At 46.3% G+C, this 72,089-nt stretch overlaps 1 protein-coding gene across 1 annotated transcript; it reads right to left on the bottom strand.

The window, feature by feature from the left end:
* Window positions 1-26,266: 26,266 nt before the first annotated feature.
* Window positions 26,267-69,302, bottom strand: N4bp1 (NEDD4 binding protein 1). Its single transcript, XM_021170634.2, has 7 exons — window positions 68,894-69,302; window positions 44,559-46,234; window positions 35,302-35,432; window positions 33,730-33,826; window positions 30,830-30,937; window positions 29,603-29,710; window positions 26,267-27,814 (listed from the first exon to the last, which is right to left on the bottom strand). Exons 1-7 carry the CDS (start codon window positions 69,089-69,091, stop codon window positions 27,460-27,462), a joined length of 2,673 nt encoding a protein of 890 aa, XP_021026293.1. The 5' UTR covers window positions 69,092-69,302; the 3' UTR covers window positions 26,267-27,459.
* Between the last annotated feature and the right edge of the window lie 2,787 nt (window positions 69,303-72,089).

The following is a 72,089-nucleotide window of genomic DNA, read 5'->3' as shown; positions in this document are numbered from 1 at the left end:
CCAGACCCAATGAAATGTTGTCCTTATAAGAGTTGCCTTGGTCATGGTGTCTGTTCACAGCAGTAAAACCCTAACTAACACACTGATGCACCCCTGCTTGTTTTGATGATCTTGCTTACCCTGGGAAAAGCTCCTGCATATCTTTGACTAGGATTTCTAGGGGGAGAGAGGGTTTATTGTCCTTCTCCCCCTCCCCTCCTAGGCCTGGCAGTGTCCCAGGATAGCAGGGCTACTGGGAAAGAATCTTGTCAAATGGGAGTACCTGGGGGTGGCCACCCCTCTCTGGCATCTTTTCTAAATGATTCAAGTTCATGACTAATCACGGCTGATTATTAATAATGATATATGCTACCCTAAAAGACTTCAATCATTATTAGCAGCACAGTGCAGGGCAGTGCCAGGGCAGTGTCAGCAGCCCTGGATGGTGACAATACTATGCCCTCTTCACAGACTAGAAAGTAAGGAAACCATTTCAAATGTTCAGTCCATTATCATCATAGCAGGAAGCATGGCAGTGTGCAGGCAGACATGGTGCTGGAGGAACCAAGAGTTCTACATCTTGCTCCAAAGCAACCGGAAGGAGACTGAATTTCCACACTGTGCAGAGCTTGAGTATATATATATATATATATATATATATATATATGACCTCAAAGTTCACCCCCACAGTGACACACTTCCTCTAACAGGACAACACCTCCTAGTAGTGCCACTCCACATGGGCCAAGCATTCAAACACGTGAGTCTATGGGGGAAGGGGTGTGCATGGTGGGTAAACGTATTCAAATCACCACAGGCAATAGCAAAAATGAAGAATAAACAGTCACTGAGTCTATGGGGCTTACGCCTTGAGTGGGGGAACAGGTAATGCCACACAGAGGGGAGCCCTGTGACAGGAGCAAGAGGCCTCCTGACTCTTGTCAGCTTTGTCCCTGTGAATCCTTTCTGCCTTCCCAGGAAAAGCCTTTCCCACCCTCATCAGGACGCTTCTCAGTCTGCTGTGCTCAGGAGGGATCCACGGGGCTTCATGCAGGCCCTAGGAGGGAGCTCTTGAAAAGACAGCTCTCTCCCCTCAGGTCTCCTGTACTCCTGACCTGGCAGCTCCCTGTCCTGTTCTTCAGCCACTTGCTGGCTCCTCCCAACCCCTATCTTCCACAGCCTCTGTCTCATGCCCTCTCTGACTTCAGGGCCCTTTCCTCTTGGAGGCAGGGCCTGCCATCTTTCCTCTTTTCTTGACTTCTTTATCTATTTTCACATCTTTTGTCTTCTTTCTCTCCTTTTACTTGGAAAACTTTCAAACATAGAGCAATGTTGCACTAGTAATGCAATGAGTGTGTTTGTATCCCTCGCCTGGACTCACCAACGGTTGGTGCGCCCCTGTTTTCTGTACCTCGGTGTGTCTGTGCTATGACAGGCTTTATTGGCAGAGCCTGTGGAGAGTGAGTTAAATCCCCCGTGACTCATCCCTTGCAGTTTCAGCTGTGTTTTCTAAGAACAGGACATTCTCTTACATAGCTACAATTTAAATGTCAACAAAAGAAGCCATATATCAACACGCTACTCTTTTATAAAAATAAGTCCCGTATTTAAAGATCACAGTTGCTCTTAAAATGTCCCCTTTTTTTCCCAGAGCTTCTTTTAAAAAAAGATTTATTTATTATTTATATGAATATACTGCCTCTGTCTTCAGACACACACTAGAAGAATGCATTGGATCCCATTACAGATGGTTGTGGGCCACCGTGTGGTTGCTGGGAATTGAGCTCGGGACCTCTGGAAGAGCAGTTGGTGCTCTTAACCATTGAGCCATCTCCGAGCTTTGTTTTTGACCCAGGAGCCAGCCTGAGAATAAATATTGCTATGAATCAGAATGTCTGGGTTTCTCCAGAGCCACTGTTCCTAGGCTATTACTCAGTGAGACCCTATTTCTGTTTCAGTCCCCAACCCACAAAAGGAGGCTCCTGGTCCCTCTAGTCTTGTTTTGGCTCCTCTCCTTTTTCTCTTTTCCATGTAGGCATCTCTGCAGGACACAGCCTCTGGTTTATCTCCCTTCCCAGAGCCATGTCTGCCAGAGTCTAGGGGAAAGAACGCTTGCCTGGAGTCAGCCAGAACCAGATCTCAACTATGGTTACTTCTAATCCCTGCCCAGTCTCTGCTTTTCAGACTTCTGTGTTGTAAGATGCTCTGAGTGGACTTTGCAGGCATCCAGGAGGATCTTCCTGGGTGCTGTCAGGATGCCTGGGAGGATGGAAGAGTGTATATGGTACCCAGCCGAGTTCATGAAGCAGGAGAACACGGAGCATCCACTCCCAGCTCCTGGATGTTCTTCTTCCCTAGCTCTATCCAGCCTGGTCCTCTCATGCTTGACGGAGACCAGGCCTCAGATGAAAAACACATTTAACAACAGTAGGAGTCAGGGTGTCTGGGCCTGCTGTACATACCTATAATGCCAGTATTATGCATGCAGTCCCACCCATCCCATGAACTTGATAATCACCCATAAGTTAAGCTGGCTGATAACCTCCCCCACCACCTCTAGCTTGCTACACCAGAAGTATCCCCAAATCTTTGCTGGGTTTGAGTATCTGAGGCTTCTGTCTACCCACAGTAGGAATGACAAACTGCCTGTGGAGCACTGTTGACATCAGATTCCTAAGGAACATCTGGGTCCCATTAAGCAGCAGAATATTAAAAAAGCAGGGCTGGCTATGATCCAGCACCCAGCAGGAGGGGTAGGGCCACCACTCCCCTTCCAGGGTGATTGAGCTGCCTGGGCCTCAGGAGGCCCACCCAGCTTCCACAGGCATTCTGAGGAAGGAGAGGGGATTAGCTTTTGCTAGCAGCCCAATACTGAGTCCTCTGAAGAGTCATCCTTGCCTGCTTCTCTGGTTTCCCATCAGAGCATGGAGAGTGCTATGCTGATATGCTGTCAGACAGCTAGGGGGCGCTCTGCCTGTATGGGCTTGGAGTTGAGGGCTGCATCCCCACCTAGTGCAGAGGATCATGCACATGTGGACATCAGGCCACTCCTTGCCACTTGCTTCACTGGGTTCCTTCTAATCATGCTCTGATATCTGCTTCCCAGAGCAGCCAGAACATCCAGTTCAGTCTTCACTACTCAGAGAGGGCAGGGGTCCAGCAAAGGTCATGCATCAATGCAGGTCTCCACCCAGACTACTGCACTGTGAATAGAGAGTAATGCTGCTTTCACTAGGTGCAGACTTAAACCAGACCCCAGCGGCTATTTGAAAGATCTCTCAGACACTGAGCCACCAACCAGGCAAGCAGACACCAGCTGACACAAGGCCCCTGACACATATACAGCAGAGGACTGCCTGGTCTGGCGTCAGTGAGAGAAGATGCACCTAATCCTCGAGGGACTTGAGGCCCCAGGGAGTGGGAGGTCTGGTAGGATGGGGTGGGGTTGGGTGGGGACATCCTTTTGGAGATGGAGAAGGAGGTATTGGATGAGGAACAGTTAGAGGGTAGACAGGAGGGGGATAATGACTGTACTGTAAAAAAGATAAAGAGATAATAATAACAAAATAATAATAATAATAATAATAATAATAATAATAATAATAAGAAGAAGAAGAAGAAGAAGAAGAAGGAAAGCCTCATAAAATTATCCTCAAAATAGTTGGTGCCAAAGCTAAGAAGATAGCTTAGAAGGTAAGGCCACTTGCTATGTAGGCAAGCATGAGGACCTGAATCCAGCACCTACATGACAAGCCAGGTGTGACTGCACGGGACTGTAACCCTACTGTTGTGGGACAGGGTCAGGTGGACCCTGTATCCAGGGAATAAGACAGAGATTTAGGAGAAAAATACCAGACATCCTCTTCCAGTCCTCATAATGTACTTACTGATGTGCATGCAGCCCTTCACACACACACATGTGTATACTCACACAAGTGATAATGAAAAACATTTCGAGGGACCAATGGGACTCAGGCACACAGGAACTCTGCCAGACCAGTGGCATGGGTTTCTTCTGGTCTGTTTGGGCTGGTGCCCTGAGCAGACCTTGGGTGCAAACTCTCTAGCCAGTCTCACAACACCCAGAAGAAGCTCCAATCCTAGGTGCTCTAACACGCCCAGGATCCCAGGATCCCAGAATCCCAGGATCCCAGGAGCTTGGTCACACCAGGATCTCAGGGTCCCAGAGGCAGCTTGACTCCCAGGAGCTCTGACACACCCAGGATCTCAGGATCACAGGATCCTGGAATTACAGGATCACAGAGACAGCGTGAGGAGTTCTGACACAACCAAGATTACAGGAAGGACAGGCTCCAGTCAGATATAGAGAGGGCAGGTAGCACTAGAGATATTCAGATGTCAGGAGGCGAGTGTAAGAACAGAAGGAACAGAAAACAAGGTCACTTGGCATCATCAGAACCCAATTCTCCCACCATAGAAAGTCCTGGATACATCATCACACTGAAAAAGCAAGATTCAGATCTAAAATTACTTCTCATGATGATGATAGAGGACTTTAAGAAGGACATAAATAACTCCCTTAAAGAGATACAGGAGAACATAGGTAAACAGGTAGAAGAACTTAAAGAGGAAACACAAAAATCCCTTAAAGAATTACAGGAAAACACAATCAAACAAGCAAAGGAAACAAGCAAAACCATCTAGAATCTAAATATGGAAATAGAAACAATAAAGAAATCACAAAGGGAGAAAACCCTGGAGTTAGAAAATCTAGGAAAGAGATCAGGAGTCATAGATGCAAGCATCACCAACAGAATATAAGAGATTGCCAGGCATGGTGGCGCATGCCTTTAATCCCAACACTCGGGAGACAGAGGCAGGCAGATTTCTGAGTTTGAGGCCAGCCTGGTCTACAATGTGAGTTCCAGGACAGCCAGGACTACACAGAGAAACCCTGTCTCAAAAAACCAAACCGAACCAAACAAAACAAAACCAAACCAAACCAAACAAAACAAAACAAAACAAAACCAGAATATAAGAGATTGAAGAGAGAATCTCAGGTGCAGAAGATACCATAGAAAACATTGACACAACAGTCAAAGAAAATGCAAAAAGCAAAAAGCTCCTAACCCAAAACATCCAGGAAATGCAGGACACAATGAGAAGACCAAACCTAAAGTTAATAGATATAGAAGAGAGTGAAGATTCCCAACTTAAAGGGCCAGTAAATATCTTCAACAAAATTATAGAAGAAAACTTCCCTAACCTAAAGAAAGAGATGCCTATGAACATACAAGAAGCCTACAGAATCCCAAATAGACTGGACCAGAAAAGAAATTCCTCCCATCAACATAATAATCAAAACACCAAATGTAGTATAAAAAAAAAAGAATTTTAAAAGCAGTAAGGGAAAATGGTCAAGTAACATATAAAGGCAAACCTATCAGAATTACACCAGATCTCTCACCAGAGACTATAAAAACTAAGATCCTGGGCAGATGTCATACAGACCCTAAGAGAACACAAATGCCAGCCCAGGCTACTGTACCCAGCAAAACTCTCAATTACCATAGATGGAGAAACCAAGGTATTCCATGACAAAACCAAATTTACACAATATCTTTCCACAAATCCAGCCCTTCAAAGGATAATAGATGAAAACACCAACACGAGGAGGGAAAGTACACCCTAGAAAAAGCAAGAAAGTAATCTTTCAACAAACCCACACAAACATAATTCCACCACTAACAACAAAAATAACAGGAAGTTAACAATCACTTTTCCTTAATATCTCTTAATATGAAAATGAATATTACCAATATATTCTAATCACTTGAAATTCAAAAATATGAGGAATTAGAAATTTGTTGGCTGTCATCCAGTGGTCTCTCTAATTTTGTACAATCAATATACATTTTCTGCTTGTTTGTACATACAGTGTCTTACTGTGTACCACATAATGGTCTTGGAATCATGCTTTTATCTCAGCCTCTCTATTAGTAGGATTGTTTATTTGATGTTTTTACACTATACTATGGTTTTCAGAACAGCTTACATATTTCAAAATTATTTATACAGCCAAAAGAAATATAGACAATTAATTTGGGAGGTGACTTGTAAGAGAACAAAAAAGAGTGAGACTGAATGTTTTGCTTGATATTTATAATTATTATATCAATTTTGAAGAAGAGGATCTTATAAGTTATTCTTTTTCTGAGATGAACGCTTTTCAAAATCTACACAACCAATGAACCAGAATCTTACCCTCACCTAATGTCTGTGCCACCCTCCAAGCAGAACCATTGCTCATTGAAACAGTTGATGAATGACTTCATGGATAGACCATCTTAATACACACACCATTTCTTAAATGAATGTAACCTGTTCCCGGTGGGCTGAGAATGATGACAATCACTCAAGTCAAATAGCCTTGACCATAGCAGGAAATATGTATCCAAATAATTGTGCCTACAATTCATTCCTTGGCGCAGCAGAACTGTCAACTCTTAGCTTAGCTACTATGGAGGTGAAATCCTTTGGTGACGTGAGAAACACTGAAGTACAGCCTTATTACAATGATCTCCAATGTCTAAAAATTGTTCTTATTTTGGGTTTGTACCACAGTAAGAGCCAAGATTTTAAAGTTCTACTAAAAACAAAACAACCAATCAATCAAACAAAAATACTTTATCTATTTATGTTCATATGTTCATTTAATAACATGTCCATCATTTTTTAATGATTGGTATAAAAATATATATTGTGCTGAATATAATAAAAATAATTAGTTCAATTGAAAAAAAAAAAAAAAAAAGCTCATGCCAGCCCCTGTGGCTCTTTGCCTGCTGCCTGAGGATCAGAATGCAAAGCTCTCAATTACTTCTCCGGGACCAAGCCTGCCATGCCTGTCAACATGCTCCCCACCATGACAATGTACTAAGCCTCTGAAACTGTAAGCGAGCCCTCAGCTTAATGCCCTTGGTCATGTGTTGCAGGAAATACTAAAAAGAAATGGCAAGTTCCCGCGAGTGTGCACACACACACACACAAAGAAAAGAAAAGAAAAGAAAAGAAAAGAAAAGAAAAGAAAAGAAAAGAAAAGAGAAAAAGAAAAAAAGAAAAAAGAAAAGAAAAAGAAATAAAGAAAGAAACATTTGGAGGCTGGTTTAAGCCACATGCTGAGTAAATGAAGCTGGGAACCAAGCTGATTTTGTAGCAGTTGGCATGGTGCTGCTATGCATTCAGATGCTAACTACTGAATCCCAAGACCTGGTCGCTCCAACATGAGTGGATCCTCAAGGATGAACTTTTAAATATAAACCTTGCCACCTCAGTTATCCCTAATTGGTTAGTAAAGATGCCTACAGCCTGGGCTGGGCAGAAGAAAGGTAGGCAGGGCTTCAGTTCCCAGGCTTGGGGTCTGAGGCAGAGGCCACATCGAGGAGGAGAAGAGAAGAAGGAAGAAGTCACCATGGGGTAGGTGAATTGTGAGAGCATGGCCATGAGGGCTGGCCAGGTAGAACAAGGCAAGTGATATCGCAGGATTATTGACAGGGAAGTAGACAAAATACCATAGTGGGGTTGATATCTGCCCAGCTCTAGTGCTTTAAGGCTTATTATAAATATAAAGGCTTTGTGTCTTTTATTTTGGGAACTAAGTGAACCCCCCCCCAAATAATATTTGCCACTACATGACCTGGCATCAAATGACAGGGTTCCTGCATGAGTTCCTGATGCTGAAATTCTGCCAGGATGTCCCTCTAGGCTATGCTTTCAACAAGGAAGTACGGAATGGGGCCCACCCACTACTCAGTACGTGCAAGACATGTCATAGGCAGGAATCTATCCGGTGCCCAAGTCACCCAGCATCACCGCTGTGGGAAGATTTACCTTTGGGTCAGAGTCCAGCAGAGGCATGAGTCACCCTGTGTCTCTCTGTTCTCAGTCTCTAGAACTGCCTCTTCTCTCAGTTGGATTTAGGCCAGCAGGATCCCTCTGGTCTACAGGGGAAATGTCTACACCTAGCACTCACATGAGCAGCTTATGAGGACAAGCGAGTGGCTGGGAAGAGCAGGTTGAATTTTGTTGCATTGGGATGTGTGGAAAGGCAGGGAAAAAGCAGCCTTTGTTTAGGAAGCAGGGCCTGGCAACTGAAGCTAAGCAAGGCACATGGGTAGTGCCTATCTTCCTGCTGCTGAAGCCACGCCTGCCAAGCTCAACCCAGCAGCTATGCTGGTGTGGTGACTGCAGGCTCATGCGCAGGGGATCAGAGCAGAGGGGATGGAAGGGCCTTCCAGGACCAGGCAGGCCACACTTCCATCTGCTCTTGGGGAAACTGAGGCACAAACACATTGCCACTTATGAACACTTGACAAGATGTTTTCCTGAGCCATTAATGGTACATACTCCATCTCTACAGCGCAGAGGTCAGGCCTGTGATCTCCCTTAAGTCACGGGGGAGGTGAGTGAGTTCTCCAGTGAGAAGTCTTCAAAGATGTGCTCTCTGTGAGTATGGCACCCACTGGGAGGACTCTGCTGAACAGCTGGCTAGAAGAGACACCTAGCTCAGAGAGCTAGCTCCAGAAAGGCAGGGAGATGTTGTCACAGAAAGGGGTTGTACTATTACAGCCATCCACTTTTTGGTGGTGTCCTCATACTGTGCAGAGCCAGAAGCAAACTGGGCCCTAGTGTTCTCCTCCTTAGCCAACCAATAACAGGGCACACCCAATGTGGTGTTTGTTTTGTGCATGCTTGGCAGCAGACAAGCATTGTAATGGAAGTAGAAACCACAGGCATTTGAGAAACGTCTTCATATAACTTGTTTGTGCCCTCAGGACCTCCTTGGGCTTGATCACCTCTATTTGATACTATATTACTAATGTCATGTCCTACTGTAATGTCATGGCGGGTCTGCTATTATCCAGTTCATGATGGGCAGCTCAGGTTACATGGTAACTGGTGAACCATTATCAAACCTTCAGTTGCCACTAAAGCCCATGGCAGGTCAAAAGCTGTCTCTCAAAGAGAGAATAGCTGTCTGCAGATGATGGTAGAGCCTTGCTTCAAAATCCCAAAGGTATTTTTTTTGTGATCTGTAGGCTTAGATTTTTTTTTTCAAAACCTAGTTTATTTAAGGTTCTTAAAGGCTTCAGTCTCCCTTCTAACCCACCAGCCAGAGGTAGTGGAGAAAAACGGTTAATAGGAAAAAGGTGTTATGGACCTGTTTAGAAGTAGTTCCTTGGGCAATTCTGCTCTTCGATGTCAAGATATCAGCTGTCCATTTCAATAGCAAACACCAAACATGAATCAGCAACAGAGGCATGATCCAGCAGAAACCACAAGGCTCCGCTGAATCGGCACAACTCAACAAAAGCGGCCAGAACCAGCCAGAATACCATGACAAGTTCTTTGGCACATTTCTCTCTAGGAAGTGAAGACCAGTGAAGACCAGCAAAGACCAGCAAAGCATTGCACAGCATAGCAATGCAAGACCATCCTCTCACTGTTTAAGGGGTTCCAATTATATTCTTTCTAAACATCACATATCCTCTCAAGTGTCTGATCTCAGTAAAACATCACATGCCCTCTCACAAGACAGCTTCCAGAAAAATATCACACTGACACAACTGAGTTGTTAAAGAAACCAGAAATTTCCACTTTAGTGATCTACCTGCCAAAGGTTCCAAACAGCATCCCTATCTGCCACTGATACCTCAAATACCAGTCTGATGGATCACATGACCCAAGTGATAGAGCAGCCTGCAGGGCAGCCTAGATCTGTTGAAGAGCCTTCTTTTGTTCCAGGCCCCACACTCAAAACTAGCAGTTTTCCAACTCACTTAGTATTTGAACTGGAGTAACACATGCAAGTGAGGAATATGCTGTCTCCAGAATCCAAATAGACCCACTAGCCCTGTGCTTCTTTCTTGGTGATAGAGGGACCAGATGCAGTAACATATTCTTTGTCTTAGAAGAAATATCACTGCAAGACCCATTGCACAGGAGTCCTAGAAATTACACTGAAGTAGAGGACCTTGAATTTTGTTTGGATTTATTTCCCATTGTCTTAGTTAGGGTCACTATCATGACCAAAGCAACTTGGGGAGAAAAGGTGTTATTTGGCTTATACTTTCACATCACAGTTCATCATCAAAGGAAGTCAGACAGGAACTTAGACAGGGAAGGAACCTAAAGACAGGATCTGATGCAGAAGTCATGGAGGGGTGCTGTTTATATGGCTTGCTCAGCATGATTACTTATCGAATCCAGGATCACCAGCACAAGAAAAGCCCTATCCACAATGAACTAGAGTTACAGATGATTGTGGACCACTGTGTGGATGCTGGGAATTGAACCCGAGTCCTTAGCAGGAGCAATAGTGCTCTTACCATCTCTCCACTCTAAGCTACAAACTCAAAGCCTACCTCCAATGATGTTCATCTTCCAGCAACTCTCCATGCCCTAAAAGTCCTGTAACATCTCCGAGCAGAATCACTGACTGTGTACCAGGTGTTCATAAATCCACAGACCTGTGAGAACTCATTCAAATCACCACATAGGGTTCTCATCCCCAGGAGGAACTTGTGCCTCTGTCTTCAGCTGTGACCTTTTTTTTTTTTTTTTTTTTTTTTTTGGTTTTTCGAGACAGGGTTTCTCTGTGTAGCCCTGGCTGTCCTGGCACTCACTTTGTAGACCAGGCTGGCCTTGAATTCAGAAATCTGCCTGCCTCTGCTTCCCGAGTGCTGGGATCAAAGGCGTGCGCCACCACGCCCGGCCAGCTGTGACCTTTCTTAAGAGCAAAGGAAAAAATGAGTGGCTGCTCCAGGCAGAAGTCCTCAGAGAACTCTGAGACCTGTCTCTCCTCAACAACCCATTCTTCATGTAGCCCAGACAGAATGTCTTAGAAGACCTGTTTGGGTAGTTTAAACCACTGTGTGGTGAAGAAGTAGGTAGGGTTTCATGTGTCTGACAAGCCCTCCTTCTGCCTTAAAAAAATTTCCTTTTACTGGTGTGTGTATGTGTGTGTGTGTGTGTGTGTAGTCACTATGGTATTTCCAGTGGACTATATATCTCTGTGATGATCTCTAAATAAGTTGAAAGTTTGCTTTGCCCAACTTCCTCACTGCATTTTAGCCTTACCCAGATTCAGAAGCTATTCTGATGTAGCATGTTCTGCTGAGTTTGACTGGGTTTAATCATTTAGGAACAGGATCTTGCTATGTGGTCCAAGTTGTCCTTGAACTTGTGATTCTCCTGCCTTAACCTCCCAAGTGTAGGGATTTACTGACTATTTTTAATAAACTGGATTTTCATTGCTGAGGTTATGGTTACCAATATTTGGTTTTGTCTACTCTGATTTATGCTCTCAATGGGCTGAGTGTGTGTGCCTTGTGAGGCATTTGTGAGGCTCTGGCTTCTATTCTAAGCCTGGAAAAGGAAGAAAGAAAAGAGGGCATGGGAGGCAGTGTGGAAGAGAGGGAGAGAAGGAGAGAGAGAAGGAAGGAAAAAAGAGTTAATAATTTGATTACATTAAAAAAGAAAGAATAAGCAACTACCCAATCAAGTCACTTCACAGAATCCTCAGGCTCCGGGTGTCCACCCATGGCCTGCAGGGTCTTGCACAACCTCATTCTGAAATACCAATCTTCCCACGGGTGTGCCACTGTCCCCACTTCTCTCCCATTCTGGGTGTTCTCAACTTTTCCCACTGCTTAGAATCCTCTTTCTTGGTACGTGGCCCACTCCAGCTCCCAAAAGCTCAGCCCAGTCCCATGGGAGCAAATGGGCTTTCAGACAACCCCAGAGCCTTGTCTTCAAATCCCTGTGACACTCAGACACTACAGAACCAGGCTAGTCCCACTGTGCTCTTCCTGTGTTTCTGACCCAAAGAACCCATAAGAGCTAACAGTAGGGCTGGGGATGGCCCATTGTTAAGAGCACTGGCCGCTCCTTCAGAGGACTTGGGTTCAATTCTCAGCATCCACAGCCATTTGTAACTCCAGTTCTAGGGGATCTCATGCTCTCTCTGGCCTTCAAGGGCAATGCCCAGAAAGCAAAATACCCATACACATGAAATAAAAGTCAGTTAATATTTTTTTTTAATTAAAAAGGAGCTAATAATGGTTTTGTTTGCTATCTTTGGGGAGTTGTTACATAGCCTTGGATACCCTGGATGTCACTCTTCTAACTCAATTGTGTGCTCACAGAACCTTCTTTGTACCCATCCATTATCAGTACACATGCTGATTTCTTTGAGAAATGTATCATTCTTCCACAAAGACAGATGGACCCAGGCTGGAGGACACAGACTGACCTCCTTTATCTACCGTCAGTGTCTGGCCTTATATCCAATTCATACCTCCTCCTCCATGTTCTCTTCCAGAGATCTTCATTCTTGTTTTCTAGTTTGATGAAAATGTTGACATGCACACACAGGTACAGAACAAAATGCATTAGATTTCCATGAAGCCAGAAGAGGGCACCAGATTCCCCCAAAGCTGAAGTTATAGGCAGTTTTGGACTGCTTGTTGGGGGTGCTGGGACCTGAACTCAGGTCCTTTGGAAGAACAGTGGTGCTCTCAGCTGCTGAGCCTTCTCTCAGTGACCTAGAGAGCTATCTATAGAGAGAATCTCTTATAAGCATCACCTGTCAATAAAAAAAAAAGCCAATGGGCCAGGCAATGGTGGCACACGCCTTTAATCCCAGCACTTGGGAGGCAGAGGCAGAGGCAGAGGCAGAGGCAGAGGCAGAGGCAGAGGCAGAGGCAGAGGCAGAGGCAGAGGCAGAGGCAGAGGCAGAGGCAGAGGCAGAGGCAGAGGCAGAGGCAGAGGCAGAGGCAGAGGCAGAGGCAGAGGCAGAGGCAGAGGCAGAGGCAGAGGCAGAGGCAGAGGCAGAGGCAGAGGCAGGTGGATTTCTGAGTTCAAGGCCAGCCTGGTCTACAGAGTGAGTTCCAGGACAGCCAGGGCTATACAGAGAAACCTAGTCTCAGAAAAAAAAAAGCCAATGGCCAATGAGCTGAGGCAAGAAATAGGAGGTGGGACACTGGCAGCAAGAGAAAGGATTCTGGGAAATAGTGAGAGAATAAAAGGAGAGACATGGGAGAGATTCAAGTGAGGGACTAAGGGGACAGACAGGGGAGATGAAGCTAAACCAGCCCTCAGGATAGAATAGAGATCCAAGAGAGGTGTATGTGTGTGTGGGAGGGGGGGGGGTTGGGGGTGGACGACACTGAGGAAGACACTAAAGAAGAAGCTTGCCAAGACTGAAGGAGAGGTAACTAACCAAGTGGTAAACAGAATAGTTTGAATGGGTTAGGTAACCCATCTCTTGGTCCTTATGCCTCCCTCACACACAAACATTGGGGAACTTAGTCCACCTGGAGGTCCAAGGGCTCTGGTTGTCAGTGATGACTCGAAGCTGGGGTGACTGTTTCCCTGGGGAATCTCACCGGAAAGGGATGGGCCTCAGCTTTCCACGCTCCTCTCCTACCACGATGCTTGCATTTCCAGTTAACTTTGATTTTTCTCAAATGGGCTCCCAGCTCAGTGGTTAGTCTTGGTAGCCTGTGGAAACATCTGGTGGGAGGCACGCAGTTAGCACAGGGTTGCTAGCCTGTGGCCCTCGGCTCCTAGGGTAGCAAAGACTTTGAGGAATCCTTGGTCTTGTGTGTCACAGAATCTATCTAGTCCAGGATTTCTCCCATGGCCTTGGCTGGGAGGTGGCTATTGGCAAGCAATCCACTTTCATCTCCTGTAAGTTTTACATTAGGTGGGAGTAGGGGTTCCTGCAGGCATTGCCACTAGCAGGAAAGCAAATTGCAGAAAGACAAGAATGAAAGCCCAGGACAGTGCCAGTTTTGCAGGTACTGGGTCAACACCTCCAGGGACTGACCCTATGGTTTATTCTCCTTACACACCTAACATAGACCATGTGACCTGTCACCTTTACAGTAAGAATGAATTCTATTGGCTGATAAGCAGAGCTCAGGGCTAGGGTCTAGAGAAGGATCTGTGATAAGCATAAGGACAGATTCAGTGGTGGAAGATGCAAAGTACATGGGCCCTCTTTCATAGGGCTGTGTACTAGTCAATTGAGAGACAAAACTCAAGGATATTGGGGGTTGGGAAGGCTGGCTCATAGAAGAGCAGAAAGATCACCAGGTTCACTGGCCACTTTTACTTTGGTATTTCAGGTGACCAGATGCCATCCATCTTCTTCCAATGAAGAAAATAGGCCCATGTGATTGACAATCCTGGTTTCTCCAATGTGTATTCTGAGCTGTCCCTCTTACACTCTACCACTGAGCTATATTGCCAGGAAGCGACTGTTGACCACCCATGCACAAAGGTGGAAAGTGACCAGATCAAGGCTGCTCTGAACTGTATGTGGTGAAGTACATGCCAAGGTGGGTCAGCCAGCTAGGAAGGCCCCAGGTTTGGACCAGAATGAGGATGTAGGGATACAGAAGCTGGAAGCAGGGGGCAGGAGGGACTGCAGATACCACCAGAGGTCCTGGAAACAGAACTGACACCACATACATCACAGTGTGGTTGAGCTCCACTGTGTAGCACTGGTACTTTCTGTTCCCTCTCTCACCATGGCGCCATCTTGGTCCCCACCTGCTCAGCGGGGTTAGTACTTAGGGGTTTCATCTCCTGTAAGTTTTGCATTAGGCATATGAGCCATCTTGAGCTCTTCCCATTCTATCTGCTCTGAAACAAGGTAGACGGTCACATTTTGTTTGGCATATGGATTGTACTAGTTTTCTGTGCCACATCATGAGTGACCACACTCTTATTCACTTGATAAACACACACTTGTCATCTTAGTTCCTGGGGGTCAGGAGTTTGAGTGGCTGCATAGCCTCTCCCAAGCCACCACCAGACTGTGACCATGTGGTGTTCCCCACTGAGGCTTGCCAACTGTACAGACTCATGTGTTTGAATGCTTGGCCATAGGGAGTGGCACTGTGACCTTGTTGGAGGAAGTGTGTCACTAGGGTGTGGGCCTTGATATCTCAGATGCTCAAGCTACACCCAGTATAGCACACAGCCTCTTTCTGCTGCCTGTGGATCAAGATGTAGAGCTTTCAACTCTGTCACCAGAAGCATGTCTGCCAACATGCTGCCATGCTCTTTGCTTGCCATGATAATAATGAATGAAACTGTAAGCCAGCACTGTGGGGTTGGGAAGCCATGGAGCCTTGGAGCCATGGGAAACAGGCCTGGAGCAAGAGTAGGGTAGAGACATGTCCGAACCACAGAAATCTCATCCTGAGGATCAATTCCCCCTCTGCCCCAGACCTGTGTGCTCCCTGTGCACATAGCCCTGTGCCCTCACCTCCACCCCATGGAGGCCACTTAGCCCGGTATCCAGGTTAAAACTTCCTCTCCCCTTATGCAAATGAGGTGTCCCCAGCACTCTGGCCCCGGCCAATGATGTACACTCATCCCAAGAGCCGCTACCCCCTCAAAGGTTTTAATAGTGTTTGCCCCCCCCCCCAATGAACTGTCTCACTGAAGCTGTCTCCTGAGAGACTGTTCTTGCCACAATCACCACTGCGGGAGGTCTCATTCACTCCCAGCCATTCCTGTCAGGATCCATCAGTTGTGACCTTGGGCGATCCCAGGGGAGTGGAGCTTGAACAACAGCATGGCCTAAATGAAATGTCTTCCTTTATAAGAGTTGCCATGGTCATGGTGTCTCTTCACAACAATAAAACTCTAAGACACCAACAAAGAATCCACTTTCCTGCAGTGGTAAGAGGAAGGTGCCCAGCTGGTCACAAGCCACCCTCCACGTCTACAGATTCCTGACAGATCCTTCTTTCATGAGCTTCCCATATACACCAGCTTCCTTATCAGCCAGCAAAGAGAGTCTGCGGCAGCTGCTTAGGGCATGATGTAATATGCCCTTGGGAGGGATATCCCTACCACAAGACCCACTCACACTCAGCGTGTGAACCATCAGGTCGCCAAGCATTTATAGCTCCTTGCCTTGGGGGCTCACTACATGCTGAAAATATCTTTTTTTCCACTGAGCCATTGTTTGTCCTAGACCTCACTCTGTAGACCAGACTGACCTCAAACTCACTGAGATCTGCCTGCCTCTGTCTCCCGAGTGCTGGGATCAAAGGCTTGCACCACTATCACCCAGCTCCAGAAAAGACTTTTTAAAGATTATTTATTTCATGTATGTGAGTACATTGTCACTGTCTTCAGACACACCAGAAGAGGGCATCATATCTGCATTACAGATGGTTGTGAGCCACTATGTGGTTGCTGGGAATTGAACTCAGGACCTCTGGAAGAGCAGTCAGTGCTCTTAACCACTGAGCCATCTCTCCAGCCCCCAGAAAAGACTTTTTAAAAGGCTGTTAGAAGTCCAGGCTGAAGCAGGGTGTGGTGGTGCACACCTTTAATCCCAGCACTTGGGAGGCAGAGGTAGGCGGATTTCTGAGTTCGAGGCCAGTCTGGACTACAAAGTGAGTTCCAGGACAGCCAGGACTATACAGAGAAACCCTGTCTCAAAAAACCAAAAAAAAAAAAAAAAAAAAAAAAACCAAAAAAAAACAAAAACAAAAAGTCCAGGCTGTGGGTATCATGGTAGAAGTGAGGACTGAGAGGTGCAGGGAACTCTGGCACTGACACAGTCTTTTCCTCTGGGTGTCACTGATGTAGAATGTTGCTTTTTGATAATTTGGCAAGCCATGTGATTATGATCTGTTTTCTTTCCTGTATGTCAGTTATGCGACCACAGTTTAGCAAAGAGAAAGGAACTTGCCCACAGTGATATTTGAGCTTTGGGAGATAAAATGACAGTGGTTTTTGTCTTGTCTTTCCTTCTTTCCTCTTCTTCCCTTTCCTTCTTTCCTCGTCTTCCCCTTCTTTCTTTTCTTTTCTTTTCTTTTCTTTTCTTTTCTTTTCTTTTCTTTTCTTTTCTTTTCTTTTCTTTTCTTCCTTTCCTTTCTCCCTTTCTCTCTCTCCCTCTCTCTTTCTTTCCTCTCTCTTCTCTTCTCTTCTCTTCTCTTCTCTTCTCTTCTCTTCTCTTCTCTTCTCTTCTCTCCCTCTCCCTCCCCCCCCTCTTTCTTGTAAAGCAGCCTGACCAAGTATATAGAGTGATTAGGGGACTCTTTAAGAGAGGTTACATCTTACCATTGCATACACTAGCAAGATTTTGCTGAAAGGACCCAGATATAGCTGTCTCTTGTGAGACTATGCCGGGGCCTAGCAAACACAGAAGTGGATGCTCACAGTCAGCTATTGGATGGATCACAGGGCTCCCAATGGAGGAGCTAGAGAAAGTACCCAAGGAGCTAAAGGGAACTGCAACCCTATAGGTGGAACAACATTATGAACTAACCAGTACCCCGGAGCTCTTGACTCTAGCTGCATATATATCAAAAGATGGCCTAGTCAGCCATCACTGCAAAGAGAGGCCCATTGGACTTGCAAACTTTATATGCCCTAGTACAGGGGAACGCCAGGGCCAAAAAGTGGGAGTGGGTGGGTAGGGGAGTTGGGGGGAGGGTATGGGGAACTTTTGGGATAGCATTGGAAATGTAAATGAGGAAAATACCTAATAAAAATATTAAAAAAAAAAGAAAAAAAAAGAGAGGCTACATCTTATGCCATGATTAGTAGTCAACCCCCCCCCTTCATTTGCTCTCTGTGTGTGAGATAGGTATGTATGTATGTAGGTAGGTAGACAGATAGATGATAGATTGTTAGTTGGGCATGGGTCCCAAGTTCTTCTGCATGCTATCCATCAGGTAGATGCTCTACCCCTAGCTTCACTTCAGACCTCTCACAAACAGGAAGCACACATTCTTCCTACCATAGAGGAATGGCTTCATCCTGACTAACCATGCAATGCACACATGAAAATTGGTGATGGCTCCCCGCAGGGGCGATGACCCATCTCCCCTGATATCCCTGTTATCTGGTCCAAGGCACCCTTGGGCCACCACATATTATTGACAGGCCAAGCCACTGAGAATACATCCCTGGAACTCAGCAGTGAACACTGGAGAAGCTACACCAGCACTACCCCTCAACAGCTACTGCAGTGGAGTGGCTTGGCTGGAAACTGAGGTCATGTTCTTAGTTCTTCATCAGGTGTCTCTGAGGTGCAGAACAGAGCACCAGCAAACGCTTGCCAAAGAGCAGAGCTTGGAGATCACTGACTTTCCACAGGCCTCTACGTGAAGAAGAAAAGCAGGCCATAGCCAGGTCTTTTCCCCTATCTTTCCAGTTTTGGAGCTTCCGAGCTCTTTGAACCTACCTTTGATGTCCATTCCCTTGCCAGGACAGATCTCGTAGGTAGGGCCTGTCTTATCTAGCCTTGTTCCTTTCCCCACACTCCACCCATACTTTCCTTGCCTAGACACTCAGGGGGATGTACCCCATGGATGTTTAGGCTAAGGTGTTTGTGGAAGATTGCTGACATCATGGGATGACTGAAGGACACCCGGCTGTGACTTCTGAGCCATGCAGTGGGTAGAAATAATGCTGCTCTTGGAATGTGCAGACTGCGGTGCAGGTCTCACTTCTGCTGTTCTGCCTCTCACCCGCACTGAAAACTATGTCTGCTAACCCTACAGTTCTGGCTGTGGCAGAAGAGGGTCCCCATGAGATGGTGGGCAGCACTGGCTGGGCATGGGGAGGTCACCTGGGATGGTCACCTGTGCAGGAAGCAGAATGCCTCCCTGCCATCTGGGTCGGTGTAGCTGGTCTTTGCTACTTTGTGGGTTTTTCTTTTTCTCACCCTTTATCCCACCCCACCCTGGTTTCATCCCCTAGCACTAGATAACAAACCACAAACAAGCTCCCTGAAAAACCAAGAACCACTCACCCCACCTTGAGGGCCCTAGAGTCTCTGAAAAATTCCCAGAATTCCAAAGGTCACACAACCACAGAAACGATCTGCAGCTGGCAAAACCATGCCTCTGCTAGAGCACAAAGCAAGCCATAGCTGCTGCAGACAGTCTGAAGCAGCCCTACATCCCCACACCTGGGATTAAAATGAAAACATATTCTTATAATACCTTTGTGCTTTTTGAAGATACTGAAATTGTAGAGTTGTCACTACAGGTTGGAGCTTACTCTCAGGCTCTGGATCCATGACAGTGATTTCTTTGGTTGTCTGTGACAGGGACGTGGGGCTGCCATGCCTACTGGGATACTTCAGGATAAGGATATTGGGTAGCAAACTGGTGCAAGCCTGAGTCAGGATTGGAGTTAAACAACCATCTGAGTCAAGGCCATTTCTATGTCAGTCCAGGATCTCTCCCCATCAGCACTCCCTAGGGTCCTGAGCCAGGGCTCTGGGAAGGCACAAGGAGCTCAGCGTCCATCTCCACTGTCCACCTAGAAAGGGCTCTGGCCGATTCTGGCCTTGGGGTCCTGAAAGTGTCAGACAATGAAAAGCACTTTAAGGGAAAAGCCACCATCATCTGGGAAGACAGAACAAAGGGGGTTTGAACTCTGTGGTGGTTTAAATAGGTTTGGCTCCCACAGGCTCATGTGCTTAGATGCTTGGTCTATGGGGAGTGGCACTATTAGGAAGTGTTTGACCTTGTTTGAGGAAGTGTGTCACTGTGTGGGTGGGCTTTGGGGTCTCTATGTTCAAGCTCTTCCCAGTGTGGGATTCCAGTCTCCTGGCTGCCTGCAGAAGGCAGTCTCCTTCTGGATGCTTTCTGATCAAGATATAGAACTCTCAACTCCTGCTCCAGCACCTTTGTCTTAGTTTAGGGTTTCCATTGCTGTGAGGAGACACCATGACCATGGCAACTCTTTTTTTTTTTTTTTTTACTTTTTATTAGGTATTTTCCTCATTTACATTTCCAATGCTATCCCAAAAGTCCCCCATACCCTCCCACCCACTCCCCTACCCACCCACTCCCACTTTTTGGCCCTGGTGTTCCCCTGTATTGGGCATATAAAGTTTGCGTGTCCAATAGGCCTCTTTTTCCAGTGATGGCCAACTAGGCCATCTTTTGATACATATGCAGCTAGAGTCAAGAGCTCCGGGGTACTGGTTAGTTCATAATGTTGCACCTACAGGGTTGCAGATCTCTTTAGCTCCTTGGATACTTTCTCTAGCTCCTCTATTGGGGGCCCTGTGATCCATCCAATAGCTGACTGTGAGCATCCACTTATGTGTTTGCTAGGCCCCGGCCTAGTCTCACAAGAAACAGCTATATCAGGGTCCTTTCAGCCAACGCTTGCTAGTGTATGCAATGGTGTCATCGTTTGGAGGCTAATTATGGGATGGATCCCTGGATATGGCAATCTTTAGATGGTCCATCCTTTTGTCTCAGCTCCAAACTTTGTCTCTGTAACTCCTTCCATGGGTGATTGTTTCCAATTCTAAGAAGGGGCAAAGTGCCCACACTTTGGTCTTCATTCTTCTTCAGTTTCATGTGTTTTGCAAATTGTATCTTATATCTCACTATACTAAGTTTCTGGGCTAATATCCACTTATCAGTGAGTACATATCATTTGAGTTCTTTTGTGATTGTGTTACCTCACTCAGGATGATGCCCTCCAGGTCCAACCATTTGCCTAGGAATTTCATAAATTCATTCTTTTTAATAGCTGAGTAGTACTCCATTGTGTAAATGTACCACATTTTTTGTATCCATTCCTCTATTGAGGGGCATTTGGGTTCTTTCCAGCTTCTGGCTATTATAAATAAGGCTGCTATGAACATAGTGGAGCATGTGTCCTTCTTACCGGTTGGGACATCTTCTGGATATATGCCCAGAAGAGGTATTGCGGGATCCTCCGGTAGTACTATGTCCAATTTTCTGAGGAACCACCAGACTGATTTCCAGAGTGGTTGTACAAGCTTGCAATCCCACCAACAATGGAGGAGCGTTCCTCTTTCTCCACATCCTCGCCAGGATCTGCTGTCACCTGAATTTTTGATCTTAGCCATTCTGACTGGTGTGAGATGAAATCTCAGGGTTGTTTTGATTTGCATTTCCCTGATGATTAAGGATGTTGAACATTTTTTCAGGTGCTTCTCAGCCATTCGGTATTCCTCAGGTGAGAATTCTTTGTTTAGCTCTGAGCCCCATTTTTTAATGGGGTTATTTGATTTTCTGGAGTCCACCCTCTTGAGTTCTTTATATATATTGGATATTAGTCCCCTATCTGATTTAAGATAGGTAAAGATCCTTTCCCAATCTGTTGGTGGCCTTTTTGTCTTATTGACGGTGTCTTTTGCCTTGCAGAAGCTTTGCAGTTTCATGAGGTCCCATTTGTCAATCCTCGATCTTACAGCACAAACCATTGCTGTTCTATTCAGGAATTTCCCCCCTGTACCCATATCTTTGAGGCTCTTCCCCACTTTCTCCTCTATAAGTTTCAGGGTCTCTGGTTTTATGTGAAGTTCCTTGATCCACTTAGATTTGACCTTAGTACAAGGAGATAGGAATGGATTGATTCGCATTCTTCTACATGATAACAACCAGTTGTGCCAGCACCATTTGTTGAAAATGCTGTCTTTCTTCCACTGGATGGTTTTAGCTCCCTTGTCGAAGATCAAGTGACCATAGGTGTGTGGGTTCATTTCTGGGTCTTCAATTCTATTCCATGACCATGGCAACTCTTATAAAGGACAACATTGAATCGGGGCTGGCTTACAGTTTCAGAGGTTTGGTTCACTATCATCATGGCAGGAAGCATGGTGGCATGCAGGCAGACATGATGCTGGAGGAGGAGCTGAGAGTTCTACATCTTGATTTGAAGGCAGCCAGGAGACTAGATTCCACATGGGGTGGAGCCTGAGCACAGACCTCAAAGCCCACACCTAAGGTGACATACTTTCTCCAGAAAACCACACCTCCTAATAGTGCCACTCCCTATGGACCAAGCATTCAAATACATGAGTCTATGAAGGCCAAACCTATTCAAACCGCCCTGTTTATCAGATTGCTGCGGGTGGTGGACATCCAGAGCCAGCAGGATCTCTACACGCTGTGGACAAAGGCTGGGTAAGGTAATGAATGAGTTTAGTGAAAAGATCCAATGGTACCCTTCCCTTGTTTCTTTCTTCAGAAATTGCCCTAGATGTGACTAGTCATTTCTTCCAGGATGTGAGGACACAGAAGTGGGGACAGGGATCAGGACGCGTCAATGGCAGCCAGCCACAGCAGGTGCTGAGAGCCAGCTTCAAGCTTGACACCCAGTCCTGACTGCAGTGCTGTCTCCTTTCCACCTCTTCTGACAGAATCTCACTTTATATTCCAGTCTGGCCTCAAACTTGCAGCAGCTCCCTTGTCCCAGCTGCCCAAGTGCCAGGATTTCAGGTATGCACAGCTGCGATAGCTTGCAGCAACACTCCAGTAGGGCAATGTTCAACTCTGAGGGCATGCTGGGATCTGTGGGGGCAGTATCCATGTCATCAAACCTTCCAGAGACTTGAGAGGCTGAGGAACTTTCTCAAGGTCACACAGCACTAGGTGTGTCAGACCAGGGCCCACACATTCACAACAGGGCCATTCTAACTGCCTCGTTCCTTCCCTCCAGCACTGTCTCTGTGGTCAGAGAACAGGTAAAGTGAGCTGCTGCTATATCCCTGTAGGCCACTCAGGAGGACCCTTCTTCGTGCCGCCTGTTTAGGTTACTACAACATGAGACTGATCCAGGAGCCAGACAGGTGGCTGACCAGTGCAGGCCTGATTCCCTTCGCTGGCTCTGAACCCAGACTGTGTGGATGAGCAGGGCTAGCGGGAAACCTGGAGAGAGATGGCAAGCAAAATCCTAGAAGCTGCTGGCTACGGTGTAGAGTTCTGATTTGCAGCAAAACCCACCAAACAGGAAGCAGGAGTGTCAGTTCCAGCCCCTGGGCCACGTCTCTGGCACTGGCTGTAGGACTCTGGCTCAGTTTTCCCAAGAAGTCACCCCCGGCCTTGGCAGCACCAGGTGTCTAGAGAATAGAAACCTGAACTGTTTTTAGAAGACCGGCAAAGCATGGTAGCCCTCACCTGTAACCCCAGCACCTGGGAGGCTGAGGGAGGAGGACTACCATGAATTCAAGGCTAGCCTGGACTATAGACTGAGAGGTTCTAAAAACCAACCAACCAATCAACCAACCAACCAACCAAAACCTGTTGGGCATGGCGGCACTCACCTGTAATCCCAGTGCTTAGGAGGCTGACACAGAGGTGGGAGGATCATGTGTTTGGGAACTCAACTCAACCCCACCCAACCCCCAACCCCCACCCCAGCCCAACCCAATGAAATAATGTGCTCCTGGCCTCCTCCCACAGCACATAGGGCAGTGGAGGAAGCCTCCTAAGGTAGAGGGGAGGGGCACTAGGGACCGTGGTGGGGGCGGGGCTCTCTTAAGCAGGACACACAGAGCTGCATGTTGGCACACTCTTAATGTGCTGCTCGCACACATCTTCGGGCCCTCCCTAGACATTACGCTGGATGTCTTACATCTAACCTGCCATGCTTTGCTAAGGACAGTGAGGTGCTTCACTAGAAGTACACACGTAATTTCAAGGGATTAATTCCAACATGAAACTGCTTCAGCAACAGAGAATCCTGGGCCTGGTGACATTCGAGAAAGCACTTCCTTGACGAGGGGAGCTCAGAACCTCAGGGCCAGGAGTTTCTTGACCATGCTTCTTCCCCATGGTAGAAAACGGTGCTAAAGGCTGCTGTGGATCACCCCGCGGCTCCAACTAGCAATGGGGAAAATCCCCAAGGAAGGCTGTCAGGAGAGGCTTGGGCCAACCGACTGCTCGGGATGGTTCTATCTGGTCAGGATTCCAGGGCTAGGCAACTCTGTCCAAGATGGTATGTGCTGAATTCCTCCCACCCCCACCAAAGGGGGAAAGATCAAGCCAGGCAATTGGACCCACCCCCAAATCGAACAGAGGTGGGTCCTGTCTCTGAGCACGATCACCATAGATCCTCCAGGGACCTCTTGCCAAAGCCGCAGTCAAGAAAGCACCATCCTCCAGCTCTCACTTGAACAGACATTTATTGAGCACCTACCAAGTGCAAGGCACTGTTAGGTGCCACAAGAGATACAGAGTGACCATATGGTCCCTGCCCACGAGGAGCTCACAGTCTAGAGGGAGGCAACACAGTACACAGTTGGCTGCAGCTACACCGGCCAGAGTGGTAAGAGCCAGAAGCGAGACACCAAATTGCCATGGGGCCACTGAATAGCATAGGGCTGCTTCTGCTCTGAACACAAAGAGAACTCAGGGGCCTTTGAGGAGGCAGACTGTAGGGCAGAATGGCGTGTCTATGAGAGGGAGAAACATGAACAAGGCCCACGGGGAACCTAGATCTGGGTGGTGGGAGTGAGGATCATGGTGAGAGAAAGCAGACAGTTAAGTGCGGCCACGGGGCAGCAGCCACGGACACACAGCTAAGAGGGTAGGAACGTGATGCTCTGGTCGCAGTTACAGATCACAGAGGAAGAGGATGATGCAAAATGGCCCTCTAGAGTCCCCCGGAAATAGCGAGAGCGAAGAGCTGTAAGGTAGCCAATGAGGGAGGGAATGGTGTCACAGAGGATTGTGGGAACAGGTGGTAGACAGTAGCAAGCCAAGGGCCAAGAAGGATTTAAGGGACCTCAGAGTTAGGTGAGATGGAAGGATGTAGGCTGAGGTTCTGGGAGTCAAGATCCCACAGGGCTAGTGAGAGGACTGGTGTCACAGAGTGGAGGGTAGTCAGGAGAGTGGTGACTCCTAAGGAAGTCCAGTTCCAGACCACCTACCAGGGCCCTGCACTCAAGGCGTGTGGCAGTGACAAGCCACCAGCTTTCCTCTAGTGCACTGAGACCACCCCTCAGGGCGGTGACAGATTGACAGCCTGCCTTTTAGCAAGGGTAGCAAGGGTTGCCCTTTTCTCTGTAAGCCCTAGGGGTGGTTCACCTTGAGAGCCACCTGCTGAGAAACTGAATTAAGGCTAGGCCTTCAAGAAGAAAGGAATGGCATGCTTCAAGAAGGAAAACAGAAAGGGAGGCCAGTGGCTTTGCTGCCTGTAGCTACTCCATTAATGATGAAATGGCAACCAGTGATTTCCCAGGCTACTCCCATGTGGTGGGCAGAAGCCAAGTTTCCAAATCCGGGAGGGGAAAGTAGGAAGCCAGAGAGAAGCATTAGCAACAAAACACAGGGTGTTTTAACTAAAGGGATCAGAGGTACCAAGTAACAACTCAGGCGAACAGTGCAACTGATGGACCCAGCTGAGGTGGCTCAGAATGCTGAGGAGGGACAGCACTGGAGAGGTATGGGGAGCAGGCAAGAGCCTGGGTGAGCCTGGTGCAGAGGGCCTGCAGCAGATGCCCCTCCCAGGGGGAGGGCTAGGTACTTGGGACTGGCAAGGAGAGGTGGAGTTCTCTTTCATGCCTAACATGTTCAACAAGTCCTAGAAATACAGCTGAGCCTGTCAACCACACTGGACCAGGACAGCTATGGCAATACAGACACACACACACACACACACACACACACACACACACAAAGTCCATCAGACACCCTGTTCAATGACCAAAGGTATCAGCCTTAGCTGCGCTGGCCGCCTCACCCAAATGTCAGGATACACAGGAGGCAGAGGCACTCCACACAGGGAGGAATTCCAAGACACTCCCAAGTTCACTGAGGAGGCACTGGAGGGATGGAGGTCAAGCATCTACAAGCACCTAGCAGCAACAGAGCTTTGGATGAGGCAAAGAAACAAGTTGTGAGCTTTCTTCAGTGGCTGGATAACTGGGCTATAAATGTTATACCTTAATGTGACAGATTTCACAAAGAATCTAGAATTATATTTCACATTATAATCTACAAAGTAATTAATGCCTTTTGGTTTCCTCCAGCTTTTTCCTCCCTATATGGGGCAAGGGGAAATGGGCAGGTATCTCTCAGAAACAATACTAAGAACACAGAGGCACACAACTCAAAGATCAGGCTAGCCGCAGGGCCTTTGAGAGCCTGTGCTCCTCAGGCCAGCATCAGGCTGAGGCAGCTATGGAGTACTCCGGCTCTCCTGGTTCCCAGCAATGCTGGGCTGGGAGCCCTGGAGACAGCTCCACCTTGGCACCTTTGCTGTGCTCCCAAGCTGAGGCACTGGGTGGGGGACTGTGGTGGGTCAACTCCTGGGGCTGGCGAGAAGTCTCTGTTCTCTACTCGCACAGCCTGCAGGTCTGAAAACCCCTAGTGACAGATGACAAACAGCTTTCCAGCAGGCTGGATCATCAACAAATTCAGGAGAGATCACATAAGTAGGGCCACCTAGAAGGCTCTGTTCATCTCCTGATGGGTGCAGGGACCACATGAACCAAGACGCAGCATGGTGGCAGCATTCTGTGATCTACACAGTCCCTACACCACCGATAACAAACCAGCACCAAGTCCTCGGTTACCTGCGGGACCGGGAGAAGAACAATCCACAGGGCAGTGAATTTAACCACAAGGTCCTGGAGACGCATGGATGGAGAACACAAAGCCCTTTGAAGGTCCAGGTGAGAGCCAAGACACTAAGAATGACCAGGAGAGGGTTCACAGACACAGACTTCAAGCTACACCGTGAAGAGACAATACTGAGATAACTGGTTCTGAAAGACTCAGGAATTGCTGCTATGAAACCTCTAAGTAGACAAAAGAAGGGAAATGCAGGGGCCTGAGGCCCTTCTGAAAGGACTAATGCTATTTATTGGCTTGGGTCATCCTTGAGAATAGAAAACTTTTTGGCAAAGCTGTACAAACGCCACGTTGGGGGGGGGGTCTCCTCACCAGAGGCTTCATTGTCTTCTGAGGCTAAGGTAGCTGTGGAGCCAGGGTGGGAGCATGGCGGCCATGGCTGGTGAGCGCACTACAGAGCCACGCCAGTCAGGGAGTATGCTGGGGATGCATGGCCTCTAAGACTTCCCACCTGCTCCTCAGTCTGACTTTGGCCACTGGTGACAGCCCGGGCATCAGATGCCATCTAGTGGCTCTACTTCTCCACTCTCATAATGGCTCGCTGAGAAGGCCCCACAAGAGCAGAGCAGACCAACTCTAGGGATGAAGGCAGGGGAGCACACGCCATGTTTAGTGAACAGGACAAATTACCTCAAGAAAATAGACTTTAAGAAGTCTTGCTTTCCTTAAGGAAGCAACTCCTTTTTTTTCTTAATTTTTTTTTTTTAAATTTTATTTAGAAAGGCTAACCATATTTATTTGTCATTTTTTTCTTCAGCTTTAAGGAAAATAGTTTAGAAAACATAAAACTGTAAATACACTCAAGAGTAACTGCTATTAAACAGTTCTGAACAGGCAGGAAGTGGACTTTCCTCTTACAGAAAATGTTAAGTCTGTAATAGCAGCATCATTTATATATAGAAAAAAGCTGGCTTCGAAACCCCAGACTTTTGTATACATAAAACATTTCCCTCCTTTTTCTATACAACATAGCAATGCTTTCTGGGAAGGCTTCTTCACATTATGGTCCTTCCCACGGTTGGCAGTTCCCTCGTTTCCCCAGCATCAGTGGGCTCCAGCCCAGCCGTCAGTCCAACACCAGGGCAGACAGGGCATTCAGGTCTTTCATGTATGGATGAGCTGCCAGGATCTGGTCGATCTTCAGTTTTTGCTCAGAGTCAGGGAAGATCTTTAGCAGCGCCGCCCTCAGCTCGCTGGTCTCCGCAGAAGATCTCTGTGCTGGCAGGGGGAGGTTCTGCTGCATACTGGGAAGGGTGGCCAGAGGTGTGAAGTGGGACTGCTGGGGAAGCCAAGGGCTTGAAGAGGCCTGGATCCGGGGTGGAGGCTGGTGGCTGGTGTTGGATACCTGCGTGCTGGGACTCCGGAAGCCAGGGTCAAATGTGCCCACACTTGGCAGGGCATTGAGTAGCGGCTGCATGTGTCTGTGGATGAAGTGAGAGGGACAGTAAGAAACCCTTTCAAAGCACCTATGGCTAACACTGAAGGCCTAGATGCTAGTTCCATGGTTTCTGAAGGCCTGAGGGGAAAGCTATGGGGTGGTGAAATCAGCCGCCTAAGAGTGGCCTATAGGGCATCTGGTACTATTTCCAGACCCATAAGGGGTCGAGCATCCCTGGATTTGACAATGCCTTACCAGTCTTTTGTCTTAGGGCTGGTCACACTCGTTGGTTTGTATGCAGGGCCAGCTTACAGAGCTGAGGAGAGGCACCTCTCCCTGGGCACAGAGATAAGTCCAACAGGCTCATGGACTTCCTGTCTTCAATGAGCTCTCAATGCACACGTACATGGTGTTATATGTGCACACAGGGGACATCTGTCCTGCTCATCAACTCCCATCAAGTCTAGCTGCAGCTGAGAGCTGGGACAAACAGTGCTGTCAATTCCAGAAGCTCAACAGCCTACAAAAGCTACATTAACTTTAATGGCATCCCCCCATGAAGGAGTGATGGCAACTGACCACCAAGCACTTTGAAAACGACAATAGACGGGACTGAAATTGACCAGAAGGGCTGATCCTCTCACCAGGCTACTGCAGGAGTGAACAGGCAGCCAAGAACGCGCCTCTAGCTTGACCTGGGCCTTGGCTCAGTATGGGGCCCACACAGAGCCTTAAACACAGGACTAAGGCCTGTGAGACCTAAAATGCAATGAGGGTTTCCAATATAAGACATGGGGTAGAGGGGAAGGGAGTGAGAGCATGGCAGGCTGTCATCTCTTCAGTGTGGGCCGATGACCCTGTCTGGGATTGACACCTCAACTGTGATAAAACCCAAAGGCTCAGGGAGAAAGGATCACCACATTAGGAAACTGAACGTATGCTGGTCTCCATTCCAGACTATCCACTATTTCTCCCTCTATGAAAATCAACCCACGTCCGTGCACCATCAAGTTCCACTAGATGGTCCCCCAAAGGCACAAACAACAGATTAGCAGCCTTGCAAGCTGGGAGAGTGTGTGTCTTCTCCTTTTAGGCACCCAGCCCAACTCTATGCAAAAATATGCTAGAGGATCCACAGAAATACAGGTTATTTTAGTTTTAAAGCAGAGAAAAGATCTGCCACTAGTTAGCATGAAGGAAGCTGTGGTTAACAAGGTTACCCGAGAATTCTGAACACAGAAATATAGAACCTTCACTTGTCAGGCAGTGACAGACAAATACACAAGACAGGCTTTTTTCATTCAGTGATGGTGAACTATAGCTGTCTGCTGTCTAGCAGTGACTTCTGAGCAGAACATGAGTTCACATCAGCACCGCACACTCAAACAACTCCATCAAGTTCACAGAAAAGCATCCCACAAAAGCAATCAGACAGCACTGACTGAAGTTTTCACCAACTTGAATATCTGCTGCTCAGAGACCTTCAAGAATATTTGTGTTGTCTTAGATTAAAACGAGAAGGAGTCTCACACAGGGCAGGCCTGGAGCCCCAGGACTCAGGAGGCAGAAGCAGAAGGATCAGAGTTCGAGTTCAGCCTGCTGACACAGAAATGGTCTAAAACAGGCAGGCAGGCAAAAGAAGACTGAAAAGCACATACTGAAGATTAACCTTGGAGTGACTGCTTGATTGGGTTCCACATTGGTCACATCATGAATCTAATTAAGGCTTTAAAACTATGGCATTTCTAGTTTTTAAGGACAGTATCTGCTCTGAAGCGTAGCATTCGACTGAAATAGTAAACCTTGACATACAGGGAAGGCAAATAAATACCTAAGAAAGGCCTCCTTTCGAAGAAATTCTTCTAGTCGAGGTCCGTTTCTTCCCAGAGGGTCATCAGGAACCATAAATATGTCCCCCACGAACGTGTACTGAAGCAGTCTACAACACAGAAGGTCACAGTGCTGACAAATGGTACCCTCCACTAGTGTAGGAAATGGGACATGGCTTAAAGTAGCCTCCCCATCCTGCGGCAATGGTCAGTCTAAGAGTGATGACTGCTAACTGACCTGACATACTCAGGTGAAATCAGTGTCACTTGGGTAGGCGACTTTTCTCAGCTGGCTGTGTACCCAGCCAGGCACCTTCTACTAGAGGAGAAACATGGTTAAAGACTGTCTGCTTGGGACTCAGCAGGGGTGCCATAAAGGTCTAGTTTAAGTGAAACTGGAAACAAATGTGTTTCTAGGCAAACCTCTGGAAACAAGGTCCTAGGAAGAGAATCCCAGGGGCGAGCATGTGTTACTCATCAAGGACAGGTTGGAACCAGAGCCTGCTCAGCAAGAAAGCCTTGCCTGGTGCACCCGGGGCCATGGGTTCTAGCACCTTACAAAAAAAGTAAAAAGTAAAAAATTAGCTGGGCGTGGTGATCTGTGCTCTTAACCCCAGCACTTTCTTCCCGCATGTGGTTCCAGGCTCGGGTCTCAGGTCCTCAGGCTTGACACTGCTCATCAGCCCAAGCCAAACTTTTTCAAAAATCCTGTTAGGATGTGGCAAGCTATAAGGATGGATGTACTTGACACAGGGCAACTGTGAAACCCCAAGAGAAACGAATGCAGTCACATTCACTCCATGCTTCGTATTTGCAGTGTGGGCATGTCTGTTTTATTCCTGGAGCCACAGCATGGCTCTCCTTGTGTGAAGCAGCTGCTCAAGGGCGCAGGTCTTCTTGGGGCCCAGGAACCCAGTGTTCACTGCTCTGCAGTAGCTCAGCCACTGAACACATCCAAGTATCACCAAGAAAGGCTGCACGCTAAACTCATGGAAAACACCAGACCCTGGAACTAAAACTTGACTCACCCTTATACCCTCAGTTAGGTGCCCCCTGTGCTCAGCAAAATGTGTCCCATACTCTTGCTGAGTCACAGTACTCCAAGGTGACACTTCAGATACTCTTAGCAGGTCCACCCTGACCTTTACTGGATCCACCACCCTGGAAAGCAGAAGCTACACAAAATGCAAACAGCAAACTTCTGATCAAAACAAAGAAGAAAAGATTACCTTTTGGTAATAATTTCTCTCCAGGACACCGACTCGGTCACAAACTCTCTGAAGTTATCGTTTGTTACAATTATACCCCCAGTCTTGTCCGCTAAGTGCAGTAGAAACCTACGGTAACAAGAGGGTTCAAAATGAGCAAAGACCAGGCCTGGTTGGAGCCGCTGGGCCAAGGACATGAAAGGGTTTCTCTTCTTAAAAAATTGCCAGCTGAACCCAGGATGGAGAGTTAGGCCCCTGTCAACTGAAAATGTTCAAATGATGAGTATCTCTGTAATTATTAATGTGATTATAAAACAACTTTTCATGCAATTTAATTCTACAAAAATGATTTTAACTATGAGTCCTACATTTCCTAGAAAAGTTCCTCCAATAAACTGTGGTAAGAGTGCATGAAGGCTTGATCGAGTTAGAGGTAACAGGCCTGTGAAATCTCTCATTTTTCAGCTGCTTGGCTGCCTTGTTTAGTTCAGTGTTAGCTACTTGATGGCCAGCAGCTGTGCAGTTTTAAAAGCAATCCATTTTCTGCGTTGCCTTAAGAAGACATCAGTCAGACACCCTTCAGTTTGGCTTAAATACACACAGACTCATTCAGTTATAACAGGGCGCAGGGTGGTGAAAAGGTTTGCATTTTAAAAACAGTTCTTACAGTGCTGGCGATCAAACTGAGGGCCTGACATGCTAGGTAAGTGAGGTGCAGTAGAGAAACTAGCAGGGTGACCGCTCTGTGGCTGGGGAGGAGGGGAACAGCCAAAGGCATTTGGTAGAGTCCAGAGAAGAGAGAAGATGCATACGTGCATAGGGCTGGCTCGCTCTCGCTCTGTGAGTGTATGTGTGTGTGTGGGGGTGCTTGCTGCCTACGCGCTAGCATAGTGGGGGAAGGGGGGGGGGGGAGAAAGAATAGCCATGTTTCTAGGACTGGAGGAACCTGGCACTTACTTAGCTTTGGGCTTTTGTAACCACAAAGGCAAGGGAAGTGGCCCTCTCTGGCAGGCAGGGATGCTGTGTGAGTGAGCTTTTCTATCTTCCACAGCAGTCTTTCTATGGTCAGGCTTGAGCTGAGCCAAGACTGTCATTTGGAGAACGGGGATCCTTTTGGACCTATCACTCACTCCCAGCCATGTGTGTGTGTGTGTGTTAAATCTCCCAGGTTGGCCTTGAACTAAGTAATCCAAGGATGACTTTAACCTTCCGATCCTCTTGCCTCTACCTTGTGGTGCCGGATGGCAGGTGTGTGCCACCATTCCTGGTTTATAGGGTGCTAGGGCTAGAACTAGGGCCTTATGCTAAAAGAAGAGTGAAATAATAAGAATCGTGTTGTACTGCTGAAGGTTATTCCTGTCCAAACCCTCTCAAAATCTCTGTGAGCAGCCAGGCACAGTAGTGCACACCTGTAAGCTCAGCACTTGTGGGACAGAGGTACAGGGTTAACCTGTGAAGTCTAGGACATCCAAGACTACACACTGAGAACCTAGCTAAAAACAAAACACAACAGAACTGAAACCTCTGGAGTTGATAGAAATGTTATTTCTTGAATGAGAACAAAGATAATGAAACGAAAGAGAGACCACTGGCCTCAAAGGTATGAATGGCCATCCATCTTAGCAGTCTCTAAATATGAATGACTGTTCTTAGTCATCTCTAAGTGGGACTCAAACAACCCAACAGTTTCCAAGATCTCAGGAGCCTTAGAAAGTGTTCTGTTTTTGTTACACCCCATCCCACCCACCTCACCTAGGCTCTCACATATTCCAGGCTAGCTTAGGATCCATTGTTGCTCAGGATAACTTTGGGTTCCTAAGTCTTCTGCTTCCACCTCTCAAGTGCTGAGATCATGGGTTTGAACCACCACGACTGGCCGACTTCCTTATTTATGAACAATATACATTATAGTTTATTTTAAAGAGCATAAATTTCAATGCTGCTATCTGCCCAAATGTCAATAAAAGTAGAGAGGAAGGTCTCTCTCGTATCCACTGGGATACACACCCATGTTCTCTGATACCCAGCGGGCTGCATAAGTCAAGCAAAGCTTCTGCTGTATGACTGGGCCTGGGTCTGAGTCCTCGGCTGTGAGAAGAAAGCTGAGGTGGTCATCAGGACCTGAAGGCTTCCTGCCTGACCACTCCAGGGCTCCTGAGCCTGTGAGAGGGTCCACAGAGAGTCCTTCAGGACAGATTCTCAGGGCTGCTCCTGACCCTCTCCATCCCCTGCTCAGCTCCAACCACACTGCTCTCTGAAGGCACCTTGGATCCACCCTACCTAACACATTCTCTTTCCTGTCAGTGAGCGAATGTCTGTCTACTGTGGCCCTAACTCACTCTCTCCCATTTAACCCTATTCCAGCTTGGATAACAAAGCACTGCCTTCCCTGGGAGGAATGTGGAAATGGGCAGAATAACAAAGAGAAGAAGGGACAGTCAGACTGAGGGTCCCAGATGCCATGCTTATTCCTCCAGACACGACAGCACGAGAACAGAGTTATAAAGTACACACCACAGGGAAGGGTGGAATCAAAATCCCTCCTTTTGGGGGTGAGGATTTCACCACGTAACCCTGGCTGGCCTGAAACACAACAGATCTGCTTGGATCTTTGATCTACAGAGTGAGTTCTGGGCCAGGGCTGCATGGTAAGGTCTAATCTCCAAAAAGAAAATCAGCCAACCACACATACCTGCCTTTTCTCATCTCAGACATGCTTTACCAAAATAAACAAACTCAAAGCAAACCACCAAAGTTTCTTGTGTGCCATTCCTAAACTTACAGAGTATCTCAGTGGTCTTGGTGATGAGTCTGAAACTGAATTAAGCAGTTCCCTTCAGAGTGCAGACCTATGCAGTGGACAGGTAGCTGACTCCTTACCACCCCACTCCCCCCTTGGGAAGAAAAACAGCCCTTCATACCTGTCATCATGAGAAGCAATTCTTTCTCCAAAGACCATCCGGGCAGGAGTTAAAGATAATATTCCAAGCTCTTGGAGCTGGGTTAAGAAGTGCTGTTCTGTTCATGGAAGAAGTTGATATGTATTCAGCAAAGACTATCCTCCAAGATGTGTAAATAAAAGAACGCAAACCCAAATATTTCACTTGGGGACTTGCAGAGAGACTCTTTTTCCCACTTCCTCAACTTTACTAACTCACCAAAAGAAGAAAAATCACTCACACTAAGGCAAGCCCAGCATATGAACTGACTGGGGAGATTTTAAACAAGCTAACAAAATGTTAAACTCAACTGCCTCTAAATGACAACTAAACCAGAAGCCCATACTTAATTAATCCTGCCCCCAAGAACTTCCCCAAAAGGATATACTGTAAGTAGAGCATAAAAAGAGAAATGACAAGAGTCACCCAAAGCGGGGGAAGAGGAGGGGGAGAGCAGTCTTAAAACAGGGGGTTGCGGGAGTGAACTGCCATTGTTCCAGATGAGAAAGGCTGCTCGTTCTCCAGCCTGGCTGCAGCTTCCTCTCTTGCTCTCAGCTGTCTGTACAAGCATTTACTGGATTTCACAGGCTTGAGTAGTGACAGAATGGAAGGCCAGTGCCTTACAGTGGAAAAGCAGTCACAGGCAAGAGAAGCTGAGAGCTGGAGCCTAAGATCCCTGTGTCTGTATCTCTTACCAAAGCAGCTGCCAGTGCCCTGCCCTGCCCTGCCCTGCCCTGCCCAATGGAGGGCTCCCTGCCTGCCTCAGAGCTGCATGCTGTGTAAGTCGCATTGACACTTAGACAGAAAAGAAAGGAGTGGCTCTGCCTCATTTCTTGTGGATCTTCTCCCAAATAAAGGAAGCTGGGAACAGTCTGGAATTGCCATCTCCCTTGTGTCTAAGTTTCACTTCCTGTGAAATCTATAAACCACACCCACCTTGTTTTACCTTTCCTTTCTAGGTGCCTGGCATAGCCTTTTCATCTAAGACAAAAACAACCTTAAGTTTCTCTGGAATATTTCACAATTTATATTCAATTTGAATCTTTTGTGTGGGGCCTGTAGGTTAGCCACAAAGTACTATATGGCAAACAGAAATGATTCATAGTAAGCCACCAGACTACTGAAAAGACATATTTGAAGGTTCTCATCTTATAAGCAACCACTTAAAAACTATTATTTAAATTCTCAGAAGCCCACTCTAGTGGAGGGCATCCTCTCTAGTGGCTGTGCTAGGTCTCCACCCTTCCCTACTTCTTATAACACTTCTCAACTGAGGTGTACCTACACTAGGCCCGCTAAAAGTCCTACTTTGTAGCCAACGATGACCCTGATCTTCCTGACTTCTGCCCTTTCTGCTCCATCTCCTGAGCACTGACATCACAGGTGTGTACAACCATACAGAGTTTTCAATTGCTATTTTACCGGACACAACTAATTTAGAATTCTGTCATTCAAGTTGTGGCCCATTTGCACAATTCTATTCTAAGCACCATATGTTGAAATTTGAAGCATTAAATATCTAACCAGAAATATGGAAAGATCACTGGGCCTCACCTGTGATATTAGGATCCCGTCTTGTTCTCCACTGTGGGACAAACACAGTGATGTTCCTGTTGCCGAGCTTCCAAAAATACTCAACTGCAATTGCTATTCCACGGCAACTAAAGAACTTTTTCAGACCGTGGCTGGAAGGAAGGACAATTTCTTTCAGGTTAAAGTGTAAAGAAAAATCTAGGTTTTACCACAGAAGAGAGCAACCATACATAGCAAAAACAACACAAACACACTTTTACTTTTGTTGTACAGTTTGCCAAGTTAGACCTGCTGACTGCACCGTTCCTGCCGCTTAGTCAGAGCTGTAGGTCTTTTCCCTCTACTTGACAGACTGAGTCTACTGCTTTGGTGGAGAGTGGCAGGATGGCTGAATACTTGTTTACTGTCATGGGTTTTAAATGTATTCTGTTGGGAAAAGCCTATTCCTACGTTCTGTCCAATCATCGGACTCTAAGAACTTTAACTTCTTTTTTTGAGACACGGTCTTTACATGTCACTGAAGCTGACTCAAATTTGTGATCCTCCTGCCTCAGTCTTCTGAGGTCTGACATAGCTAATGTTACCTCCACGGAGTGACTATACTGGTGGTGGTGGTGGTGTTTTACTGTGTTGTGGATCAAGCCTAAGTCCTCACACGCTAAGTTAGCACTCGGCCACCAATCTCCACTGCCGGTGTACATCTTAGAATTTCTTATGAATTTTATTACAGAATTTGTCCCTCAAGCAAAAACAGTTCAGTAGCTGTGACAATGCCCGTGTTCTGTCTTCCTGTGGTTGAGGACAGGAATAAAGATGGGACTCTGCCAATACCACATACTCAATGTTGCTGCTGTCTCTGATGGGTGTTAGATACACCACCCACTTTCCAGGGAACTGAAAAGTTTCCAAGTTCAAAGCTTATAAAGAACAATTTGAAAACAAGAATCAAATGACTAGGGCCACGGGGACTGTACTGAAAGAAGCAAAAAGCAGAGAAAGAGGTAAGCATGCAAGAAACAAGCTGGAACCTTCCATCTGTAAAGGTCACCAATCAACCCTGCCATAGCGATGTGACAACAGCCACAGACAGCTGTAGATGGCAAATATGGCTGAGTTGCTGCTCGTAAAACAGAAAGAGGCTGCACTCAGCCCAGTGTGTGACCTCCTGCTACTGAAGTAAAAAAAATTGCACCCCCAAGTCTGGTACTTCATTTCAAAATATAAACACAGAAGCTAGAAAGATGGCTCCTTGGGTAAGAGCACTTGCTGAGCTTGCAAAGGGCATGGATTCCATTCTGAGCACCCACCTGGCGGCTCACAACCATCTTTAAGTCCAGTCCCAGGCAATCAGAAACTGTCTTCTGACCAGGCATGTGCACAGTACGTATATACAAATGCAGGCAAAACACTCATGCACATTAAAACCGCAGGTACAAGGCTCCCTCCGAGTACGGCACGGGCAGCATGGTGCATGCCACATGTTTACTCAAATAAGTTAAGTAAATGAATGCAGTGAAAGTAAACAAACAAAACTCCTTCATTTTTGTCTCAGGCAGTTAAATAAAGGTGAAGGAGAGAAGTCCTTTCCACACACATCCCCCGTCAGGGTGGCATCCAGGTCCTTCAACCTCTGACGGACGGGGTCAGAGAGAGCCAGCAAAGGCAAAGGCTCCAGAATACGCGCCAGGCACGCGCGTCCATCCTCTGGCTGCTTAAGCCTCACCTTCCCTCCAGCCTCCTGAAGGCTCAGCCTTGTAGGAAGCAATCCTTCAGGACCCTTTCTGACCTTTCACCTCCCAGCTTTCGTCTATTGTGAGTGCAAGACAGAATGGCCTGTCTCGAGCATGTGGCTAGCTGGGGCAGACTCAAAACTTCCCCACTCCTGGCCAAGGCCCTCATGCTATACTATAGAATGCTGCCAACCCCATTTGCATCCCTGACCCTTGAGAGCTACATACAAGGTTGCAATGAATAGCTCACAGTTCCTTCTCTCTGCTAGAGGATTAAAGTCCACTCATTTTTCCAGAGACCCATAAAGAAGAAACTGGGATCAGATCTTATCCCAGAGAACGTGCAAGCAAACAACCCCATGCTGATACGGTAAGGATGTGCCAATGTGACACTTGTTACTGGGAAAAAAAAGGAGTTAACTGGGGATGCTGCTGTTGTTTTTAAAGAATAACCACATACATTATTTAACACCAAAGACAGGCCTGGAGTTAAGTCAACCAGTTCTAACACGAAGATTCCAAATCAAGAGCCTCCTGTTTTTTTTAGGAAAACCTGTTTAGTTCTCCAAAACCTTGAAAGGGTCTCCACGCTATTCAAACACAGATACGCATACAGGCACACACGCTACCCTGGCCTTCTGAGGCGGTGACAAAGTTTCTGGAAGCACTCATGCTGCCCCAGTTCTCAGTGTTCTCTGTGGTAAGATCACAACTTTTTTTTTTTTACCCTGAAAGTCTCTAGCATTAAAAACAGTGGTTCAAAGTTTGGGTAAGTGAGTAGATAGATTTATCTAGAAAACCACATAAAAAAGTAAATGGGATGAAGCATTGGGGGTGTGGTCTGAGTTTAAGCCTCAGCCCCAGGGAGGGGAAAAAAATCCAATCGGGTGAAGCCAAACAGCTGTCCTAACAGTAACTAGTCCAGTAAGAGTTCTACGTCTAAGCCTCCTCCCGCTCCACCGGCTGGGTAAGTGTGCTTAGTCCTTGCTGCTTCTGGCCTCTGCAACAGAGAGGCTGGTGGACAAGGAAGTGCAGACCAGTGGTCTACCCTGACCTAGAGAGTATACATTCAAGGTGTACAGAATTTAATACCTTCTACTTTGGGGGCCAAAGTGTGAAACTCCCAGCTCCACACGCAGGAGTGTAGGTGTATCCATCGGCTCTCCAGGGAGAAGCAATTCCTGTCCACGCCTCTGGAAACAAACGACCTGGCTAATTTTCACACCATAGCAGCCAGTCAACATGTCTAAGGCAGAGGAGAGCTAGGTAACACTAACTATAGCAGTGATCATCAACCCAGGCAGGGCAGTGGTGGGGAATAGTGGAAAGCCCTTTCCGAGTTAACCTGGACAGCATGACTTCCTTCTGGCTTCCACTTAGTAAAAACTAGTTGTGGAACTGCTATAGAAAGACCAGCAACGCTGGGCGTGGTGGCGCATGCCTTCAATCCGAGCACACAGGAGGCAGAAGCAGAGGCTGGTGGATTTCTGAGTTCGAGGCCAGCCTGGTCTACAAAATGAGTTCCGGGACAGCCAGGACTGTACAGAGAAACCCTGTCTCGGAAAAAAAAAATAAAAAAAAAAAGGAAAAAAAAGACAGACCAGCAAGAAAGTGGACAGAATGTACAGTTCTGACAAGTGAACGGGCAAACCCCATCTACACGGAAAATCACCAAAGCAACAAGTCAGGTGCTCTCAGGCTGGGGTTTCAGCCGCCTCTGTGATGTCGAGCCAGACACCGCAAACATGTCCACTGACTCACGACTGACTCATTCATGGTGACAAGGGGGAAACGAACGAAAAACATACAGAGTCAGCAGCATAAGGCAGGTGTTTTGGAATTTCTCATCATATACATGAGCTGCAGACATCATGTCAGACAAAAAAACAGCAACACAGGGCAGACAGGGGAGTTCCCACCAGGATACCCTGCTCCTGGGGGCCTCAGATTTCCTTCTCAATTAAGACAGCAAATGGGTGAGGGTCCCTCTGAAGCAGTTATGCATCCAATGTTGATAAGGTCTGAACATTCTAATTTTAACTTCTGGGAAGACACAGGCAGGCCAGGTGCTGAGGAAAGACTTTATGGCCCCCAAGTCTAGGTGTGACTCTGGGCAAGGTCATAGAAGTGATACCAAATTTTTGCTCCAAAACACTTGTATGAGGATTCCATCATACACACATTAATAATAATAGTAATAAATAATAATAATAATAATGCACCAGGCTGAGAATGAAGTTTTAGAAGCAGAATATTTGCCTAGTATGTCTAAGAATCAAAGTTCAATTCTCACACAGCAGTGCCAAAAAACTTAATTTAAAAAACATCTGGTCTCAGTTAAAATGATCAGAATGACAATCATGTCATCAAGGTACAAACTTTGATTTGTGACTTCTAGCTCCACTTAATAATAGATAATCACGGAACCTGCTATAGAAAGACTGGCAAGAACAGGAAGTTTGATTACCTACATTCCATGTGAATCTACTCTGTTTTAGGGTAACATCCCTTTTTATTGTTGTTTTCTGAGAGTCTCTGTGTAGCTCTACAGAGCAGCTGGCCTCAAATTCAGAGATCTGCCTGCCTCTGCCTCCCAAGTGCTAGATCACAGGTGCACACCCTTTAAAAGTGCTACTCTTAGGCACAGACATCAGTAAATCTCAAGAAAAGCCACATCCTCTAGAGAGAATCAGTTTTCATAACCAGTAAGTGGCTGGGAGAAGTGGCCCAGTGGTTAAAGCACTTGCTGCTCTTCCAGAGGGCTGGAGCTCAGCTCCCAGCACTGCGCCAGGTTCACAACTACCTGGACCCTCAGCTTCAGGGGACCCAACCCCCTCTTCTGACATCTGCATGCATCAGCTTGCATGTGCACAACCTCCCTGTGCCCCTACCCACATACATAAATAGAAATAATGATTAAAGTAATAGGGATAAAGGCTGGTGAGATGGCTCAACAGGTAAGACTGCTCTTCCAAAGGTCCTGAGTTCAATTCCCAGCCTCCACATGATGACTCACAACCACCTGTAATGAGATCTGACGCCCTCCAGTTCGTCTGAAGACAGCTAACAGCTAAACAGTGTACTTATGTATAATAATAAATAAATCTTTGGGCTGGAGCAAGCAGGGACAGAGCGAGCAGGGACTGAACGAGCGGGGCCAGCCAGAGCAGAAGTCCTAAATTCAATTCCCAACAACCACGTGAAGGCTCACAACCACCTGAACAGCTAAAGTGTACTCACATACTTAAAATAAATAAATTCATCTTAAAAAAATAATAGGGATAGTAGTAACAACTCCTCTCAGCAGTTAAGAACATGTGATTCCTCCAAAGGACCTGAGTTCCCAGTGTCCAGAAACAAGCAAACAAATAATACTAAACATGTATGTTAATACATGTTTGATTTAAGTGATAATCATTGTTTTTCAGAAAGAGCAGCACTATATCCAAGTGTTAGAAAATCTGTGGTGTTTGGGGTGTTCCAGTGTCTGGGGAGGATTTAGTATGGAACACATCCTGCCATGGTGAGCAGCATCAATGGACATTCATGGTGACCACTGTGAGAGGAGCTATTACTACCCCACAGGGTGACGGTTGTTTGCAAAGTACCTGCAGGAGGACTTAAGCTCCCACCCCAAGCACCCTGTGACAAGTGAACGTGGGGCGCCCACCTGTAATCCTAGCACTGGTGAAGAGGCAGAGGCAGGAGGAGCCCTTGGGCTCCCTCACCAGCTAATTTAGCCATATTGGTGAGCTCCAGGTTCAGTAAGACCCTGACCCCCAAACAACAAACAAACAAAACAAGGGAGAAAGCAACAGATGACACTAATCTTAGCCTCAGGTCTACACACACACACACACACACACACACACACACACTCACACACACACTCACTCACACACACACACTCACACACACACACACACACACTCACACACACACTCACTCACACACACACACACACTCACACACACACACACACACACTCACACACACACTCCTGAACACACACAGCATCATTCCCATGCTCAGCCTTGGTTCATCTGTGGTTTGTTTGAATATCAATTTGGGAAATCTTTCTGTAGGTAGAAAGGTTTTACAAAGGAATTAACTTCTTCAAAATCATGAATAACGTTAACTCTGTGCAGCCACTCAGTTTAAGAACTTCGAACAGTGAGGAAGTGGAGCCAGCCCTGGACCACAGGTACCTGGATGGCTCTTCCAGTTTTACTTAAGCCAGTGTGAGATGACAACAGGCACCTGCTTGGGGACAAGGACACAGGCACAGCACTTTCGCCCTGCCTTTCACTTTCAACCTCGGTCCTCCTGCCTTCACCTTCCCAGGGCTGGGATTAAGGAAGGAGCCACCACGCTCAGTTTACATGGTATGCTAGATAAAACCCAGGGCTTCAAGAATGTTAGGCAAGCATTTTACCAACAGAGCTACATGCATCCCCAGCCCAAATTGCTAAGCTTCTAATATCTACAATGGTGGCACCTTTTTTTTTTTTTAATTGTGAGAAAATGAAAACATACAATCGATAATTTATTTTTTAAAAAGAAAAGTGAGGGGGTTTAAAAAAAAAAAAGCAAAACAATGCTTATACTTATAAAAATTCAGACCGCCAGGCCAGGCATACACACCACTGAAGCCTTGCACGAGGTATGCACAGACTGGAGGATCTTCATGACTTTGGAGCCTGCCTGGTTGACATTAGCAGGCCAGTAAGGGCTACACAGTAAGATCCTGCCTCAAAACCAACAGGTCAGGTGTAATGGCGCATGTCTATAATCCGAGCACTTAGAAGGCAGGCTAGATCTTTTTTGAGTTTAAGGTTAGCTTGGTCTTTACAGCAAGTTCTAGATGGTGAGACCATGTTTCAAAACAAAAAACTACATACCAAAAGCTACAAGACAGATGTATAAATCTTGGCTGTATAGACTTATAAGGTGGGATGAAGGATGACAAACAAGCTTTGTACCAAAAGGATCAAACTGGGCCTGGTCCACTCATGGACCACACTGCTGCCAGCAGCCATGAATTCTGTGCTACCCTACAGCTATGCTACCATGAGCATGCCAGGAACAGTTGCTGCTGGAGGCCCCTCACCAAGCACACCAAGTTCATAGGGGACAGGACCTAAGAAGTGTGTGGCTTTGCTCCCCATCAGCAGTGAGCTCTGTCCTGCTGCCAAGGACAAACAGGTCCCAGAGTTCATCAAGAAAAGGATACACCCACAATGAAAGAAGGGGAGAGAAACTGAGCGAGAGTCCTTACCACCATGAGGAAGGCAGCTGCTAAATCACAAAGTCCCCTTTGTCCTCTGAGTAAGAAATAATTTCCAGAAAACAACATGGACTGTATCTGAGACACATTCTGAAGTATTTACGGATGAAATACGTAGCTGAGATTTCCTTACAAGCACCCAAAGGGCTAGAGGGGGCTCAGCAGCAGAATGCTGTCCTAACAAGCAGAAAGCCTGCCTTCCATCCCAATACCACAGGTAAAATAAACAGAATAAAACAAAAAAATAAATAAGACAGAGGGTTTAAAGTGGTAGGTAAGAGTACAGATGAAACAAGATTGGCCATGAACTAGCAATTGCTGAGTAAACCCATGAAGAGTCTTCTAGTTTTACATTTGTTTGTAAATTTTAATGAAAAAACCCTGAAAAACAAAGAAGAAAAAAAGTAGTACTAGAGATACTGCTCAGGGGTCAAGAGCTCTGTTTTTTCAGAGGGGCTGAGTTCAGTTCCCACACCAACAGAGGGAGGCTCATAGCTGCCTGTAGCTCTGACTCCAGAGCAGCCAATGCATTTTTCTGGCCTCTTTGGACACCAGCACACATGTGGCATGCATTCATATAAACACTCATGCATACACATGAAGAAGAAGAGGAGGAGGAAGAGAACAACAACAACAACAATAATAAAGTAGGTGGCTGGAGAGATATCTCAGCATCAAAGAAAACTTGCTACTCCTGCATAAGACTTGGGCTTGGTTCCCAGTACTCACACAGTGGCTCAAAAGGTAACTGTAGTCCTAAGGAACCCAGCACCCTTTTCTGGTCTCAGTGGATACCAGGTATGCACTCAATGGATATATAAACAGGCAGGCAAAACTCTCATACACATAAAACAAAATAAACACATGCCAATAATTAGCTTTTCATCCCTGTAATAGAAGCACTAGGGGAGATAGGGCAGGAGGATTGGTCAGCTAGCCTGGACAACTTAGGAACAGCACCTCAAAATGAAAGATGGAGTATTTGGGAGACAGTACTGGGGGGGGGGGTGCTTGCCTCACTCATGCCTGAAAATGAGTACCAGAAGAAGAAAAAAATGCCATAGGTATTCCTAACACTACAAGACATGAGTTGATCTTTTAGGATTCCTAGAAAGACGCCATACACACATTCAGCAGCACAGAATATTATTCTTAGGATTCAATGCCTGTAGGAGCTGGGGATGATGGCTCAGTCATTAAGAAAGACTTGAATTTCAGCACCCACATCAGGTTGCTCAGTCCACCTAGAACTCCAGCAACAGGGATCGGAAACACTTTTCTACCCCCTGTGTGCACTGTATTCATGTGTACAAATCAACTTTCAGACACACAGACACACTTAATTAAAAATAAAAATAAAATATTTTTGAAAGCTGTTTTTGAGGGAGCTGAGGCAAGAAGGACTACAATCAGCAGGCAGCCTAGCTCCACGAGACTGTCTCACAATCGAAGGCAGCTCCACTTCTGTACTGGGGATTTAACAGTAACGTAGATTTCAAAGTCTAATTTACAGGTGTATCCTATGTGCAATGGAGCAATGTGTAATGTGAAAATATATTGTCTCTACCGTCTCTTACCCACAGGAATAGGGTGAAGAGAAAGTTCAGAAGGGAAAGACCAACTGCAGTGGGTTTGGCCTAATGCTGCTTGTAGCTACTGTTGATTTGAGTCCCCAGAATTGTTTACAAGAAGAGTCTGAATGAGCATCCTCACGTAAGACAGAGGGACCCTACCCCCAGTCGGTTCTGACTGGTAAAAGGATGCTGGGCAGCCAGTGTCTGGGCAGGACAGGCAGAGGCAGGACTTTGACTGGGAGGAGGAGAAGGAGGAAGGAGTTCTGCTGTGACTGGAGAGTGTGAAGGGGAGGAGAGGAAGAGACCGGAGACTCCTGCCTGAGAAGAGCGCAGGATAGAGAGGCATGACTGTCATGTGAAGGAGCCGGGAGAGCTCGGCCCAGCTGGGCAGCCCTCCGGGTCCAGAGCAGCCAAGATAGCTTGGTAAGTAATACCTCGGGAATATTGACGGGAGGCGGATTAACCGCATTGACTGACGTTAGGAAGTGGTCCAGCTACTGTGCTGATTAAGGCATATTAAAATATAAAGGCGGTGTGTGTGTGACTCATTTGGAATATAAACCTTGTTGGGGCGGGTAGCAATGAGCCCACTGCCTGGATTTATTTTGCAAACAATTGTTTCAAAAACAAATGCAAAACTTTACAAGCAGCTGGTCCTCCCCCAAGAAAGGATGCAGAGTGACTTACGTAATTGCAACATTACTTCCATCTATAACAATATGCTTCAAATCTGCTCGTCCTGGTTCGTTTTTTAATTCCAGCTTGTATGGTATTTTTAAGGTATCTCGAAATCTTTGAACCCCTGTAACTGAGGAATCGATATGATCAGAGGACCCTCCCAATCGAGCCTCAGTAACTGAAGGTAGCAGCTGGGGCAGCGGCAGTGGTGGAGAAAGTGGGGGATAATTTGGCTTAGGCTGAGGAGAGCTACAGGAGCCAGAACGCTTTTCACAGGCAGGCTTCGTATTATTTGGAAGCAAAGGTTCTGTTTGCTGTTGAAAACCATTTTCAGGAAAAGCTGGGTTTCTCTGTTGGTGCCCTGAAGCTCCCCTTGAAACAAAACTGATGTCTTTAGGGCTGGCAGAGGCCGAGTGGCCATCAGTTTCCAGGTCCACAGTACAACTTGAGTTCTGCTTTGAACCCCAGATTTCATGTTTCTGTCCTACTGGCACTGTTCTGAAAGAATTAACTTTGCAATTTGAGGTACAGTGTTTAGAGTCTTTGAACGGTAACTGCGAGAATCTCTCCACCATACTTTGCTCTGTGTGACTCTGTGCTTTCTTTGGCGTGGAGTCTGCTGTGAGCTCATTTGTGGTGCTCCCAACCCCTGCATTTCTGCTCTGACTGGCATCTGGATACACAGTGCAAGGTGGAAAGTCTCGGTCTTCTTGGAGTCTTTTATTTTCTTTTTCAATTTCCTCTAAGAGTAATAATGGTTCTGTAGAAGGCCCATACTCCCTAATGACCTTTTCAACAATCTCTTGGGAATAGCCCATGGTTTTAAAGAAGTTAACAAGGATATTGTATTCCATTTCTTCTGTAGTGTCTTTTCCATCAGGGCTTAGATTTGTAGAGTTTGAAGCAGGATCAGACAGGTCAATGACTTCATTTCCAGCTGACCCCTTACCATCTGGCAAAAGCTCCCCTTCTGGAACATTCTCCAAGGAAAACTGCTTCTTGGTGTGCCTTTCTTCCGTATCAGAAGATCTCCTCTTGTGACAAACTCTATCTTTGGAAAGAGCATCTTCGTCTGGACTTAGGCCATTCACCGGAACAAAAAGCACATCTGGTGAACTAGAGAAGACTGTGTCCATTTGTTTTGTAAGCTCAGAAACAGGGGTCCTAGCTTTATTTCTAGAATCTTCCTGTACAACAACTTCATCTCTAGCAACACTCGGTCCTGTGGCAGCACTCTGTGTGTACTCTGGTGGCCGCACATCTCCAACAGTAATGACATCATCATCTGTTTCAAACAGACTCTCTTCCCCTTGTGTGAGACTCAGTAGTTCCTTCTTCAAGGAAGTAGGCAGAATCAACAGGTCCATTGTGTAACTGTCTGCGTGGGCTTCAACAAACTGTCTGAATTCCCGTTTGATTTCCGACTCTCTCTGATTACTGGGGAGGTTCTCGTTGCTCTCAAAGAGCTTCACAAACTGCTGAATGTGACTCCTGGCCATGACCACAGCTTCAGCGCTTCCTCGGATGCCAAGAAGCCCAGTATCTAAAACACAGAGGTCAGCACATGTATCCTGAATTAAGCTCTTCAAAAAGAGGCTCTGTGCCCCGACAAAAATGCAGTGCATGGCCTTGGGGTAGCACTCTTTCTCCTCCAGCTCTGGCTCACAGATCCCCTTGATATATTCCTGTGAAGAGGAGACAAAGTTAGATCAATTCACCAGTTCCCCAGGACATGACTGTCAACAGCCAGGCTGAATTTTTTTTTTTTTTTAATCACTAAACATATCTATAATTTGGAGCAACATACTTTGATTTCAATGAAAATAAAGTACAGTTCTGAACTCTGTGAGTGTGTGTGTGGGGGCTATTTGTCTGTTTCACTCTGAACTATTTAATCAACTTTAGAGGAATTGAAACTTTGTATAATTTACAGAGTGGGAATGTATAACCTTTTCACTGTGATTTTCACTGTGATCTTCATTGTGATCTTAGGGGCTTGCCTAGCTACACAGTGGATAATCCCAAGGCTGGATTCATTTACTGAGTTAGGAGAGAATAAAGGCCTTTGGCTTCTGGAATTAACAAAAATAATTGTCCTGCTTCCAGCTTCTTGAAGACATTTAGAAACAATAAGGTTGAAGTATACAGGACACTAATAGGACTGCCACTGGCTGATGCTGCTACTGAAGAAGGCTTTAGTATGGTTGAGAAAGGGAACTAGGTCTGGTGAGATGGCTTAGCAGTGAAAGAACTTGCTGCTAAGTCTGATGGTGACCTGTGGGATGCACGAGGTAGAAAGAGAATCAACTCCTGCAAATCACCCTCTGGCCTCCACACACAAGTGTGGCAGCACACACCCATGCGTGTACACCCCTACCCACACATGTACACACATACCCAATAAATAAACTGAATAAAAGAAAACTTTAAGGGAACTAGTTTCTTTAGCAAGTCCACTGCTGTTGGAGACAAAAAACAAGTCAAGCAATTAAGTGTATACAACACACACATACACTCACACACACACACACACTCACACACTCACACATACACAGTGAAACACATTTGTTAATATGCCCACCAACTTTGGCTCTGAAATGTATTGGTCTCAAATTCCAGAAATACTTGTGGTGCAGTCTTGCTCAAGTTATCTAACCGAGCCCAGATTCTTCATAGCAGAGGTGAGAATAGCCACGTCACGCACAGCTAGGGGAACTAAAGTCCTTGCAATGGCACCTAGGCACATGGTCAGATTACTTCTTCGATGACCAGTGCAACTTCTAGATCACTTGTGAGAAATGAGATCTAACCTATACCTTCAATTAAAATAGAAACACCACGGCCCAAGCCATCACTTGGCCTGCGAAGCACCGGTCACAGGTTTTTGAGCTTGAACTTAATATGCACTTGCTGCTGACAGCCACACCCCTTAAAGAAGGATTCATATTCACATACATACACAAACGCACGCACGCACGCATACACACATGCACTCATACAAACACACACACCTACCCCAACCTCTGTGCATATATCCAGAACCACTGAGTCTGAGTAAATGCAACAGTAAAAGGCAGAAACCGCTATCAGATAGTATGGGATGGACCCAGGCCGCCACTGCTCTGGAGTCCTGTCTGAACTGGGATTTGTAGTCTTGATGATGAAACAGAGTACTCTTGTCTTTTTAATAAACATAATCTTCTATTTTTGTTAACATGAAAATTTAGTTAAACCAAATAATGAATTGTCTTCTCTCCCTGAATATCCAAGCAGTGTTAAAAACTGATGCCAGCAGCCTTAGACCTCCAAGTGGGATCTGGGGACATGGCTCAGTTGGGATAATGCTTGCTAAGTACACAACAGGGCCCGAGTTCAAATCTGTTACCATGTAAATCAGGCATGGTGGTATATGTCTACAAACCCAGTAATTAGGAGGTTGGGGCAAAAGGAACAGAAGTTCAAAATCAACCTTAGCTGCACAGAGGCAAGGCCAACCTCAGCTACTTGAGACCCCGACACACACAAATGGATCTCTCTCCAAATGGGTAACATTTAACTACAACTTGTTTGAACTTCTGCTATATTTACATATTGGTTTTAAATTACTTTTAGAGGGGCTGGAGAGATGGCTCAGCAGTTAAGAACACTTCCTACCCTTTCTGAAGTCATAAGTTTGGTTCACGGCACTCAGGCAGCTCACAACATCTGTAATTCCAATTCTTGAGGATGTGGACATCTGCACTTATATTTGCACATTCCCGTCTTCCTACCACATGCACATAAATGAACAAATTCTTTAAAAGGAAAAAGTATTTTATAATAATAATAATAATTTTTAAATTTCTATAATATGTGAAAGGCAGTACATAGACTCTGTACAATCCATGTATCTCCCCCTCATCACTCTACCTATATGATATCATGAGAATCAGAACATCTGCATTGCATGTATGAGACCACAGATCTAGACTAGTTCATCACATGGTTTTATAAAACCACCATCCTGTGTCAGTGCTTAGAATCCTTCCATTACCACAGATTTCCTTTATCTTTTTATGGTCACACCTACTTTTACCTTCAATCTCCTGGTAGTTACTTTACTTGTTTTCAAATTCAGTTTTGTGACATTATTATTATTATAAAACTGGAATTATAATTTAACTTTAAACATTTAGGCACACATATAAAGTGCTTTGCATGACTTTCCATGTACAGCCTCACTGCACTTGACTTGTATCTGCCCATCATTTCCTTCCTATAGCTGTCCACCTCTGCCCCTGTTGCTCTTCTACCTTACTGGTCTGGTCCCTTCTGCTTTCATCTCTCTCTCTCTCTCTCTCTCTCTCTCTCTCTCTCTCTCTCTCTCTCTCTCACACACACACACACACACACACACACACACGCTCAGGTACATGCACAATTAAATACAGGTTCTACAAAAGAATACATGATATTTGTTTTTTCCAGCTCCATCTTCCTCTCTACCCTGCCCACTTAGGATCCTTACTCTCTCTTATCAAAGCCCTCAGTCCTTCCTACTGTCTATCTTAAGGCTGAATGGCAGGTTCACCACATCTCCTTCCCTGTCTGTCTGCTGACAGCATCTAGGCCGGCTCCACGCTTAGCAATTATGAACAGCGCTACCACGTGCATGGGTGTGAGTGTAGCGGTGGGTGGGGACTTTCTTCCCTGTTCAGCTAGAAGAGGCCCATACAAGAGGCTGCAGCAGAAGGGAGACTAAGCAAGATTGTTTTGAGTTTGAGGTCAGCCTTGGCTATATAGTAAAACCTTGTCTTAAGCAAACAAGACACCATAAAGAAAAGTGAAACTGCTATGAAGGGTCATGTTCAGATTTTTATGTGAGTTTTCAGTTCTCTGGGATCAATGCTGAGGACACAGATGCTCGCTCATATGGGAAACATGTAGTAGTTTTCCTAGAAGCTACTCAACTCGTTTTCACGTGGCTATACGATTTACAGGACCCCAAAATGCATGAAATGACATTCAAGAATGGGTGTGGTGTACCTTAGCTCCTATTTCCTCCTGGCTGACCAGTGGCCCTGATCATCTTGTCTCACAATGTCCTCTCCAGCAAAATGTCCCAAACTGTACTGGTCTTTAATCACTGAGTTTTGAGACTACCTTAAATATTCCAGTTTCTTTTTTTTTTTTTTTTTATAGGAAACGCGGTTTGCATCTATTTTATATACACTGGTATCGAGACAGGGTCTCATGTAGCCTAGTTGGTCTTACCACACTTGGTCTACGTGGTAATCTATGTGAAATCAAACCTGTGATTTCAGACATGTTAGGAGAAACTCTACTAAAATTAAGCCACACCCACAGACCCTTCCTTCCATTATCTATGGACTAACAGGGTGTTTTGTGGTGGCAGAAGTCTTAAATTTTAAGAAAGCTGTTTATTTTTTTCCTTCATTAAGCTGACTCCTTACATATCGCCTATGTCATCCTTATACATGTTTTATATTGAAGAGTTGAGGCTTTTGCTCAGCTTCAGGATGACGCCAAGGCAAGCACAAGGGCCCTGACTTTGGTTCTCAACATCGGATGGGGCGGGGGGGGGGAGATTTTTTTTCCTTTCAAGACCCAAAAAGGGGGAGTGGTGGTGGTGGGGAGCTGGTGCCACAGTTCAACAGCATTGGCTGCTCTTCAGAGAACCCAGGCTCAACTTTCCAGCATCCACATGGCAGCTCACAACCCCCATCAAGCAGCTATATTCCCAGTAGGTCTTCAGAGAACACTTCACCCAACAGCCAAAATAGGTTCTGCTCAAGAGCCCACAGAGCTATCAAGATAAACATTATGCTGACCGTGAAACAAATCTCAACAAATTTAAAAGAACTAAAATTATGTTGAGTGATCTGACCACAAAATAATCAAACAAATCACTTAGAGATAAGAAGAATCTCCTAATGACTGGAAAGTAGAAACTGAACAGCACACTTTTTGTTTTGTTTTGGTTTTTTTGGCTTTTCGAGACAGGGTTTCTCTGTAGCCCTGGCTGTCCTGGAACTTACTTTGTAGACCAGGCTGGCCTTGAACTCAGAAATCCACCTGCCTCTGCCTCCCAAGTGCTGGGATTAAAGGCATGCGCCACCTCGCCAGGCTGAACAGCACACTTTTTTTTTAATTTTAATATATTTTTTTTATTACGTATTTTCCTCAATTACATTTCCAATGCTATCCCAAAAGTCCCCTATACTCCCCACCACTTCCCTACCCACCCATTCCCATTCTTTTGGCCCTGGCATTCCCCTGTACTGGGGCATATAAAGTTTGCGTGTCCAATGGGCTTCTCTTTCCAGTGATGGCTGACTATGCCATCTTTTGATACATATGCAGCTAGAGTCAAGAGCTCTGGGGTACTGGTTAGTTCATAATGTTGTTCCACCTATAGGGTTGCAGATCCCTTTAGCTCCTTGGGTACTTTCTCTAGCTCCTCCATTGGGAGCCCTGTGATCCATCCAATAGCTGACTGTGAGCATCCACTTCTGTGTTTGCTAGGCCCCGCATAGTCTCACAAGAGACAGCTATATCTGGGTCCTTTCAGCAAAATCTTGCTAGTGTATGCAATGGTATCAGCGTTTGGAAGCTGATTATGGGATGGATCCCTGGATATGGCAGTCTCTAGATGGTCCATCCTTTCGTCACAGCTCCAAACTTTGTCTCTGTAACTCCTTCCATGGGTGTTTTGTTCCCAATTCTAAGAAGGGGCACAGTATCCACACTTTGGTCTTCATTCTTCTTGAGTTTCATATGTTTAGCAAATTGTATCTTATATCTTGGGTATCCTAAGTTTTGGGCTAATATCCACTTATCAGTGAGTACATATTGTGTGAGTTCCTTTGTGATTGTGTTACCTCACTCAGGATGATGCCCTCCAGGTCTATCCATTTGCCTAGGAATTTCATAAATTCATTGTTTTTAATAGCTGAGTACACTCCATTGTGTAATACATTCCATTGTGTAAATGTACCACATTTTCTGTATCCATTCCTCTGTTGAGGGGCATCTGGGTTCTTTCCAGCTTCTGGCTATTATAAATAAGGCTGCTATGAACATAGTGGAGCATGTGTCCTTCTTACCGGTTGGGACATCTTCTGGATATATGCCCAGGAGAGGTATTGCGGGATCCTCCGGTAGTACTATGTCCAATTTTCTGAGGAACCGCCAGACTGATTTCCAGAGTGGTTGTACAAGCTTGCAATCCCACCAACAATGGAGGAGTGTTCCTCTTTCTCCACATCCTCGCCAGCATCTGCTGTCACCTGAATTTTTGATCTTAGCCATTCTGACTGGTGTGAGGTGGAATCTCAGGGTTGTTTTGATTTGCATTTCCCTGATGATTAAGGATGTTGAACATTTTTTCAGGTAACAGCACACTTCTAAGTAATTCACAGGTCAAGGGAATTTTCCTTTTTCTGTTCCTTTCTTTGGAAGGCCATGGATCTTCCAGACACGTGAGTTCTTTTTCACAGTGCTGGGATGAACCCAGAGCCTTGGCCTTGCTAAGTAAGTTAAGTGTTCCGCTGCTGAGCTGCGCCACAGCCCCCCAGGGGAAGTTTCTGAGGAATGCACTGAACTAAATAAGAAGAACATGAACTATCAAGGGGACAGGAGCAGCCCTGAGAGGGATGTTCATGTGCACTCTCACTGGTCTTCCCAACAGTCTCAACACAGTCAACTGACCTAGCAGAGTCCACTAAGAAGATCACCAGGTGAGCCTCAGCTTGGTGACCCTCCCACCTCTGCCTCCCCCATGCCGGGATTACACACACAGACAAGCATGCCTAGCTTGAAAAGGAAATGTATACGACACAAATGCACATACTAGAAAACAATAAAAAACGGGAACGGCAACTCACACCTGCAATCTGCCTTAATCCCAGCACTTAGGAGGAAGTGCTGGAGGTGGACATGATCTCAAGGGCAGCTGGGCTATGGTGTTACAGGTGGTCTCTGTGCCTGCCCACCTTATACGTGGGTTCTGGGGATTCAAACTACAGGTTCCCAGCTTATGCAACTCGTGCTTTATCCACTGAGCCACCTTCCCATTCCCCTCACGTAATCATTTAAGATACAGGATCAAGGCTCTTGTTTTGCTTTCTTCCTGTGCTGGGAACCAAAGTGTGAAACTTGTATGCATTCTACCACTGAACTACAATCACAGACCTAAGTTTATTTATTCTTAGATCCTTTCTCCTCCCACCTTTTAAAATAGCTGTGTCATATTCCATACACAGACATTAAACACTGCATATAGTGCATACTTTTTGTTTTTAGCAATCAAATCAAGTTGAAGCACTCTGGAAGAGCAGGTGTGGAAGTATAATCCCAGCCCTGAAGAGGCTGAAGCAGGAGAATTCCGAGTTTAACAGACTGCTCTACTAGGCTACACAGTGACACTTTACATCAAAACGGAACAAACAAAACACCACAAAAGGGAAAAGTAACCACCTGCATTTACTCGGACATTGGCTACTTCCATGGAAACTGTAGCAATTTAGAGCTTTAGCAATTCTTTCAAAAAATTGTTACTTTCAACTATGGGACCGGGAGGATGCACCCCAGAGTAGGTGCCTACAGCGGCCAGGGCATCAGATTCCTTGGAGCTGGCAGAGGTTATTGGGAGCCACTGACACTGGTGCTGGCAACTGAACGTGGGTCCTTGCTCTTAAACTGCGGACCTACCTAACTCTCCAGCCCTCAACATCTTAGGAAGATGACTGTTAGCAATGGTTTTCTTTCACTTTCCTTTTTTCTTAAACGGAGAATGCTCCTTTTACTCTTAAATGATAATTTCCTTTAATAGGGAATGTTCCATAAAGGTTCTTGCTGTGTGTGATGACACCAAACTTCAACCCGAACCTCAGGGGAGCGAGGCAGGTCATCAGTGTGAGCTTCAGGCCAGCCAGGGCTGCAGAGTGAGACATAGCCTCATGAACAGCACGCTGGAGTGGGGGATACACAATGCTGATTTCAGCAACAAACTTCATAAAACATTCCTTTCTCCTTCAGAACATTAGCTAAGGGAGACTATTTTATATTCTTTGTGACCATGGCCCACAACCCATGCTTGAAAAGGGACTAACATTTGCTTTGTGAGACAGGCCTTCTGTGGTACAGGCTGGCCTTGAACTGACTCATGAGTTTTCAGCTTCCACATTCCAAATGCTGCTGTTAAAGTTTGTATCCCCATGGCTAGTTTGATATACTGCTTTTTTAATGTGTTGTTCGGGGCTGGAGAGATCCTTCAGTGGTTAAGAGCATTGGCTGCTTTTCCAGATGGCACAGATTGGTGGCTTACAACCCTCTTTAACTTTAGTTCCAGAGGATGCCCTTTTCTGGCCTTCAAGGGCACTGTATGCATGTGCTACACAGACATACATGCAGGGAAAATACTCATATATGTAAAAAAAAAAAATCATCCCTAAATAAAATAGAAACAGGGTGAAATGCCATTTTGTCAAATTGCAGGCAAAAAGTCATTTTAAAAGGTCCATTTCCATCGACATGTCACCAATAAATATCATTTAGATATACAAGAGATATCAATTTTTCTTCAAATTGCTTATTGTTAGATGTTTTGTCAAAGAAAATCTAAGTGTCCTCTGCTCCATGAGCAATTTAGATGGGACAAGTTCTCACCCCTCCAGAGAAGAGAATACTTTGTGACTGATGGAATCGCGACTAAGATCCAGCACCAGTACCCTTGCCCATGGCCACACCAGTTACTTAAGAGTGGACTACCTAATTCACAGATACAGCAACAATACAGAGTGAGAAATTTTTGTATTGGGTTCATTTTGCTCATTTTATAAAGAAACAAATTTTAGTCCTGGCAAGATGGTCGAGCAGGTAAAGTGCCTGCTGCCAAAGCCTGACGGCCTGAGTTTGGTCCCTGGGACCTACTTGATGGAGAGAGAACAAAACTCTTGCAAGATGTGAGACTGGGGTAAGAGGAGAGCTCTGGAGCCAAAGCTACACTGTGAGTTCCAGTCAGCCTAGGCTGATGGGCTAGAGATCTTGGTACCAACAGGAACAATGGAGGATGCCCAATTTCTGAGGTTTAAATTGCTATTTTGCTCCAATCTTGCGGGTTGGTTCTTTTTACAGTTCTTTGCGGAAACTTCTGGTTTTGATAATTACCTACTGGGGATTTTTTTTGTTTTGTTTTGAGGCAGGATTTCACAGTCTCAAAATGTAGTCCTGGAACAAAGATTCACCTATCCCTGCCTACTGAGTCTGGAATTAAAGGTGTGTACCACCACGATCTACAACTGGGGAATTTTTATAACAGGGGTTTTAGCTTTTATCAGGTGATTCCAACACCTGTGTGTCCTCAGCAGTAATATTTGCACCCTTTCCTGCAATAATTAAGATTTTCCCAATAACTCATATGCCAAGTCACTTGTTATCCATACTGAATGCTAGGGTGTGCGATGCTAAGCTCTGAGTTCTAAGAAGTTGGCATGTTTAAGAGATAACATCTGTCTTATGAGTTGTGGTTTCCACGCCATACAGTTTTGGAATGTCCCTGAGCAGGATGGCACCATGCTGTTATGTTCAGTTCTGAAAAGCCTCTTGTTTTTGTTTGTTTGAGACAGGGTTTCTCTATTATGTAGCCCTGGCTATGTAGACCAAGCTGGCCTTGAACTCAGAGATTCACCCGCCTGCCTCTGCTCCCCAATGCTAGAATTAAAGACATGTGCCAACCAAGCCCAGACTCTCTAAAAGCATTTCTTAGGTGTTTGGGAGCAGGTGTATACATGGGCAGACTGAAGTCTAGAAAGTCTACAAACTGTTGTCACCACCACAGGACTGACACTGAGTATAGGGAAAAGAAGCAGCAGGGGGACTGGGCTTTGGCAAATGTCAGTACTGGGTGCCCACTTCCCGTGCCTCCAGCCAGAGCTACAGGCTCCTCTCAGTGCTGTGTGTGCCCTAGAATCCCACTTTGAGGCTGAGCTCTGTTGGACTCAGGCTAAATGATCATAGAAAACTAAAGATGCCAGAGATAGGTGGCAGCTTCCCTGCAAACCCAGCTTTTGGGAAGCTAAAGCAGAACTGACTTGAGTTCAAGGCCAATCTGGGCTAACAAGGAGGTGGTCAGCAAATGGTTCACTGGATAAAGGTTCCTATTGACAACCTAAGTTCCATTTCCAGGACTCACACAGAGAACAAGAGATTGGACCCCTGCAAACTTCTGTGCATACCCTTACACCCCCACTCTACTTTGATAAAAAATAAATAAATCAATAATTGTAGTAATAAGCCAACCAAACTTGGCAGGGGCAGTAAACTCACTACCAATGGCTTGTAAGTCCTCTAAATTTAGGTCTCTCCCAGTTTATCTGTTCCTGTTTCCAAGTCTAAATAAAATGGCTCCCCCAGGCCCTCTGTCCAGGTATGACAGCAGTATGTATAGTACTCTCAGGGTGCTTAACCTGCCATCCAAGGACTGGGAATCGCCTTACACCCATCCGTTAGTGTAAGGGAAGCTGTCTGTTCAAGCAAGGAGCTATGTGGTTGTATTCACTTGTATCAAATCAAGTTATGCAGAGGAAGTCCTACAGCCACTTGGATAAGGAAAAATTGATTAGATCTCCTCAGCAGGCTGCCAGCAGCAACTGGCAACTGGTAACTGGTAATGCAAAGGGAAGAAATCTCTTTTCTAGATAAAGGAACCCCCAAACACTCTCTTTAAAGGACTATTTCCTAATTGATCCACAGTAAAGCCCCCAATGAACATATCCTGCCCAGATCCAAATCTCCAAACTGGCCTTTAAAAGAATTTTCCATGAAACACATAAAGATACCTGCGTGTGAATGAAGGCATGGCTATGAGACAAACACAATAAAACAGCATAAAAATCAAGAAAGTGGGAGGGGCAATCCTGGGCAATTCAGAGTTCTTAAGACAATTTCAGGACTGCAGATGGTGCCCAGAGAAAGAGCATCTGGCAGTGTGAGGCTGGAGTTTCAATACTGTTTTGATTTCAGTTTCTGTTGCTATGATAAAATACACTTACAGAAAGCAGCCCTTGGGAGGAGGGGCTTCTTTTAGCTCAGTTACAGGCGACAGTCTATCCTAGCAGAAAAGTCAAGGTGGCAGGACCGTAGCACAGCTGGTGACAAGGTGCCTCCAAGGAATTCACGCTCACTCCCACTCAGCTTGCTTTCTCTTTTCACAGTACAGGACCCAACCCAGGAAACGCTACCTACCACACAGTTCTAGGCTGGATTTTCTTACACCAACAAATGAAATTAAGTCAGCATCAGACCAAGCTGATGCACACGATGCCTCACTGGGCTTCTCTTCCCAAATGATTCTAGACTGTGTCAACGCTGACAATGAAAATGATCCACCACAAATCCTTCCTCGGTACAGAAAAAAAGTTTCACATTTTCTAACACATATAAAATGATACTGAATCCATGCAACAGGAATCAGGATGTCAAAAAAAAGGAAATAAAGGAAATCAGAGTGAAGAGTGCTGGTAAGCTAAGAATATGAAGCAAAGCATAGTGCCCTAAGGCTGGGATTTCACCACTAAGAAGACTGGAGCAGGAGGAATGCCTAAGTTTAAGGCCAGCCTCAGGTACAGAATGAGATCCGGTCTCAAAAACACCAAATCAGCTTTTTAAAAAAAGGAGAGGAGGGAGCGAAGGAGGGCTGGAGAGATGGCTCAGTGGTTAAGAGCATGCCCTGCTCTTGCAGAAGACCCAGGATTGGTTCCCAGCACCCATGCTGAGAGACTCACAACTACCATCTTAATTCCAGTTCCAGGGGCCCGGACACCAGGGTTAAGGCAAATAGCTGACATGCCCAGCCTCTCCTAATTATTTTAAGTTTCAAATATACTTTATTCACATAAATCAAAGAATCAGAAACTCATCTCAAGAACGATTAACAAGTTGGGCATACTGAGGCTGGCCTTTAGTCCCAGCACTCGGGAGGCACAGGCAGTGGAGCTTAGAGCCAGCCTGGTCTACACAGCAAGTGCCAGGCCAGCCAGGGCTACACGGTGAGAGCCTGTCTCAAAAAGGAAAAAAGGCAATAAAAAAGATGAAGACAAGGGCAATACAGCAATTCAAGAGCAGGCAGGACTCGCCAGGGACAAGCTTTTCCTATGGTACTATTCACCATTACAGCCTCTTCCTGAAAGCATGCAGCTAAGGAGCTTTGAGGACAAACAGCCTGCAAAACATAAGGAACTGAGTGACAACTGAGAGCAATCTGAGAGCAACCACCAGTGTGTGCAGAACTCGGCTAGCTACCAAAAGCATCATGGTACAGACTACAGAATGCTCCAGTCCACCATCCATCACTGAGAAACTATGTAGGCAAGGAAGCTCTTAAGAGGTCAACCTGAGCATGGTGTTGAAAACCTGTCATCCCAGCACTTCAGCCTTCCTGGGTTATATGATACCCTGTCTCAAAAACAAAACAGAAAGAAGGAAATGTTCTACATTATCTCTAGGAAAATAGGTCTTTTACGCTTGTGTGCTGGCATGCATCTAACATCGGGTCTACACAGTGAGTTTCAGAACAGTCAGAGCTACATACATACAGACCCTGTCTCAAAACAACATGCATTCAGGTTTCTCTGTAAGCTCACAATTGAGTGTGTAGGTGCCTGTGGAGGCCAGAAAAGGGCATCAGATCCCTCCAAGGGATACAGATCGGAGTTGAAGGCAGCTGTGAGCCACCTAATTTGGATCCTGGGAATTGAACTCGGGTCCCCTGTAATAACAGCAAATGCTTTTAATCACTAAGCCATCTCTCCAGCCCAGGCCCTCTCTACCCCTCCTGTCACTGTCTATAAACATGCCTGGGGTACCTGATAAGGTCACCCCCATGGCAGCCCTTCTTCCACCTTCACAGTCTATGAAAAGAGTAGCTTGTGCGCCATTTTACAGTTAACCCCTTGAAAGCTGGGCTCTGTTCCTACTGAAATGTAATCACTTGAATTTCGACAATGACAACTACACAAACATTCTAACTTGAGTTACAGAGCACAGCCTCTCAAACACTCTGTCTTTCGTAAGTACTTCCGTCTTCACAGTTGTGCAGACATGCTATGTATGGATACAGCCTGACATGGGTGCAGCCATCTTGAGTCATAAGTATCACAAAGGCTCCCAGTAACCCTAGTTGGATTTTCTTTCACTTTCCCAACAAATAAGCAAACCACCAGTCAGTCACACGTTGGGCCTTACAGTCAGACCCTGGCTCTGGGGACATGCTCATTGCTTAGATGGTATTTTCAGATAAACCAGGTACATTCCAGCACAGATGAAGTCACTTGTCTTAAACATGATGCCTCTTTCCTATGCACACTGTGAAAACACAACTGGTCTTGCTGCCCCTCCCCAACCTCTCTTCTGCTGGCAAGCCCCTAGCAAACTGAACCCTGAGCAACCAGATCTGTCTGCCTCTCTGGCCTCATAGGACTGAGGACTCCTCCTCAGAGATGAAAATGGGTTTGTCCCGGGGATACTACTGAGTTGTCTTCTCCTGACTATGCTCCAAAAGTCCTTTGCTCTCATTTTCTATTGCTAGATGTGCATAGTTCTCAAAATTATCCCCAGGTAGTTTCCTCTCAGCTCCACTCCGACCCTCGCCAAGCTCCAACTCTAATTTTTATCGTCCTAGTGATAACTTCAAATTCTGCCTCTAGCTTCAACACTGTTAGAGAGCAAGGTTACCTATGCCCCAGCCTTTCCATCCACCACTCTATTCCAAAAGTGCCTCAAATTCTCATCTGACTTGCAGCCGACAGCTCCCTCCAACCCAGCTTTGATCCCCAGTTCTCTTCTAATCAACAGTGGCTTAGACTCAACACAAACCCCACAATCAACTACCAATACAAACCTCTTCCTACCCACCAATCTTATTATGCTTTGCTACAGTAACTTGTCTACCACCTTGTTACTGTGGAAGAGGTATTTCTGAGAGCGCATTTTAGAAAGCTTCCTGCTGGGCAAGGCTAATTTCAAGCTCTGAGGGGCTCTGCTCAAGGGCTCTGGTTTGGATTAACATGTCCGCTTTTTTGCTACTTACTTTAACATTTCCTTCCTCTACTCATCTGAAAACATCATCTGAGAACACAGGAGGTACATACACTAATCTCTGCCTTATAAACACAAGTGTCTTATTAAATTGTAATCTATATCACAAATCCAGTAAATTGCACAGTCTAGATAGTGGGAACTACTCGTAGCTATCAAATTCAGTTACTCCCAAGCAGATGTAATTCTCTAGGCATCTGGTAACATCAGGAAACATACCTGGCTTTTATAGCTTGAGAAGATGTTCTTGGCATCTCCAGCATCTAGAGGGTGGAAGACAGACGCTGCTAATCATCCTACAGATATAGTACACTTCTCCCCATACACCCAAATCACACTGCTGCTGAGAAACCCTGAGCAAACAATGTCTAACGAACATCTGTAGGTGGTTGGAAACATGGGCCAACATCCTGCAACAATGATGTGGTTAAACACGAAAGAATGGCTGGGCCAGGTAGATATCTGTGAGTTTAAGGTCAGCCTGGTCTACAGAGTTAGTTCCAGGACAGCCAGGTTTACACAGAGAAACCCTGTCTCGAAAAACCAAAATCAAAAACAAAAAAACAAAAACAAGTCAACGGCATTCTTCACAACACAGAATTCCAGGTCAGCCTTGGATACGTAGACCCCTGTTTTGAAAATTAATCAGTCAATTAATTGAAATGTAGAGTTTCGACAACCAAGATGATAACTCTTGGAGTTGGTAGAAGAGATAGCCCTAAAGAGTAAAATTTCTTTGCTCTGTGAGATATTAGGTAGCCAATTTATTCTCTACTTCACTGGCTTCGTTCCAACATTCTTTGTTTTGTTTGAGACAGGGTCTTACTCTGTAGCTCCAGGTGGACTGAAGAACACTATATAGAAGAGGCTTGGCCTCAAACTCAAGCAATCAGCCAGCTTGTTGGGATTAAAGTAGTGGCTCTCAACCTTCCTAGTGTTTCAACCCTTTAGCCCCGATTGAGTCTCATGTTGTGGTGATCCACAACCATAAAATTTTCACTGCTATTTTACAACTGTGATTTTGCTACTGTTATGGATCTTATTGTTGAAGCATCTGTGCTTTCTGATGGTCTTAGGTGACCCTTATGAAAAGGTCAGTCAGCCCCCCCCACCCCCACCTCCATGCCCCCAGGTTGAGAACCACTGGACTAAAGGCACGGGCCACCACGCCTATGTTTAGGCTAGCTAGCTCTGGTTCATGAGTTACCTGCCTGTCTGAAAGTCTGCTTGTGACTTTAAAAGGTGTTTTACCCTTTCAGAGTTTGTAGGCCCCAATAAGATGCCCAAGCACATACCTAGTAGACTGGTTACCTGTTCAAATACAAGCTTGTTATATTTTAGATCCCAGAATGAGTCCTCAATAGCAGGAATCCTTCACTTCTCTGCCTCTCTGTTGCCTTCTTGTCTTCTTCTGCTGTCTGCTGGTGTCTCTCACTCCTGGCCCTTCCCTTCAGATGGCTCACTGGTCTCAAAGGGCCCTCCTGCTGCAGCTTCCTGAGTGCTGGCAACCACAGGAGTACTTCGCTGTACCCAGCTCCACCTGCCCCCTTGCCAGGTCCAAGGACCATTTTGCCAGTCTCAAATGTGCCTCTCTATGCATGAATGTGTTCTAAGCACCTCTGCCAGCAACCTGACCTTTGTGGTAAGATCATGTGGTTATCTGTCTAGCAGATAATTAGGACCTGCTTTCAGATGAGATTAAGAAACTCTGGTTTATGGCTGGGATGCAGCTCAGTGTCACAGTGCTTGCTGGTATGAACTAGGTAGGGCCTGCATTCCATCCCCAACATCACAAAAAAAAAAAAAAAAAAAAGGGCCAGGTATGGTGGTGCAGACTGGTCGGCACCTGCTGGCACCACCAGCATCGGCAGCAACAGCAGCAGCATCACCATCATCACCATCACCACCTGTCTATATTTCTTAACACAGAGCCCTGATAGCTGGAGCATAAGTCACTCTGTGATCAGGGGGGACCAGCTCCTAACCACTGAGACTTGCTTATCTTTTAGACTTTTCTTTCCTCCTTTGTGTTACTCAGGATTAAACACAAAGTTTTCTTGGACATGCTAGGCAGGCCCTCCACCGGCTTCTTCACAATTCCTTCCTTCCTTCCTTCCTTCCTTTCCTTCCTCCTCCTTCTTTCCTTTCATTGTTGAGGACAGCGCTCAGTAAGATGGTCTTACTCGGAGACCCAGGATGGTCTCCAAGTCACTACACAACCCAAGCAGATCTAAAATTTGCAATGCCTCTGCCTCAGCCTCTGAGTAGTTAGCTGACATTATGGTGTACATCACCAATGCTTGGCCATCTTTAGATTTCTTAGTGGAAAACATACTAAGTTCCTATTTGCATAGGCATCTATGATTACAGGAATTTTATTAACAATAGAGATATATGAACATGCACCAATCTCCCTATAGCAATGGTAACTAACCCCTTTCAGCCCAGCACTAAGGAGGCAGAGGCAGGCAGAACTCTGTGAGGTTCCAGGACAGCCAGGGCTACATGGTCTTTAAAAAAAAAAAAACCTAAAACCAAACCAAACCAAAACAAAACCAGGGTTAGGAGCCTTTAATCCTCTATGAGGTGTGGGGGTGTGGTGAGGGGGTGGGGTGTGACTAGAACAGGCAGCTCTTGGCCAGCCTGGTCTACATAGTGACACGCTGTCTCAAAAATAACAACAGGGATAGGGAGATGGCTTAGTGGGTAAAGAAAGGTGTTTGCAGTACAAGTATGATGACTGAATTCAATCCCTAGAATTCAGGCAAAGGAGAGAATCAACTTCACATCTATCCCTGACCACACACACACAGCACCCATGCATTATTATATTTTTTCTAGAACAAAGCAGCTCCTTAATTACTACAGAGATTTATCCTCCTATATTTTCACTTGAAATTTAAGGATGCTAATTTTAACAATTATATTAATTTAGAAAAATGTTAGCAAAAAAAAAAAAAAACAAAGACCCAAGATATTGAACCTTGATTTAATTAAAATCCTACATAAGAGGGGCAGAGAGATGGCTCAGCAGTTAAGAGCACTTGCTGCTCTTACAAAAGACCTGGGTCTGGCTCCTGTCACCCACAAGACAGCTTACAACTACCAGTAGCACCAGTTTCAGGGGATCTAATGCCCTCTTCTGACCTCCACTGGTGTTTGGAACGTGCGTGGTGCATATAGGCACATAGAATGGCAAAGCACTCATACACATGAAATCTTTGAGAGATAAATACATCTTTTAAAAAATCCTACACTCAGCAAGTAGAGTCACCGGCCACCAAGCCTGATGACCTGAGTTCAATCCCTGGGACCTACATGGTAGAAGGAGAACCAATTTTGACAAGCTGACCTCTGATCCCCATGCAGAATGTGGTATAAACAGCTCTGACAAAATAAGTAAGTAAATATAATCTTAAAATGAATCCTACAACACTGGCTGGGAAAGGAACAGGGAAGGGGAAGCTATGGCATTAGCAGTGAGCATCCCCTATTTCAACATTCTGGAATAACCCCCAAGTATTAGCCATAAAGGACACTGAGCCAATCGCTGTTTCTTAAGATGATTTTCACAACTGTAAAAAAAAGCATCATTCTAGGAAATGGAAAAAAGCCACCACATTCCTTTCTGGTAAAACCAACACAAAAGCTTCATGATATGACCCAGTGGTACATTTCTAACTTATTTCCTCTATGAACGAGTCCCCTGTCTACTCATGAGCCAAGCATCACTCTTCTAAGACCCTGCAGGACTCTCAGGGAACACTGCTGGCATGTGTCTAGCCTAGAGTCTCACCTCAGAGCCTTTCTGCCTCCCTGTCCTTACTCAGACAAACTCCAGGGCTCCATTCTGCATTGCTCAACTGCACTGAGATTCACACCTGGGAAACATCACCCACCAGTTTTAAGGTCCAGCGACATTGTAAGTTCAGGCTCCTGACTCCCTCAGGTCCCTACCCTGTCCACAGAAGTCCCTTCTGGTTGCTCACTGAGACAGAGCTGTGGGCCACCAGCTCTTCTGCTGCTCTCTTCTCCAAGAGGAGAAGGAAATGTATTAACTTACGAGCCCTGTCTCCTACTTTCTAATGTAGGCTTTAAAAGGGCAGCTCAAAAGCTCCACCTAGATCACTGACATATTTTCTTCAACATGTATTATTGGATTTTATCACAAGACTTATTTTTGTAAATTGAAGTTGTCAGGTCCTCTGCCCCCAGCCGGGGGGCGGGGTGCATGCTGAAGATTTGACATCCACTGGTTGTATCAAGCTTGAGTTTAAAGAGTCACCACTATGGATTCAGGGAAAATTATGTCCACCAGTATCTGATATAGCATCCTAATAACTACAGGTAAAGCTTGTGGGGTGTATTAATTAAGTAGGACACTAGCTTTCATCCAACCAAAAGCTCACTATCAAGAAGGTCTCTGGCACCTGCTGTAGCCTAGCCACCTCAAGTTCCCAGCAAGGTATCTGCAAACTTCCTTGCCTCTCTCTCCTTCTGTCTGTCGGTCTGTCTTCCTTCCTGATACCGTCTTGCTAGATCGCTCTGGCTGAGACAGACCTTGCCAGGTCGCTGTTATGAATCCACAGTGACCCTCCTTGCCTCTGCCTCAGGAGTCCCGGGGCTGTGGGTGTTTGCTACCAGATCCAGATGGTTGATGACTGTGACAGTTTATGTAACTGCTCCCATGTTAAGATGTGTTATTCAGCGGTGCACACCTTTGATTCCAGCACTTGGGAGGTAGAGTCAGGCAAATCACTTACTTCAAGGCCAGCCTGGCTCAGGATGGCCAGGGCTACACAGAGAAATCCTGTCTTCAAAAACAAACAAACATGCTCTTCAGGGCAGTCAGAATGTGTGCTTCCAGGCCACAGCCATTCATATCTGTCACAGAGTAAATCTCTTGTTCCCTTTGACTGCAGTGTTTTTATGCTACATAGAACATACATGGAATTGAAAATATAAATTTGCTCCCCCACCCATCCAATGGGTTACGTTCTCTCCAGGTCTCCTATCTCCTCACACTGTCTTAGTCTGGGGTCATATTGTTATGATGAAACCTCATGACCAAAAGTAGCCTGGGAAAAAAGGGCGCACTTGGCTTACATACACTGAATCACAGTCCACCGAGAGAAGCTAACACAGGAATTCAAACCAGGCAGGAACCTGGAGGCAGGAGCTGATCAGAGGCCATGGAGGGCGCTGCTTACTGGTCTGCTCAGCCTGCTTTCTTATGGAACCCAGGACCACCAGCCCACGGATGACACCACCCACAGAAGGCTGGGTCCTCCCCATCAATCACTAAATAAGAATATGACCAACAAGCTTACCTATAGCCCAACCTTGCATTTTCTCAATGGCGGTTCCCTCCTTTCAGGTGACTTTAGCTGGTGTCAAGTTGACATAAAAGTAGCCAAGGACACAGCTTATCTCTGAAGCTTGAGTAAAATCAAATCAGTATGGACACAACTCACAGTATCTGTACTGTATCACTCACGTTCTAAATTTCCTACCCCCTCCCCCACAGGCCCCAGACACCCTCTCTGCCTCTCAAGATCCCTCCGTGCTCTCTTTCACCCAAGGAACTGCAGGAAGCGGCACGCTCCACACACCCGTGGTTCTGCCAAGGCTCTCCCCTCTTTTGGAAATGCCCCTTTCCTTCACCCCTTGGAACCTCGCTGATTGGAGGCCTTTCCTCTTTCTCATTACTGCAATGCTTTGGACGCACAGCAACTGCTGCATGAATCACACTGTCCTGTTTCCTTGGAAATCTCTCTACTGAGTTATAGGAACCTTGAGGTTAGGGAACAACCACATACTGACTCCCTCTGGGCTAAGCTTTTCCTTAGTTGCTGACCACTAGCTGACCACAGTACATGTCCATACCTCCCAGCACTGAGGAGCAGAGGCAGCCAGAGCTACACAACAAGTCTTTCCCTTTAAAAAGTAAGTAAATACAATTTGTAAAAGTTGCCTGCCTGGCAGCCCCACCAACAGATCACAGACTATGAACCACACCCTCCAGGTTTAAACTACCTTAAATCGCCACTTCCACTCAGGTCCAAGCCCACCCCAATATGTCAAGCCCAGCCTTAAGACAAAGCATTCCTTCACTACTGGCTCTCTCGGCCTTCAAATTACCCATGCAGGAGTTTCAGACAATTTTCCCCCTGGCTGAACCCTGAATACTCCCCCTCCTAACTATCCAAGGTCTTGAGTCAAGCCAGCATGTTTCCCAACCATTGCATCTCACAAGGGACCTTGACATGTTCTGGTCATGATATCCTTCCTCAGACATGGTTTTCTGGCCTCTACGTCTTTGTTAGTAATGAGGTACCTAGAAGTCTTCCGGGCTTTTCAAAGTCCACCTACCACGCTGCCTCCTCCAGCACATAACACTGGGCGGTCAGTGCCTCTCTCCAACCTCCACAGGCATTATCGCTCTCACAGTAGCTCCCACTGCCTCCCTCTGATTACTGGAGGCCTGGCTGATTCACAGGCCATTCTCACAGCTGTAACAGAAAACTGGATTCTGAGAGCCAGAGCAGTTACCCCACAGCCAGCAGCACACACTCCCGTTTTCTTTTTTGGCACCAGCATTGAAGTTTCAAAGCACTCTACCACTGAGCTGGACCCTCGTTCCCTTATTTTATGAGAGGTTAAAGAGGCAAGCACAAGATGTGTCTGGCTGGGGACGCAGCTCCACGGAAGCGTCTACCTAGCAGGTACAAGGCTCTGGGCTTGGTCCCCTGCGCTTCCAAAAAGAAAAACTTTGGCTTGTGAGGCTGGGTTCCTCTGTGTCACCGAGGCTGGCCTCACACCACCACCTTCATGCCTCGGCCTCCAGAGTTCTGGGACTATGGTAAGTTCCACCATGACCACCTGGCTAAACTTTTCTTTGCTGTATTTCCTCTTCAGTGCCATTTCTCCTTACACCAAGTTAACAGTTTTTTTTCCTCAAAAATTAAAAAAACAAACTGCCTGTGAGTGTTGCAGTCAACTCCTACCATGAATCTCAAGGGAAAGGAAAGGGATTTCTTTTAGGTGGGAAGGTTACATTATGAGTAATACATGTTAAGATTAAGATAACCTGGCAGGTGACATTACTATTACCAATATACCATACGTCACACCCTTCCCATCAGCTGTGCCAAGCTTTGTGGCACTGACAGACATACCAGAGAGAACTGGGGTGGAAGGATTGGTGGAGGCAAGGCTTTTCTGTAAACCGAGGGAAGCATCTTCTACCTCTGGGGTGTCCTCAAAAAAAAAAGCGGCAGCAGGAAGGGTCCAAAACACTGCCAGGACAGGAGAGAGTAGCCTGCTGTGAAAGTCTAAGAGAGCGGCTACCACAGCCATTATAAACCAGATGCCTGTAACCTAGGGGCAGAAGGACCAGTGATCCAAGGCCAGCCAGTCACCACAGCAAGCTTGTCTCACCCAGTTCCGAGAGTTCAGACTGACAGGAAGTCCCTACCAGGTTCCAGGGTGCAAGAAGGAGTTTCTGAAGAAGGCTGACTTTGAATAGAGAGTGAACCAGGAGCCCAGAAGCAGGGAATGAGAAGCAACCAAGCTGAAAGGGACTCCAGCAGAAGGAAAGGTCTTAACCAAGGCGAAGGCCAGGGAGAGGAGAGGGCTGACCAGGGAGAGGAGAGGGGTGAGTGCCTGGTGGACACTTAAAAGTGACAAGCCTCAGGCATGTTTTAGCTCTGGGTAGTAAGAGAGTGGGCGGCGCAAGGAGCTAAGCATGGGGGTGGGGTGGGGTGTGGTGTGGGGTGTGGGGGTGTGGGGGGAACCAACTTGACCCAACACCAACAGGTTCAACCCACACTGTCAAGAATCCCACAGATAAGCACCTTACAGCCTACACACGGTAAACATTTCTTTTTTTAAAATTAAATTGACACCTGGAGCTACAACCTCTTAAAGAGTAATGTGAAATTTGTGATGTAGGATAGAAAAAGAAAGTCTCCCCAGAGCTGAACTGTTTAACAAGCATCGCTGGGGCCGGAGAGATGGCTCAGCGGTTTAAAGCACTGACTGCTCTTCCAGAGGTCCTGAGTTCAATTCCCAGCACCCACATGGTGGCTCACAACTATCTATAAAGGCATCTGACAACTTCATCTGGTGTGTCTGAAGACAGCTACAGTGTGCTCACATACATACATACATACATACATCTTTAAAAAAAACAAAAACAAAACATCGCCCATGTGGTTTCTAGAAACAGATACCTTACCCACAAATTCTGGTGCCTGATAGGTGGAAGAGTTTGGAAAAAGGTGGGTAGAAGATGTTCAGGAAGCTCCAAACAGGGGGCTTTGAGACATTGGTGACTTCAAACCGAGAGGAGCAGAGAGGGGCATTCTCCTAAGTTCCCAGATCTGACCCTCCAAATACCAAAGAGGAAACAGTGCCTTATTCCTCAACTTCCTACTCCTCCCTTGGAGCTTAAGATGCTATACAATACACCTTAGCCTTCTCCCACCCACGGCTTGTAGGACTCTCTTGCATAGAAGCAATTAAATTGCCCGTTCTCCTGGCAACCTGTCGACTAACCTGGCTTTTTCACTGACTCAATGAGATTTTGGAGGCATAAGCGCCTTCGCGGTCAAATTTTGCTGTTTTCTGACAAGGGGGAGGGGCCGATGGCGGTGCTGAATCTGAAATACTGATTATACACAAGGTGAGTCACCGCTTAGTTTCAGTTTCTCCAGTTGTTCATTTAATAGAAGGAACAAGTCCTATCAAAACGTATTCGCCGGATTTTTAAAGCCTGCGTATTCCTTTTGTGGTACTCAGCGGAATGTCAGGTGTGTAACAACCATCATATAATCGTAGAACACCAACACTACAGGAATAATATTTTTAACGCAGCTACCAAATATTCTACCTCTGAAGCGTCTGGTCATTACATATTACTATGCGTTCCCCTCCTGATTTCCTAGAGGTTCAGGCCTAAGATTCCCAAAGGGTTTAGAAGCCCTGGAGTGGCGGCCTGGAGGGTGAACACCAACCAGGAGCATCGAGCCTTGCGCACATCCAAGGGACCGGCGGACCGAGCGAGCGCGAGCCCGCGCAGCGCGCGTGCTCCGGGGCCTGATGGCTCTGCGTTCTGCGCACTTCGCGAGGGACCAGTCAGGGAGATGCTCTCGCAGCGCCCTTTACAAACAGGGACCCCGAGGCTCCCAGGACCGACCCGCTCCGAGCGCCCCGCGCGCGGCCCCTGCGAGCCAGGCCGGACTCACCTTGGCGCTGTGCACCGCCTCCTGCGCGCCGCGGAGTTGCAGCCAGATGCGCGCGGGCAGCGGCTCCTCCGCCCCGAGGGCGCCGAGCACGGCCAAGCCCACGCCGAACAGAGCCTCGATGCGCCCGCGGCTCCGCTCCAGCAGCGCCGCCTTCTCCGCGGGCGCCGTGAACTCATCCAGCACCACCCGGGCCGCCATGGCGGGCGCGGCCTCCCGGAGCGCCGGGGGCCAGCGGCGGCGACGCCCCCTCAGCGTGCCGCCGCTGCACCGAGCCGCTCAGGAGGCGTGGGCCGTGCCGGCCTCCTCGCCCGCCCGCAGGCCCCGCTACACCATCACGACACGGCCGCCGCAGCTTAGCAACTGCGGGCAGAGACTCCCCGCCGCCCCGCTGCCCCGCTGCCCCTCTGCCCTGCCACCGCCACCGCCGCCGCCGCCGCCGCCGCCGCCACAGCCGCCACGCATGCGCTCAGCCCGCCGCCGTCATGGAAGCTCGCCGCCCCGTCGCGAAGGGTGTGTTGGTAGGCTGAGGGCAACGGAAGTCGACGCCACACGCTGTCACCATGTTGACCGTGGGCAAGCGTCGGCGGGCGAGGCCTGGGCGGCCATATTTGATGAGGGCCAGTTGCCTTTAGGCATTTAGTAGATGGATTTTACATTGATAGGCAAATGGTGATTCTTTTCCTTCTTTTTACTTCCTTCCCTTCCCCCTTTTACTTATTTCAGAAAAAAAAAAAAATCGTAACAGGAAAAGAAAATGAGACAACCAGAAAAGTACTGAAAGGCCAAATTGCTGGTCTAGTGTCAACTACTGTCATCCCAGTGGAGTGGGAGAATGAGGTAGGCAGATAAGTCATTCGCTGAACGCTGAAGCCTGAGCTACATAGTTCCAAACCAGTTTGAGCTACAAAGTGAAACCTTGTCTCAAAAACCAAACAAGAGCTGTCTCCTTGGTTAAGAGTGCTTATTGGGTATAATAAGGACTGGAAGTTGGGTTTGGCTATCATCACTCCAGGAAAGAGAACAGATCTTCAACCCCAGCTCCAACTGAGACCTGAGGGCTTGCTGGCTTGCAGCTTAGCTGACAAAAGGCAAAAGGGGAGCCGCAGATTCAGGGGGAAACTCAATCTTAAAGGAGTAGGTGACATTGTAGAGGAGATCACCCAAAGGCCCCTCTGGCCTCTGCTTAGAGAGAGAGGTGCTTACCATCACACCCTTATGCCCATACATTCACACACAAATATATGCATAACTCTAAAATAAATCTATTTTTAAAAAAGGTTGGGAATGGTGTCATAAGCCTAAAATTGTGGCAGCACTTAGAAAGTTGAGGCCAGAGTCAATCAAACAAAAAACCAAATACCTTTTCCTAATGGCGTGGCCAGGTGAGCAGTTTCTTTACTGTATCTCTGGCATACAGGAAAGGGGAAAGGCAATTTCAATAGGGTTATGTGTGTTATGTGAGGGGCAAAAATAATAGGGATCATACTGTGGGACTAGGGCAAGTAAACCCAAATCCTTCTTCTGGTCTGTTTTTCTGTTAAGTCAAAGGCATCAGTTGATACCAATGCTTCCCAGATGTAAACTTTCTTCTTCTTTTTAATTATTTATTCACTTTATGTATATGAGTACACTGTAGCTGTCTTTGGACACATCAGAAGAGGGTATTGAATCCCACTGCAGATGGTTGTGAGCTACCATGTGGTTGCTGGGAGTTGAACTCAGGACCTCTGGAAGAGCAGTCAATGCTTTATAAACCACTGAGCTATCTCTCCAGCCTGACATAAGTTTTCTTGAATCCTTAAAAACAAATCGTGAAAGATAAAGTGTTGGTTTCTGGAGCTGGTTTTTGCCACTTTATGGGTTCTTCTTTTTCCCACACTTTATCCCCCTACCCCAGTTTCACTCCCTATCACTAGGTAGGAGAGAACAAAGGGTAGAGGAGAGAGAGGGAGAGAGATTTCTGAGCCTAATTTCTTTCCTTTTGTTCCTTCTTTGAGAATGATTACTAAGAAACAGTAACCAACCCCACCCATTGGGGCTTCAGCACATATCTACCCTCTGAAAAGTTCTCAGAAGTCCAAACAGTTGCAGAAACTATCTGCAGCTGGCAAAGCCATGCCTCTACTAGAGCATGAGGCAAATCATAGTCAGCTGCTGCAGACAGTCTTAAGCAGCCCCATATCCCACACCTGGGATTAAAACAGAAACACATTCTTAGAATATTTCTGTGTTTTAGAAGAAACTAAAATTCCAGATTCTCACTACAGGTTTCCTTCCTCTGGGCTAAGTATCTTGGATGTAGTAAAAGGACTAATGGGGATATTGCTTAGCTTCTTTGTATTGTAATTCTTCACTGATACAGTAAACAATAGTAATGGTATTGTGTCAGCATAATTCCAACACAGTAAATGCTCATTAAATACTAGCTATTATGAAAGATCTAGTTCTTTATCAAAATTAACCAGAAAAAAATTACTCCACCAGCCAAGAATTGTAATGTATCCAAACCCAGGTAATGGGGGGAGGGGTAGGAGAGCCATCAGTCTGTCAACCCTGCCTGAGCTGAGGGTTTCCAAGCTGAGCTGAATTAAGCTTCAGCTTCCATCCACCTTGATAGTACTCCAGTCAATTCTCTAAAGTTCCAGCTTTTTGTCCATATTCCCAAAGACTTTGGTTTCCTGGAAGCTGCCCAGTGCATCATGGGAATGATGCAATATTAACAGTCAGCCTCCAGCTTCTACTCTTTTACCTTTTGGATTTTTGAGATAGGGCCTTTCTACATAGCCCTGGCTGTTATGGAACTGTGTAGATGAGGTGGCCTAGAACTTATAGAGATCTACCTGGCTGTACCTTCCGAATGCTGGGCTTAAAGGCAGGTACCACCATGCCTGGCTCAGCTTCTATTCTTGACCAATGAAAACCTTTTTGGGGTGGGGTGGGGAGGCATGCAAACTAGCTATTGCTGCCGAATTGGGAAACTTATAAAGTTTCAGATTTCATGGCAACCCTGTGAAGGTTTATTATAGCCACACTGAACTGTGGGCCTGGGAACCTGTACCACTTGTGTGCCTCCTTTTAGAGGGAGAAAGGAAAGGATCTAAACACATTAGAGTTAGAAATGGCAATAAGGAGAGGTGGTGAGAGGGATTACCCCAGATAAAATCTATCAGGGGTCCAGGCTGCTGGGGTTTTCCAT

Source organism: Mus caroli, unplaced genomic scaffold (genome assembly GCF_978045245.1).
Source record: "Mus caroli unplaced genomic scaffold, Mus_caroli_1 scaffold_10, whole genome shotgun sequence".
Taxonomy (NCBI): domain Eukaryota; kingdom Metazoa; phylum Chordata; class Mammalia; order Rodentia; family Muridae; genus Mus; species Mus caroli.
Note: the sequence above shows the minus strand (reverse complement) of the source record. Positions and strands in the feature narration are given on the sequence as shown.

Coding starts and splice junctions, on each gene's coding strand:
- N4bp1 (XM_021170634.2), bottom strand. CDS start 69,091: ATGGCGGCCCGGGTGGTGCTGGATGAGTTCACGGCGCCCGCGGAGAAG. Junction 46,235..68,893: donor AGGCGGTGCACAGCGCCAAG/GTGAGTCCGGCC, acceptor TCCTCTTCACAG/GAATATATCAAGGGGATCTG. Junction 30,938..33,729: donor ATTGCTTCTCATGATGACAG/GTATGAAGGGCT, acceptor TTGTTACCGTAG/GTTTCTACTGCACTTAGCGG.